At 39.8% G+C, this 72089-nt stretch overlaps 1 protein-coding gene and 1 pseudogene across 2 annotated transcripts; both read right to left on the bottom strand.

Moving 5' to 3' along the window:
• Positions 1 to 9673: 9673 nt before the first annotated feature.
• LOC311175377 (microtubule-associated protein RP/EB family member 1-like) lies at positions 9674 to 11464 on the bottom strand (annotated as a pseudogene). The gene is made up of 2 exons: positions 11399 to 11464; positions 9674 to 10354 (listed from the first exon to the last, which is right to left on the bottom strand). The product of its transcript is annotated as a microtubule-associated protein RP/EB family member 1-like (transcript).
• Positions 11465 to 48465: 37001 nt separating this feature from the next.
• Positions 48466 to 49997, bottom strand: FOXG1 (forkhead box G1; the record flags this gene model as incomplete). The annotated part of the gene is made up of 1 exon (XM_084240022.1): positions 48466 to 49997. Exon 1 carries the CDS (start codon positions 49930 to 49932, stop codon positions 48466 to 48468), a length of 1467 nt encoding a protein of 488 aa, XP_084096148.1. The 5' UTR covers positions 49933 to 49997.
• Between the last annotated feature and the right edge of the window lie 22092 nt (positions 49998 to 72089).

Here is a 72089-nt window from a genome sequence, read left to right as displayed (position 1 = left end):
TAGTGCCACTTATGTGAATCCTGGATTACTTGTCCTGGATTAATTATGTGCTTTATTTATTTTTCTTTGGGGGGAATATGAAGTGGCATACTGGCCATTCTTGCTTTTTACTTTGCATAGGAAATAAGTTAAAATTCAATTTTCCTGAAAACCTCCTCCTAGGAAAAATGAATTTGTATTTGAGTAGATCCCATTATACATATTAATGTTAAGTTAGTGTGGTGTGGGCTAGATATATTGGGTTTTAAAACTCCAAGAACCTTGGTAATTCAACTAACTTTCTAGATATATTCATCTGAGAACAAAGCTTACTGTGGAAAACCAGCACATAGAACTCTCATATTCTGTTACACATCTTCAGATTTTGAAAATTCCCTTTTGAATACCACTGTGTAACTTGGTCTTATAAGTGTTCTCTTAATTTGGCTTGAACATCTATAAACATGGTGGGGAGTAGTGAAGAATTTTCTTTCCAAAATTTCCATTACAACAATTTCAGATTCACCATTTTAAAATGGTATTTAACAGGTTAAATTGGGCTCAGGAAAAAAAAAAAGATGATAAGAAACTAAGTTCTATTTCTCTTAAATTCAGTATTCCACACTTCCAAGAAATTGCACTCAAATAAATTGGACTATTTAATGGCAGATGTAAAGTGGTCATAAATTATACTAGGAAATATTTCTACACTTTTATTTAAATAAAATTAAAATTTTGTGAAGAAAAATTATAATTTGTCTTATAATCTGCACCATTTTAATATATTCTGTATGATTTTATTAATTTGTTCAATATGTACTGGAATATACAAAGTATAAAATCAATATTTATTGTTTTCAGTCTGCCAACTGAGAACACACTCATTATCTTGCAGCTCTGAAATTGTAACAATTATTTTAAGCAAAGTTCATCATGTAACAACAAAAACTGATTTCATACCTGAGGCTTAACACTTGAAAAAGATGTTACAGAAATATGAATGCCTTAAACAAGTAGACTTCTGTTTTTAGTCAGAAAAATGTAGAAATTCTCTCAATTCTATTTGCAAAGCAGACTTTTTAAAAAATCCTTTATTGTATTATAAGTAAGCTTCTATGCAGAAGAAAGGATTATAAGGAAATCTTTAAATATAAAATCCCCTATGTAATTGAAAAAAAAAACAAAACCCAACGATGTTTTCACAAACTCTTCTGCCCAATGTTTGGTCATCAAAGATCATGGCATTAACTAGAGAGGTTTGTCCCCTTCTAGACCATAAGCAGTTCTGGATGCATACTGTTTAATACAAATTCTGATTCTCAGGAAAAAAAAATATCTGATTCTCACAAAGAATAAGAATTTTTGCAAAACTTTCTGACCTATGTTCATCAGATGGAGTACTTTCTTTGTGATAAGAATAGAAATGGAAGGTTGAAAAGCTTTCAAATTAAGGTAGTTCCTAAACTCTAAATCGGTCTAGTATAGCAAATAGATACCAAATGGCTAACATATATGACTGGCTTGTTGATGAACTGTCTTTTTCAGAATCATAAATGAAAAGTTATTCACAAGCCAATTCCTTGGTTCTTGAGAAATTCCAAGTTTACCTAATGATCAGGCTTTGAGACTTCAGGGTACATATGGTGAGCCCAAACTAGCCCATCCTCTATTCTAATCACAGTTAAAGTCAGCTGTGGGAGGCTGCCGCCCTTGAATGGTTTATAATCAGCTTGAGACATGAAACTGACTCATTTCTGGAAGTGTGGGGGCTGTTCTTTCACTCTTTTCAGTGCATGAATGCCACCATAAAATAAGATTAAATGCTCTGGGGTTTCCCCCGCTGCTTCCCTTCTCTATTTCTTAACTTTTCATGGTATGTGGGTTCATACTGTATTTATGTTTTCTCAGCTTCAAGTGATCTCACTCACAGTTTTACATTGGACAACCTGCTTTGCTATAATTCTCAAATAGGGCATATTTCCTAATATGCTATGGTTTATGACATTATTTTAAAGAGAGGAATATCATATATAAATAGAGATCATACTTAAACTCGTTACATCTTTCTTGGTCCCCAACTCTATTTAATGTCATCTCTTGGAAGAAGATTACTTGTGAGCTTCTTTCAGACTGTCTAAAGGTAGCTGTAAATTTGTCCTCTAAAATACTATTATTAGGGAATCACACTGCAATTATAGACTTTCTTCCTGGAGCTTCTAAACTTCAAGCTATAATGTTTTATTTCCCTCTTTTATTTTATTTATTTATTTGTTTGTTTATTTATTTATTTTATTTATACAAGCACTGGGTAAGTCAGAAGCGCAGGAGGGTAAGAGCCAGAGCGGGGAGCAGAGCAGGCAGAAGGACCGAAGTACACTGCTGAGGGGAGCAGCGGGCGGCAGGAGAGGTCTGCTCGCCATGTGGGACCCTCCCTGGCAGCCGGGGATCGAACCAGCACTGCAGAGGCTGCGGGCAACTTCGCAACCCAGCGCTCAACTGCTGCGCCACCGGGGAGGCCCTTTATTTCCCTGTTTTAAAAGTGCCTTGGTCTCTTAAAATATGCACACATATCTTCCAGGAGTTTATAGACATTATTGTTCCCTTGAATTTTGAAAAATTTTGTAATCCTGTGTCCCACACAATTTGCTTTTGCCGAGAACTTCGAATATCTTCCTATGCAATTTCATAAAGGTAACAATCCATAGAAAATTATGCTATGAAGCAATTAACTTATACCCATAAACTAGAGGTATAAAGTTTATTTGTACCATAGGGCAGAAGTTAAATAAAAAGATACCTGACAATACATTTCTCTATCTTGGACACAGGCATAGGTGAACTCTTTGAAATCCCCCAGTGTATGTAATGTGATACTGTTGCCACATTAGTCATACAATAAACATGTTTCTCTTGGTCCCACACTGGGTAAGGTACTGTTAGTTATTACAACAATACAAAAAGATAACATTATTTCTGCCTATTACCCTGCCTGAATTAATTTGTCCCACATGAATAATTGACTTTTGCATACTTATGCATTTCTAAGCAGTCACTCAACTCTGATACTTCTGTTCTCTCTTCAGCCACCATCCTTGACAGTCTCCCTTATTTTTGACAATGCGCTCATCCAGATTATGCATCACATTACCAACATCCATCTGGGTTCTTTGAACCCATAATTTTAAACTCATACCACTGACCATCTGGTATCTAGAGTACATAAAAAAATTATGTTCCATTGAAGTCAAAATTGTATAGGTTGCAAATGCATAGAGGTATTAAAGCATGGCAACCAAAAGTGCATTAAAGAATAACAAATTGACTTAACTGTATGAATCAGGATTCTCCTTTAATTTTCTTGAAAATAATTGAAATGTAATGAATTCTTTTTTGTGAATGCAATTAGAATCCATAAAAGAAAGGAGACAGTAAGGTCATAAATAAACTGAAGAAAATAATAACCAGTACTTTTCCAAATTTAATAAGGAATAATAAATTTATAAGAACAAAATCAATGAACCCCAGTAAACACAAAGAAGACCATGACAAACCACATTTTAATCCAATTGTTTAAACCAATAATTTAAAAAGAGAATCTCAAAAACACACATCACATATGACGAACAAAATAAAACCAATTGCAGACTTCTAGTCAGACACTATCCAAATCAGAAGACAATGAAAAAGTCTAAAAGTGCTACTAGAAAAAACACTTCAATCAAGAATTCTATATACCATAGAGGAAGGCCTCTCTTTCTCATGCATGTTTATATGCATCTATATGCATTTATATGTCCAAATGTTCCAGCACCATTTGTGAAAAATACCATACTTTTTTCATTGAATTGCTTTTACAGCTCTATCAAAAATAGGGCCTCCCTGGTGGTGCAAGGGGTTAAGCACAGCACTATGAAGCTATCCGCAGCCTCTGCAGCAGGAGTTCGATCCCCAGCCAGCCCTATGGTGCAGCAGACCTCTCCTGACTTGCCTGCTGCTCCCCTCAGCAGTGTGTTTCCGTCAATCTGCTTGTTCTGTTCCCCACTCTGTCTCTGGTGAATCCTCTCACCTCCCCGCACCTCTGGCCTGTACCCCAGCTCTTGTATGCATAAATAAATAAATATTAAATAAATAAATAAATAAATAGGCCCTAAATATAAGAGTTTAAAAAAAAAAAAGAATTCTATATACCAGTGAAAAATCCTTCAAAATTAAACGTAAAATAGATTTTTTTTAGACAGAGTAAATCTACATTAAAAAAGTTAAATGGGGCCTCCCTAGTAGCACAGGGGTTAAAGTCACAGCATTATCAAGTTATCACCAGTCACTGGAGCACAAGTTCAATCCCCAGCCAGGGAGCTGACCCATGTGGCACAGCAGACCTCTCCTGTCTCGCCTACTGCACCCCTCAGCAGGCCCGTTCTGCCCCCCACTCTATCTCTGGTGAATCCTCGCACCCCATACACCTGTGGGCTACACCTCAGTTCTTATATGCAAAAATAAATAAATCTTTAAAAAAAAGTTAAATGAAGCTCCTCAGACAGTAAGAACTAATATCAAATATAAACATGGATCCACATAAAAGAATGATGATTATTCATCAAAACTGCATGGTATTGGAACAAGAACAGACACACAGACCAATGGAATCGAATAGAAAATCCAGGAATAAACCCACAGATTTATGGTCAGCTAATATTTTACAAAGGAGCAAAGAATATGCATTGGAGCAAAGAAAGTTTGTTCAATAAATGGTGCTGGGAAAACTGGGTCGCTACATGCAAAAGAATGAAGCTTGACCACTACCTCACACCATACACAAAAATCAACTCAAAATGGATTAAAGAACTAGACATAAGACCTGAAACCATAAAATACATAGAAGGAAATATAGGCGAAACACTACGGTATATGCACATCAAAGACATCTTTACAGACACATCACCCAAAGCAGTGATAGTGAAGGCAAAGATAAACAGCTGGGACTACATCAAATTAAAGCGCTTCTGCACAGCAAAAGAGACAATAACAAAAACAAAGAGAAACCCCACCAACTGGGAGAACATTTTTGCACACAACACTAATGATAAAGGACTGATCACAAAAATCTGCAAAGAGCTGATGAGACTCAACAACAACAAAGAAAATAATCCAGTGAAAAAATGGGCAGAAGAGCTAAAAAGAAACTTCTCTGAAGAGGAAATGCAAATGGCCAACAGGCATATGAAAAAATGTTCAACATCACTCGTAATCAGGGAAATGCAAATCAAAACTACCATGAGATACCATCTTACACCAGTGAGAATGGCACATACTAAAAAAACTAGCAACAACAAATGTTGGCGAGGTTGTGGAGAAAAAGGAACTCTCCTGCACTGTTGGTGGGAGTGCAAACTGGTCCAACCACTATGGAGAGCTGTGTGGAGATTTCTGGACCTACTAACCATAGAGCTTCCATATGATCCAGCAATTCCACTCTTAGGTATTTACCCAAAGGACACAGAAACATCAACTCCAAAGAGCACCTGCACCCCTATGCTTATAGCAGCACTGTTTACAATAGCTAAGCTTTGGAAACAACCCAAATGCCCAAAAATAGATGACTGGATCAAGAAGATGTGGTACATATACACCATGGAATATTACTCAGCATTCAAAAAAGAGAAACACATGCAATTTGCAGCAACATGGATGGCGCTGGAAGGGATCATGCTCAGCGAAATAAGCCAGAAAGAAAAAAGAAAAATATCAGATAGTCTCACTCATAGCAGGAATCTAGAAAACTTAAATAAGGGACCAGGAAAATGAATATCTATAAGAAAGTGAAAATCATAATCAACAAACAACTATGAACCAGAGACACTTTATGAGGGGAGGGGGCCGGGAGGGGAGGGATTGGGGTCAAAATAAAGGGGTTGCAATTGTTTGGGGAATATAAAAATAAAAAAAATAATAAAGGTAAGCAAAATAAAAAAAATAAAAAAGAATGATGATTATTTAAAATGGTAAATATCTTAGCAAATGTATTTTTCTTAAAATTGGTTTAGTATCTATAAAGTAGAATGTTTAAGGAAAATATTAAAAATGATTTAAATTTTTATGCAGAATAGAATGTGTGGCAAATACAGCACAAGGAAAGGTAAGAGGGAAAAGATACAAAATTATTGGAAAAGATAATGTGATCAAGTTATATCAGTCAGGGTCTAACCAGAGAGAAACCACATGATAGTTTGAACAGGGTAAACATAAATAAAATACTGAAATCTATTTCTCTTTTTGAAAGAAAAGTAGGAAATATAGACCACAGAACAATAAAATTATCTATATACAGGGAGAAAAAAATCAATAGAAGGGTTATGGGAGGGAGTGATACTCCCTCTGAATATGCCCTTTTTTTAAGAGTTATTTATTTATGCATACAAGAGCTGGGGTACAGGCCAGAGATGAGGGGGGGTGAGAAGATTCACCAGAGGCAGGGTGGGGAACCGAACAGGCAGATAGACTGAAATACACTGCTGAGGGGAGCAGCAGGCGAGACACGAGAGGTCTGCTTCACCATGTGGGTTGCTCCCTGGCCAGCCTGGGATCGAACTTGTGCTGCAGAGACTGAGGATTGCTTCATATGAGGTGCTTAACCCTTTGTACCACCAGGGAGGACCTGAGTATGCCCTTTTAAATCATTTTTGTTTTGAAATATTCGATGTATTCAAATACTTGAACTAGATTGACATTTAGCAAGTATGGAGGGTAGGGACCTAAAACTAAATTGAAATAAAAACATATGAAATATCTGTAGTATTTCAAATGAAGAATCTAAATATACTAAAACTAAACAGGGAGAGATGAATGAGTACTTGTTTGTTTTGTCTTAGTCTCAGACTATTGCTAATGATGCTAAAGTTTAGAAATGCCTGAGGGCATTCACCTGGGCCCAAGTTTTCTCCTTTTTAGGCCAGTACAACTGACTAGCTCTGCCCTCAGTTTTCTTACGATTGCAAGATGTTCTTTAGCAATACCCACTAGGAAACTTTGGGGGAGAAATAGAGGCTTATTACTTACAAAACCTGGAAATTACAGAGCATACCTGGGCCACAGTGAAGTTGCAGGAGGGCCCAGGGAGTGATGTGCAGGGCCCAGGGTTCCTGCTTCTATTAGGGTTGAGGAGACAATCTAGGGTGTCCAGAGTTAACGCTCTTTAGTGAATTCAAGTCTGAAGAGTGGGAACTTAAAGGATGGGAAGAGAGACAAAAGAAGAGAAAAAAGGCAAGATATAAGTCCCATCTGACCAGATATCTAAATTAACCTAGATCTATAAAGCAAAAGGAATTTAGTGGTGGGAGACAACTTGCCTCTTTTCTAGTCATGTGACTGACCTTGAGCTTGAGTTAGCCCTCTGAATTGGATGTCCCTTTGATACAAAAGTCTTGGCAATCAAAGAAAAGTCAAATGTAGATGCTTACAATATATGCAACTCCTGAACAGAACACTTTGATGTATACTCTTAATTTAGGGGGAAAAAAAACTAACAAAATTCAAACTCTTCTTCACAGACTTGTTATTCTTGTGGTATATATAGATAATTGAACAAATTTGTTGATTTTTCTGTGAATAAATGTTTTTACTGTGAAAGAAAGCAGATACAAATACAGAAAAACCTATAGGTTTGTTTTGCTATTGAAGGCTTGATTTTATAATTCATAGCATATCATATTAAATCCTTTCATATCATAGTTCCATTTGTTCAAAAGGTCTGGAGGCAATAACACACCAATAAAAAGGATACCTATTACCCAGATCTTGGTTTCTAAATGCTGTTTGCCACAAAAGAAACTGAGGTGAGTCAGGGAAATCACAAAAAGAATCTGGAATATCTTCAGTGTCAGGGAAATAATACTGAAAAAAATGGATGGGGACAGATGTAAAGAAGACACAGAAGGGCTTGTATAAGGTTCCTATTAACCAACTCTGAAACAGTTTGAACATCATATTAAATAAGGAATTAATGGAGTATAGCCTAATGATTAAAATAGGAATCACTAATTCATAGTGATGGTTGGTAAGTAGATGGATAGATAGATTATAGGTAGGTAGGTAGGTTCGGTGACAGACAGGAAGAAAATTATAATAAGACTGATGAATGTGAAGAGAGCAATATGGTTGGAAAAATCATTATTTTGAAAACAGCATAGTTAAGAATGACTTAAACAAGATGCATCAATGGATGCTAAATCAAGGCATAAAATTATATTGAACACAAGATATTTACATGGTTAATAAATATTTATCTACAGATATGTTGTATGTTAGTTGCAAGAAGAAAATAGCAACCATATAGTGGACAACTGGACAATACCTTGACCAGGTGATCAAAATAATGTCATTAATGTGGGTTTATGGATATAATGCCATTAAAAGAATAACTTTTTATGATATTTCAGCCAGGCATGTATATTCTAAGTTTAATAATAAAGAAATATCAAATAAATCTAAACTAAGGAATATGAAATAGGTCAATATTAAGTTAATATTTTAAGATCAAGGAAGTTTCCAACTTAAAAAAAAAGTAAATGTAACATGACAGACTTGATACTTTGTTAGTGTTAGAAAATATGATAAAAATTGCTATTAGTAACATTTATTTAAAGGCACAAAAATTTCTATCAAAGTTAAATTTCCTAAACATGTCATTATACTTGGATTACATAAGAGAACATCTTTTCCTTAATAAATATACATTAATTATTCAAGTTTTAAAGGAATAAGGGACCTAATATATGCAACCAACTCTCAAATGGCTTAGAAAAATAAATAAGAGCCTGCCTGGTGGCGCAAGAGGTTGAGATGCAACCTATGAAGCTATTCACAGCCACTGCAGCATGAGTTCGATCCCCGACCAGGGAGCTGCCCACATGGCACAGCAGACCACTCCTGACTTACCCGCTGCTCCCCTCAGCAATGTATTTTAGTCCATCTGCCTGTTCTGTTCCCCGTTCTGTCTCTGGTGAATGTTCTCACCCCCCCAATCTGGACTGTACCCCAGTTCTTGTAGGCATAAATAAATAAATCTTTAAAAAAAAAAAGAGAGAAGGAAGGAAGGAGGGAGGAAGGGAGGGAGGGAGGGAGGGAGGGAGGGAGGGAGGGAGGGAGGGAGGGAAGGAAGGAAGGAAGGAAGGAAGGAAGGAAGGAAGGAAGGAAGGAAGGAAGGAAGGAAGGAAGGAAGGAAGGAAGGAAGGAAATGGGCCTCCCTGGTGGTGCAAGGGGTTAAGCACCGCACTGTGAAGTAATCCACAGCCTCTGCAGCACGAGTTCGATTCCCAGCTGGCCAGGGAGCAACCCACATGGTGCAGCAGACCTCTCCTGTTTTACCTGCTGCTCCCCTTAGCAGTATGTTTCAGTCAGTCTTCTTGTTCTGCTCCCCGCTCTGTCTCTGGTGATTCCCCGCACTTCTGGCCTACACTCCAGCTCTTGTATGCAAAAATAAATAAATCTTTAAAAAAAAATACTGCTCTGCTACAATGTAAGAGTTACTAACTCAGACTTTTTGGAAAAGGATTGAAATTTCTGCAAAGTGCCCTTTAAGAAGTAGTAGTTCTTGCTTATGGAAAGAAACCAGCGAGTCCTCTAAGAATAAGAAAAGGGAGTATTTTGCACCTGAAAACATGATTTCAAGTGAAAATTTTGCTGGTCCAGGCTGTTACTACATTTCTTGTTCCTCCTGTGGGCTCACTTCATCTGGTATCACAAAACCTTCGTCTCTGCCATAAAAAATGTCCACAGTCCTCTGCTGTACAGGGTTGTTTTCCCCTTGTTCTCTTGACAAATCAATTTAGTGTTCCTTAGCCTCCCTACATAGAAATATCACTTTCTCTAAATCATCAACAGTAAGTCAGTACCTTGACCTTCTTCATCACTTAGGCTGTTTCATCACCCCCATAGCCCACACCAATATTCTTTCTCACCACACATGGGTCAGCCTTAGGCATGTCAGTAGTTCTGAATGTTGCACTGGACCTCTGTGGAGCTGCACTGCTAGAACTGAGAGGTTTCTTTGACCTGTTCAGAGCTGGAGCAGGGCCATTGCACTTTCTTGCCTTGGCTGGCAGCTACAGGGTCATAGTCTTTTCCATCATAGTTTGCATCAAAAAAACTTCTGGAACCACTGAATGAATTCAAAAATTTTCCTTTTACTAGCTTTTCCATAGAAATTACTTTGTCAACACCAATCCTCCTAAAACCTGCTTGTGGAATTTTGAAGTTCTACATATATTTGTGTTCTACTTTTGCTTGGGCTTTCACTTTCTCCAATAGTATGGGAATAGCCAGGGAATAGCATGTCCTTAAACTGTCAATAGGCAGCCCCTGAGCATAACTCTTCACTCTTTTGTCAAGATTCATCCATTCAGGCCAGCATGTCATGTCAACTTAGATTATCACTGGTGGCTGAGTTGAGGGTAGAATATCAAATAAACTATTTGAAATTCTACTACATAGGAGATTTGTCTGTTCTCCCTCATGTATTTGTTTATTCTGTTATTTACATCAGTGTGGACTAACTCAAACTACTATCTTTTTGTTGTTCAAATCCATTTGACCATTGGGAACTCATTAAGTTGACTCCTGAATCCCTTTGACACACTCCCATCATTTATTCAGTGTATGTGTGTGTGTGTGCATAGGTGTGTGTGTGTGTTTTGAACACTTCCTTACTTTTGGACACTACAGGGTTCTCCAGGCTCATCTTACATGTTCTGTGCCATATAGAAAGCTAAAAATGAATTTATGCTGTTGTCTCCACTCTGACGTTTCAATGTTCTGCACTCTGAAGACCAAGACTCTTTGGCTTGTTTTTCCCCAGCTCTCTTACTGCTCCTCCCCCCAGTTGCCTCTGTTTCCTTAAGAAAGGAGTTTTTTTCCTCTGTCCCCCCCTTTTACTGTAGGAGTGTTTGAGTGAGTCAGATAAACAGTTGAGTTTTCCAAGAAATAACTTCACCAGAATGTTCAGTGATAGGCAAATATCTGTTGATAGGATGTCCAGCACCTGCTTGTGGTGCTTCAGACACATCCCAGAAAGACATGGTTGCTTATTGCCTGAAGAAAAAAGAAAAAACTTGCTGTTACCCAGCAGAAAAGGGCACCAAACTCCTTAGCAAAATCTCTCCTAAAGTATCTACTAGTGTGAAAAGAATTCAGAAGAGATCATCTGAAATCATCCTTGCTATTCCTCCTGACTGCAGTCCTAGACTTAAGGGATACAGTATATATAAATCGAGATTGACTATACTTGATCCAACAGTTTCTTTGAATGAAGGCAATATGTTTTTCTCTGGATATCACTTTCACCCAATTATCTATTTAAGCTGCCAAAGGTTACATTTAACACTAGACTCTTAACACCACCACACAGCAACAATCAAGGGGTCACCTGTCTGGATATCCTTAAAGATAACTGAAGTTCCAGATGCTCTTTTTCAAAGATCTTGCTGTCCATTTGCTACCTTTTGACAGACTGCAACCCTGTGTTTCATCCCTTTGGAAACATAACTGTTCAGTATTTGATCAACAGAGCAGAACATGACAAGAGATAAGGAACACAATTCACATAATTTTTATGCAGTGTGAAAGAGCAGAAGCATCTTCTCACTGTGCTGAAATCCTTTTAACCTTCACAATATGGACTTCTGTGTACATGTTATACTGATTCTACTTTTTTCTTTTTATCCTTAAGAGATGGGGAGACTCCCTACAAGGGTAAATACTATCAAAGTAGAACTTTTTAGAGACTGATTAGTTGCGTTTAAAACACCAACTTGCAAGTCTTGCTTATTTGGAATGTTAATATGTACTTTGTGATCTACTAACAATACTGGTTCTGTAGTCTACCAAATATAGTGTATTTTAATTGTACTCATTACCTTTTATTTTTTACATATTACATATAAAGTCATCATAGATGACTAGGAATCAGGTCATGATTACTTTGTCATTTTGTAGTAAGAGAATTTCCGATAGTAGGAAATCCTGTCCTTTGTAGTTCAGAGTACCTAATGTATCACCTCAAATGCAATAAATATCCTCTTTAGGGAAAAAAAAAATCCTGAGGTTTTTTTTTTCCCTTTTTTTTTCCTGAGGGTTTTTATAATAGCTTCACAAAATACAGAATCTGAAAGATTATCTTGTATTTGCTTCTTTATTTATAACCTCATGAGAGCTTACCTACATTACATGGGTATCTATGCCAGTACAGTATCTAGCACACAGTAGGAACCTAGTGACTATTTTTGAATAAATATCAGTCCCAATTTATCATAATCAAATCATACATAGACTCATTATGAAATTTTTCTGGTCTTCAAATTTTCATTGGAAAATATGGGAAGGAAACGGAAATCATGAAATTCTTTATCTGTTCTACCAATATTTATAATATAACACATTCACTTATTAATCAGCTCTATAGTCCCACTAACTCAGAGGGGATTCTTTATATACATAATGAATATTTCATCATGTATTTACCTATACATTGAAAGTGTGAACAGTTTTTAAAAATTTCCTTTTTTAATTTGCTGCAAAAAAATCAAATAAGGAAAAGATACGTTTTTATATTCGAAACGAAAAAAATGTTCACAAATTTTATTTTCTACAATTTGTTCCTATAGGCAAACAAGGTCAATCTTATAATTTTCATAAATGTAATTTTGCAAATTTCATAAAAAGCTAAAACTCGTTTTACTTAATGTAATGAACAGGTGATGGTAACATGCATAATGCAATTTTCACAAATGAAGGTAAATGTAAGTTCATATTTCTGTATTCAAGAAAAATATGAACTAACTCAATAAAGATGAGTGATATTAACCTTAAGGAGTTAATCATCAGAGTGAATGAGGGAAAATAGTATAATTAGCAATATATGAAGGTAGTCATTAAGGTGAACCAAGGCACATAATATAGTTTGCAATATAATGTAAACAAAAGCCAAAGTTCCCATAGCAACACAAACTTTTCTCCAATGCACACATACAGTATTTTGGACCAGTGCAAGCTCTAAATTTATAACTTCTTAGGAATATGTGTAATAACACTATGTCAATGTGATTCTAAAAACAATAATATTTATTCAGATACAGATGTGCAAACATCACACAATCTATATAGTTGATATCCCCTAATTTTATGCTGGATTTCAGGTAAATGCCATGAAAGTATATCATTTGTTGCAGTGTGTGTAATACCTTCATTAGTTAAACTGGTATGAATTTGTTAAATGGGTAATGACTACAATTATTTGTCTTTTACAGTGGAGATAAAGATAAACATTTAAGGTCATGACAATAACAAATTAGCAATACAGTGGTTACTTTTAAGTCTTTAAGTCTTACTTTTTTATATAGGCGGAAATTTTTGTTTTATTTCATACTCACGTATTTACTTCATCTAGCTATAAGTCCCAATTCAAATTTATTAAGGATCAGCAATCAAATCAGCAACTTTGAAATAGTTGCTCTATTTCAAAGAGAAATTGAGCTTTTTGAGGTTTAAATTATTGACAGATTTTACTCATTGTAAAATGAAAAGGGTTTAAAAGAAGTCATAGTTTTGTCAATCTATTCACCCTTAATTCCAGTGCCCTCAAATATTTGTTTTTTGGGTAATATTGTGATAGGAACAAAATATTCAATCTTTAAGTGAAGATTTGTGTCAGGTGTCAAAATTCAACCATTTTGGAATTCAGACTCTCAAAAGCACATAACTGAGCATCTTATATATGGGACAAAATATTGTTTTCTTATAATTTGAATAGGCAAGATAAAAATACAAGAATCTTATCAAACCTTCCAGAAAACATAGATTTGTGCCCTCCTAGTAGGTAAAATGGTTTTATTTGATAGATATATGTCAGAAAGGCTGAAAATAAGGATAAGCATTATGAGTCCTCTTCATTTAAAAAGAAAACAAATAGGGCCTCCCTGTTGGTGCAAGGGGTTAAGTCTCAGCACTATCAAGCTATCAAGGTATAGCCAGCCACTGCAGCATGAGTTTGATTCCCAGCCAAGGAACTAACCCACATGGCGCAGCAGACCTCTCCTGTCTCGCCCACTGCTGTCCTCAGCAGTGTACTTCAGTCAGTCTGTCTGTTCTGTTCCCCACACTGTCTCTAGTGAATCCTCTCACCCCCTGCCCCTTTCACCTATACCGGGTTCTTGTATGCATAAGTAACTAAAGTAAATCTTTAAGAGAAAATAAAACAAATAGTAACATTGAACATAAATAACATTAATAGTTTAACATTTTCTGGCACTTACAGATGTTCTCATTGTGATACAAATATAAGTTTCATTCATGTAGCTATTAAGGTGAAAATACATGTGTCAGGATATAAATCTTAAAACAAAGATGTCCGATTTCAGGAGGGAAATCATCTTTTTTGAAGATAATGATAAATATTCAAGTTTTCCTCCATGAAGGTAATATTTTTTGTCTAAGTCAACATACTTTACCATTTTTAAACTTTTCCCATCATATTTTTTGACAGCAGGTTTTCCAATTTTGACAGCTCTTTAAAAGTAATTTTAACAGCCGAGTGATTTCTCTTCTAAGCAAAGTCAGATTATGTGAAATGTCAATGTAAAAACTATACACTCTGACACATAATCATTTTTAGTTGAATTTACTTATTAATTTTGCTTGCTATTGCTAATAAAACATAAGTACTTAGCTAATTGTATTGCTTTTTGAACTGCTTTAAAGGTATTAAAACTGTATCCTTTTCACTACAAAATGTCTCACTTTATCACAATTAGTTACCCTTTCAAAAGTGGAAAGGAGGGAGGGTACCAGTGCTAGGCAGATAAGGAGCAGTTGAGAGAATGAGAGAAGTGACTACCGCAGAATGAAAATTCAAGCTCCTCTTGATTAAACTCAAACACAGGTTTATCTGAATCTCCTGAAGACCTCTTGTAAGATACTGGCACGCCCCTTCTCCCTTTGCTCCCTTTGCCATTTGCCATTCGCTCCCTTTGCCATTGCTGAAATTCTGATATATTAATGGCAGCAGAATAGAGACTACTTTTCATCTGCCCACCCTAACACCTTCCTGAAAACCCCTGGAAACAATTTGAATGAAAACGTCACAATTTTGTTGACTATATTAATCCAGTTAACTTCTTTATTTTTTTCATAATTAATGTGTTGTAGGAAGTGGTGTAGGCTGGCCAGTTCAAAAATTATCTTCTTTTTGCATAAATTTGCGGTAGTTGATTATTTTTAGATCACTTTACATTGGGGATTGAAACTTTCTCAGAGTGCCTTTGTCATAAATTTAAATAAAATGTTTTACAGAAGAGGATTTCATTTTAGTCAATGATCCATCACTTTGTATTAACTGTTCGAAGTAGAATTAAAATGTCATCTAATACATATCAAAAAATATTCCAGTAAACCTAGCAAAAAACTTTAGGAAATTTCATTGGATAAATTCATTAAGGAAAGTGTATTGTCTAGATTATTAAATTGAATTCAAAAACTATTCTACATTTCCCATCATTGTAGACATATTCCACTTTGCTTTGAATGAGTAGACTTCCCTTAGAGGAATGAGAAGTGTTAACATTTTGCAGTATAGATAGCTAAACAAACAAACAAACAAAAATAGTTAAAATAAGAAAACCTGGGCATTGGAAGTTCATTTAAGCCATTTAGTTCAACCCCCTAGTATATACTTCACTTAGAGGTTGTGAACCATCCTGAGAAAGTTAGAAGGCTAGAGTGACCAGAAATGATGGAAGAAGAGGTTAAATGTCTATGTGGTGAGAACGGTTAGAGGACCTTGTATATTTTTGTAAGGATTTGACTTTAATCCTGACTAAAGTACGATAATAGTAGGAGGTTGAGCTGAAAATAAGATTATCTGAGTTAAATTTGAACATTTCCTTGCTACTGGTTGAATAAAAACTGGTTGAAGCGAGACAATGGCAAAAACAGGCTATTGTAATAGCCCAAGTGAGTTATGAGGAATGACTTAGACCTGAATTGTGGCTGAGAGTGTTGCAAGAATTTTGGATACATCTTGAGCATAGCACCAGCTTAAATTACTGACACCTTAGATGTAGTATGTGAAGAGGGGCCTCCCCGGTGGCACAGCGGTTGAGCGCTGGGTTGCGAAGCTGCCTGCGGCCTCTGCGGCGCCGGTTCGATCCCCGGCTGCTCCCCGGCCACCAGAGGAGGGTCCCACATGGCGCGCAGACCTCTCCTGCCGCCCGCTGCTCCCCTCAGCAGTGTACTTCGGTCCTTCTGCCTGCTCTGCTCCCTGCTCTGGCTCTGGTGAATTCTCTCACCCTCCCACGCTTCTGACTGTACCCAGTGCATGTATAAACAAAAACAAACAAACAGACCAGCAAACAAATAAATAAAGCATGCCTCTATACAAAAAAAAAAAAAAAAAAAGATGTAGTATGTGAAGAAAGGTAACAGCCAGAGACAATTCTAAGGAATTTTGTTTGTGCAATTGTAAGAATGGAATTGCCTTTCCCTAAAAAGGAAAAGACTAGGAGAAGGGCAGTTTGTGGGAGAATACCAGAAGGTTACTTTTGGGTACTTTGAACTTAAGATGTATGTTTGCTATCAAGTGGAGATATCTTGTAGGTTACTGTAAATAATGGAATTCACAAGAGAAATCAGAACTGATCATTTATATTTATATATTTAATGTATAATATGCATATAAGTTATTTTATATACAAATATATGTAATATTTGCATTCTTTGCATTATTATTATGTGCAATATATACTTACATTATTATATCAACATATTTATGGCAGTTTAAACCTGGAGAGTGAAAGTGTTCAACAAAATCGTCATTAGCAATAAAAAAGAGAACTGATGTGAATACTTAACTTAGGGGCACTGCAACATTTAGAAGTCAGAGAGATTGAAAGAAAATAAAAAATCTGAGATGAACATCCAGAGATAGGAAAACAAAAGAAACATTTAACATAACAACACTCTAGTTGTCCTGGAAGCCAAATAATTAAGTGCTTTAAGAAGGAAATAGTGATTACTTTTGTCAAATGCTAGAGTTCAAGTTAGACAAGGCCTGAGAATTGGCCATTGGATTGAGCAACAAGAGGTTCATGAATGTCCTTGATTAAAAAAGATTAGTTTGGGTGGCAGTTCTGATACTAAAAATCTGTTTGGAATGGAGGGAGAAATTGAAAACTGCGAGCAAAAACTCCTTTTTTGAGGAATTAGTTTTATTTTTTATTTATTTATTTTTAAGATTTATTTATTTATTTATACGAGCACTGGGTACAGTCAGAAGCGCGGGAGGGTGAGAGAATTCACCAGAGCCAGAGCGGGGAGCAGAGCAGGCAGAAGGACCGAAGTACACTGCTGAGGGGAGCAGCGGGCGGCAGGAGAGGTCTGTGCGCCATGTGGGACCCTCCTCCAGTGGCCAGGGAGCAGCCAGGGATCGAACCGGCGCTGCAGAGGCTGCGGGCAGCTTCGCAACCCAGCGTTCAACCGCTGCGCGACTGGGGAGGCCCATGAGGAGTTTTGTTTTAAAAGGAATGACGTGTGGAGAAAAAGGAACTCTTCTGCACTGTTGGTGGGAGTGCAAACTGGTCCAACCACTATGGAGAGCTGTGTGGAGATTTCTGGACCTACTAACCATAGAGCTTCCATATGATCCAGCAATTCCACTCCTAGGTATTTACCCAAAGGACACAGAAACATCAATTCCAAAGAGCACCTGCACCCCTATGCTTATAGCAGCACTGTTTACAATAGCTAAGCTTTGGAAACCACCCAAATGCCCAAAAATAGATGACTGGATCAAGAAGATGTGGTCCATATACACCATGGAATATTACTCAGCATTCAAAAAAGATAAACACATGCAATTTGCAGCAACATGGATGGCGCTGGAAGGGATCATGCTCAGCGAAATAAGCCAGAAAGAAAAAGAAAAATACCAGATGGTCTCACTCATAGCAGGAATCTAGAAAACTTAAATAAGGGACCAGGAAAATGAATAACTATAAGAAAGTGAAAATCAAAATCAACAAAAAACTATGAACCAGAGACACTCTATGGGGGGTAGGGGGTGGGTAGGGGAGGGATTGGGGTCAAAATAAGGGGGTTGCAATTGTATGGGGAATATAAAAATGAAATTTATTATAAAAAAAAAGAAAGTGGATATGAGTCAGATCAGTGAAAAGAATTGAGATTTTACATACTGATTTCAGATATATTTTCTTATTCCAAATATATATTTAATAAATAACAATTTTGATTATATTGAATTGTATCTTATTACCAGCACCAGGTTCTAAATTCCAGAGAAAAAAAATCACTTAATGGGTTGGAATAATTTTATGCAAATGTAAGATGTTTGATGATTTATTTTAACTGTAATAACAATAAATTGGTAGCACTTCCATCCACAACAAAAACATTGTTTAAAAAAAATAAAATAAAAATAAAAGGAATGACAGAAGAGCAAAGTGGTAAAGGGAATGAGTTGGAAGGGAAGTGAAATTTTAAAAAATGAGATTTTTAGAAATTCAAGAAAAGAGCAGCGTATTTATGTGCTGATGTGAACCACCTACTACTGGGAGAAATATATGTGATTCAGGCAAGAGAAGAGAGAATTAATAGTCCCACATCTTAGAGTAGATAGTGGAGGGGTAGAATCAGGTATACAAGTAGAGTACATGAGTACTCCTTCCGGTCTTTTCTGGGAGTTTGATAGTAGAAGTTCAAGTACAATTGCAAAATATAGTTAGATCAATGCATTTTCAGGTAAGAGCTCATGCAAAGTCTTTTCTGTTAGCTTCATTTTCCTTGGAGTTGAAATCATGGTCATCATAACTTAGGATAAAGAGAGAAGTGCTCGAGATTTGAGAAGATGTGAAATGATCATGTGAGTGTTAAGAACTAGAAAAACATGTATGATTGCTAGACAGTATTAAATAACCACATGAGAAGAATCATAAATTTAAGGTGAGATCAGTTAGCATTGTTTTGCATTTTTGTTTTCCAGCTACATTCTATTGCAAGTGGCAAACATTGAGTAGGTGAAGGGGGTGCTTATCCAACTGAATATAATGAAGCAAGAGTGGGGTGAAGGAGTGATGGTGTTCTCAGGTGAGTGATTATCACTGATTCAAAGTATCATTCCAGTTTAAATCCAAAACGTATTTTGTAAGCATTTTTGGATTTCATCAGTTGGTAACTTTTTTTGGTATTGCTTGACAGCACAGGAAAAACACAAAGTTTAATGTAAACCTTTTCATTTTGTGGTTCAGGACAGTTACTTTTATTTCTTGCTAAGGTTTAAAGATTGTATCATTTGAAAACTAGAATCCTCCATTATCAATATAAGTATTAGGATGTGGGCTGTTGTAGAACAGCAAAAAGTTTTTTAAAAGAACATTAAAATTAAAATCAAACAACCAATAATGTTAAATTATCCCTGAGTGCACATTATTTAGTTCCTCGTTATCTTAATTGTTTCCAGTAAAAGTGAAATGTGCAATATGCAAAATGCAAATTAAATAATATTATGTGTCAGAGTTTGAAAGAGATATCCATTTAACATTGGAAGAGGGTTTTTTTTTTCCCCAGGAAATCTTGTTCATTTATTTTGCGAGAATTTTTGTTTGTCGCTATTTGTTCAAAACATAATACAATTGTGAGACCCAGTGCCTGCTGGCAAAGTTGGAATAGCTGTCAGCAGGAAATGGCAAACTAATAATAAGTGCTGGTAAAATATTTATATTATAGTTTACTGGGAAGCTGAATGTAGTTTTGTATTTCATTAGTGCTTGAGGCAGAACATAGTAACATAGTTGTGCTCCAAAATAAGTGGATAGAATTCTAAATACTATAGTAACTTATCTTTCAACTATCTGCTGGGGGAAAAGAATTAATAATAATAAAGCCTTTTACAAGTTGAAATTTAAGAAATTTTAAACAAGGTCCATAGGGCAGTAATTAGCAGCATCTCACATTCAGTGTTATTGGACACTAGGCCACTGGATCAACCACTTCTGTATGAGGCCTAGTAATTTAGCTCTGGTTCATAATTTTCAATAACAGAGCTATTCAAGAGGGAAGGGTGGTCCTAAACCACCAGAGGACTCAGAAGTATGGTGATGTTCAAGTACAACACTGTGTTTATGTACTCCCCAAAGTGTATCAAAGCTCAGATCCAGAGAAATAAAAGAAAAGTCAAACAAAACAAGCATTAGACTGCGTAAAATAAGGTATGGACAAGGCAAACAGGTGAGGCATTGTTTAGGTGGCTAAGGTAGATCAATATCTATTCTTGCAAGCCAGGAATCCTGCCTGCTTTCCTCTGGCGCTCTGCAGATCATCTTACGGCTTGCAGACAGACTGTCGCCTAAACCCAACTGACAGACAACCTATTTCACCCCTGGAAAAATCATACCCATCTTCTCCCTTTGTGATTCACTGAGGGGAGAAAAAACTATAACTGCCAAAAAAAAATAATACCAGATTGGTATTACCACACTTCGACAGCCTATTTCATTATCTTAATTATAGAAAACTGGCTCATAATTTCTCTACCATCTATCATTTTAGTCTGCTTAATAAAATATAAGTATGTTGTAAACATAATAGTGTGGGGGGATAGGTGAACAAATTTATGCAAATAGTAAACATAAAGTGACTAGTACATAATAATCACTCAATAAATATTTGTAAATATTAATATCTTATAATAATTTTTGAAACTTAGCAAATAATTTAGAAATTGTGAGAATAGGTATTTATGTCTACCTTGTAATTCATATATAGAGAAGCAGTGTATCAGCAATTTTGAAAACTTATTTAACAAGTTCATGATACCTGAACACTGAGCAAATAGTAAATCAGATTATATTTTTTGACATAGCACCCTCAATGTAGCTTGTTCTTCTAACTACAAGTCCATGCATAACTATTAGTAACCTTTTAGTTCTCTTATGTAATGTTTTAATGCTCATGGGAAAATCAAAACCAAACATGTTTTCTCAGAAATAGGTATTATACTTTAACTATACCAAAGTAACCAGAATAAAAATAACCTATCCAGTTCAAAAGAACTTTAGAAGACTATCCAAACTTCCATGCAAATTGAGCACTATATAGTTTTACTTTACATATATAATTTTACAGCGGTTATTTTGTTTTTCATTTTATAAGTTTAAGAAGGTAGGAGAATATCTTTAATTATAGTGAAATCATTGGTAACTGCTACAACAACAAAAGCTCTGAGTAAAGGAGAAATTATAATGAAGACTACTTAAAGTATAAACTGTAAAAAATGAATGCAATCCTCAGTGGCAACGAGAGACATTTCATGTTTTTTTCTTGAATGTAGCATTTACTGAGACATAATTTAATATGTGTACAATAACTTACAGATTCTATTTTCTCTTTTTTCATATCAAACCCCACCCTCCTATTTTTTTATCCTGACTTGACTAATAAAAGGGATAAAAATTATAAAATAATATTTAAAATACCAAGAAATCCTTCTTTTAGTGGTTAGAGATTTACATAATCTTAAAAGTGGAAAAGGTCATATTTTGTAGACTGATGTATATCATATCTCTCAGTAATAAGAATATGTCTTTTCATCACTGCTATAGCTTTCTGCTTACCTCTTTATGGTAGAAGAAATGTAATTTACTTGTCAGATTGAAATATTTGATATAAATCCTTATCCTATCTTTTGAACTATCATTTCTGAAACACAACATTGTAAACAAATGGTATGTTTAATTAAACAACTACTTTACTCCTAACTGAACAAGAGAGTATGATTATATTAATTTAATAGCAAACCATATGACTAGACTTCAAAGAAAACATTTTAATTCACCAAGAAGGTATGATTATACCAATTTAAAATCAAGACATGTGATTGGAATGTAAACAAAATATTTTAAGCTCTGTCTTCAGGATATCAAAATAGTTTTAAGAGTTAAAACTAATATGATTTAGAAAATATTTATGTTAAAATTTTAAATTTACTAATATACATACAAAACTAAATTTTAAACTCAATTAATAGTTTACCATGGTGCAAAAAAATTATTTTCAATATAACCAATTGTGATTTTTCCAAGGGATTTATTTTACTTTTGCATGTGATTTTTCACACCATTAAGTTAGCAGTTCTGAAATATGTTAACCTTCTTCTATTAAAAATTAAAAAATGGTAAGGTAAATTTAAATGAATAATTAGGCATAACCATGGACATAATCATGACCACGATTATATATATGCATATGCATGTGTACTCGTGTGCATATATATATATATATATATATATATATATATATATATATAAGCCGATAAGTATATATATAGGATTGTCTGAAAATCAAGAATTTTATCTTTGATTTCAAAATGTGAAATAGAGATTTGCTATAATCACTCAAAGGTACTTGACACTGAAGGTCAATTCATTTTTACTAATTTGTGGAACAAAGAAAATGAAAAATCATTGGGTTCTGAGCTAATCAAAGCCATACGTTGTTTTTTAAAACATTCATTGTTAGGATCCTAATTATCTTATTTGTGTTTGTTTAGATAGATAAACAGATGAAACATTTCTGATCCAGATGTGACAATCTCAGCACTGTCATTTACCTTTCAAGGATCATAGAATTTTTGCTTTTAACACATTCCCTCGAGTACCTACATGTTTTCATTATAAACCAGTAGTTGAGAAAACATGTCAGATGCTAAATTCAAAACCCACCATGCAGGAAACATGGGGAAACGTAACAACTGTTTTGGAAGAAAATGTCTTCAAGTCAACTTACATAAAATCTTAAATGGTTTGCCAATGAATTGTAATTAGCATTTACGTTACTACTTCATATGCTACACAATTTCTGCTCACTACTATAGGAATGAAATTATTTTTGTCAAATATGCAGAAAACTTTACACTAAAATGTCTACAATCTGTAATGTAAAAGTTTAGTGGTACAAATGTAGAATTTGTAATACCAATTTAAATTATGAAACAGAATAGTTTAAAGTCCAAAGCACTTAAACACTTTTACTATATAATACACTATATGAAATCTCATAAAGAATATGCAGCATTCAAGGTAATGATCTCATATGAATATTCAATGACATATATCTAAATAGACCAAAAACTTTGAAATTCTTCCAGAGGCTCACATTCACTAGAATATATTAAATGTACATTTTGGGATGCTTGTGTAAAGGTTACAATAATTTAAATTATTTTCTCAATAAATACTCATCATCACCAGTTATTATTCTGAAATACAAAGGAGATTTTTACAAAACACAAATATAATCAGTGAAAGACTATGTGAAAAGATAGTAATGTAAGACAACAGAGTTTATAATGCTTAATACCTGAAATACTTAATCATAGTTCTTGTAGGACTACATATTTAATTATTTATTTCCACTTAATAGTTAAAATGCCATTTTCTGCTTTTCAAAATGTGTATTTGCAAACACCGCTCACAGAATTGTTCAGTTAAATAATGTGCATTACCAATTAAAGAATGAATGTATTTATAGATATTTATTTTTCTACCTTTATTCCAAAAGGCTAAAGTTGGTTAGGCTAGCATAGAAACAAAAATTATGATGTTATTTGAACTCTGTGACCTCTTTACATTTGCAAACAGGTAATTAAGTGAAAAATATAGAATGCACTAAAAAAGCAGTTGGAAAACAACAGATATTTAAGAATTATTTAGGGCCTCCCCGGTGGCGCAGCAGTTGAGCGCTGGGTTGCGAAGCTGCCTGCGGCCTCTGCGGCGCCGGTTCGATCCCCGGCTGCTCCCCGGCCACCGGAGGAGGATCCCACATGGTGCGCAGACCTCTCCTGCCGCCCGCTGCTCCCCTCAGCAGTGTACTTCAGTCCCTCTGCCTGCTCTGCTCCCCACTCTGGCTCTGGTGAATTCTCTCACCCTCCCGCGCTTCTGACTGTACCCAGTGCATGTATAAACAAAACAAACAAACAAATATAATAAATAAATAAAAACATGCCTCTATAAAAAAAAAAGTTTAAGAATTATTTATTAGTGTTAAACCACTAAAATAGAAGTATGTGCATGAATATAAAATTAACTAAAGCATATAACTTCACTTAATTATTAAAATGGTCACTTAATGTATCTTAATGAGTATCATATATATAACTTTTGACTGAACATGAATTACAAGGAGTGATATAATTTCTAATAAAAATATCAAAATACAAGACCAATGTCTTATATACATATTAATTATGAAAAAATAATTTAAACATTATGCCTTTCAAAATAGCATCAATACAATTTATAAAATACCCTTTATGGAAAGGAAATCATTTACATACACAGCCACTCTGCAACAATAAGCAGGAAGTTTGAATCTGTTTTCTTAACCATGATGAATAGATGCCATCGTAAAAACATTAAAACTCTGCTTTGAAGAGTATCTAGGAATCCATGTACTAAATGGATTTTAATATAAGGAGCTCTGTCATCAATAAAGGGTAGCTTTAGAAAAAGTCATATTTTGGAGTATCATAGCAAAGCATGCACTGTGTGTAAAGTTTATCATCACAGTGATTCTTCATAGAAAAAAAAAATCTTTAAGGTTGTCAATCTGCTGTTTTCCAAGTACTGTACTCACTTAGAAGTAGCAGTTGACAATGAAAAAAGCCTCTTAAAAGCATTGACTTTTATACTTCACTCTAACAAAACATTTCACTATTTACTTATTGTACAGTTAATCTCCATGCTAAATCTGAAAGTATGCTCTCAATAACAACTATAATAAAAGAATGTTGGGATAATGACAAAAGATGATAAAAGCAAGGAAAATGCTCATTTGCGGATATAATCTCTTTCACATATGTGAGCTTAAAGTACAAATGAAGTAGGGTAAATGCGCCTCAGATAAGTTACCCAGAGAATTATATAGAACAAAAACTTATTAAAAGGTGGTAAAGTCCAAATTCTATTCACATAGATTTTCTAATACTTGTAGCTTTATAACATTTTAATGTGCAAATGAATTGTATAGGCAAGAGTGCCTCACCATTGTTGGTAGACACTGATGAAAATTTTTATAAGAATCGTAAGACTTAGTTGTGTTAGTGTGAGTTTTTGATTGGTGGATACCGGTAGTAATAAGGCTATGTGTTTAGCAAACCCATTTATTTTTCTTCTTAAAAACACAACTGAATTACATCCCCAACCTCCTGTGCAATTAGGTTGGACCAATTAGGTGGCCTGACTTCAAGTCAATGAAATAAGGTATTCAAAATCCCCAACACACCTGAAATGTGTGATCCTATACCTCTAAATAATAGCAGTGTTCTGAAGCAAAAATGTTACCTCAAATAAAATTAATGATAAAAGCCAAAGAAACAAAAAGAAATCCTCAATAAGCTTCCTTCCCTCACTACCCAAAGCAAAGTATCCAATGAGGTCTCCAAGCCTCTAGAAAATGATAGAGCCACTCCTGGGTACCTGACTGACTTAATGGAACTTAATAGAACAAAGATACCCTCTCCCCAAATTTGTGCCAAACTCACAGTGGAATGTTACAAGAAGGAGTAATACATCTTGATAATAACAGTAAGCCACTACGATTTGTGAAAGGCTAGAAGATTATCCATTAGTTTATCTATTCCTCAAATATTATGACTAAAATAGAATTCTAAGGAAAAAATAAAAATTGGTTACTTCAGAGGAAGGTAAAGGTGGTAACTGTATGGGATCTGAATATTACAGTATGAGTAGTTTTTAGAAACTATGTGATCTCAAGTATGCCCTATCATATTCTTGCATCCCCAATTGTGCTGCTGCTTTATTGAAGGTTATTTTATTAAATAAATGTTATTTGGATATTATTATAATGTTGTTATTGTTCTTAGTGATAAGGCTTAAAGCATTAACTACCATTCATTTCTTAACATACCCTAGGTATAGTGCTAATCATTTTATGTGAATTATCTGTGACCCTATGAGGGAGTTTTGATAATATATTCACTTTCCAGAGGAAACTGGTGTCAATACAATTTTAAAGGATCTCACAGCTATTAAGTGATGAATCCAAAACTCAAAATATCTTTTTGACTCCATGGTCATCTTCTTAATGCACAGTATGGCACTGAGAATAATATTTGGTGTTAACAAATTGTTTGAGCAATAATAATTTATTTCAACAGCTCTCCTACTCTTAAACAGAACCATGTAGTTGTACATCCATTTATTATGTCACAGGAAATCTTGACAGAAAGGACTGACCTTACTAAATATAATCCTGGATCTATTGGTCATAGTGAAAGCTTCACACTCTGATTTAATATGCCAAAAAGTGTCCAGTGCCACAGTCCTACTGTTCCTTTTACCAACTAGACAAATGCTAAGAGGAGCACTGTCTCACCAAAATTAGTATGTGGGGGACAGGAAATGCAATAATAGACTAATTGACCCACAAAGGTGCTTGAAGATGGGACTGATTCAGTCAGAAAAAAAATGGTTTCTATTCCTTTATTATTTCTTCTTTATCTGTGGATACAGAGGAGAATAGGAAGAGGATCAAGAATTCACACATAGTACGAATCTGGAAGAACTCAGGAACCTATCTAGGAGTTTCAAGTGTGGAGGATTCTGTGGAGAGAAGTATTCCACAAAAAAACAAAACGGAGTGCCGAAACAACTTTCTCTGGAGATGCATGGCACACTGTTAGAGTGTTCTTCCTACTAGATGTTTTTCAACCTGGATCCAGCTTCTTTTCCTTGAATAGGAGAACTTGTGTTTGGAAACCTCTGACTGATAACAGCATGCCAAAGAATAAATATCCTTTGATGAGAAGAGGATGGTTATGTCATCAACCTTCACTGTATCCACCAATGAGAAACCTTTAAAAATAACACAAAAAGGACAAGAAAATAGATGATCACTACAGAAAAGACAATATTTCTTACTAATTAGAGAGAAATATACAAAGATAAAAACTAGGTTACAAAAGTAAAAACCATTTAAATGTTATTATCACTGTAATTTTTAAATTTGCTGAAATTTATATTAAATTTACCAAATTCAGTTAAAGACTAATTGATAATAAAGGGAGTGAAATTCCACTAAAAGAAATTGTGTCTGTGATGTCACTGTAAACATTTGTTAAGATCTGAATACTCAGGCTATTCCAGCAAGCAACAAAGAACCTATAAAAAAATGTTGTGTATAATTGAGTATATGCAAAGCTACCATCCCAAAAAAATGATGAGTAACGAAATTTAAAGAGTTTAATAGAAAAAAGTACCCAGAGAGTAATTTTTTTTAAAAAGTTGTTTCAGATCCTAATAATCTGATTATCTTACTCTATGCTTCACATCAACTGTAAGGAACAAATTAATGGAGAAAAATCAGAAGAAACAATTCTAAAGAAGAAATATTTATTTCAAAAAACTAATTAAATAGCTAATAAAACATTCAAAATAAGAGATAATTACTATCTGGCAGAAATTATGAATGGGAGAAAATCAAAGAAAATAAGGACTTTGTTATGTCACTTCTACTGAATAATAACTTGGGGTAATTGTCCAAAAGCAGTTCTTCAAGACAATGACCTTTGGTTTGTGTTTTTTTTTTTTCCAAACACTATACTTAATAGTATGTGCATAATAAATAGATAACAAATCGTTGAACTTTCCTAGGACTCTTAAACATTACTTGCAAAAAAAATGTACAATGGTGGAGAAAGCTTCCATTTTGGAGAGTAATGTGTTAACCTTCTGTAGTTACATTCTGAAATGCAGGATTTGATATTCAAGTCATCATCATGAGGCACTAACTTAGTCATGTAGATGTTAGATGTGACTTTTCTTTTCTAAAAATGGAAAATCTAAAAGAATAAAACACTAGCCATACTTTAAATTTATGGGCTACATGGTGCCTGTCAGTCGCTTGAATTGGGGGATTTGTTTTTTCTTATCTACAATAACTATATGAAGGTCCACTCGAGCTTATTCATTTTAAATCAGAAAAAGAAAATGTTCAGATTCTGTGAATTACCTGTCCTGTTACACAGATAGCACCTGTATTACTGCCACACATCTGTGGAAACACAATATCAGCCAACTGTTAATCAAGGATCACTTCCTTTCAAAGTGACTGATGATCCACTGTTAAAACATCTTATAAAAATAACTTCTCCTTCGAAAAGGTGCTTCAGGGTTTTCAGACACATCTCACCATTCCTGTTAGGTTAATCCATGTTTGAAAGTTAATTTCTCATTAATATTTAAAGAAGAAATGGCTTCAGAACAAATTTTAAATGATCCATTTTAGAAACAAAATGTTATTGGCATTATTTTCATGTTGATTACAAGGAATAATAATGTCCAAGATTGGCTTTTAAAACTGTTAATGAGTCCTGGCAATGTGAAAAAGATATGGATTAGGTAGATGTAATGAGGTATGATTAAAGGGTGCAGGCACTGAAGGGTGTTGGAGAAATTCTTTTCAGAAAGAGTATAATTAGTGTCTGATAAAAGTACTTAGTAGATAAGATTTTTGAAGAAGAAAGGTTAAGATAAACACATACTTTATGACAAACCTGCTTAATTTTTCCCCTTTGGTTCTCCTACATACTCAATATTATGTTGAAGTTTCTCACATAAATAATGTTTGTCGAATACTTGATGCAATTCTACCAGACAATTAGAGTGTTTTAATTGCCAGACACCAGAGCAGAAGATGTGTTGAAACATCTTATTCCATTTTCAGTGTACATTTCTTTGTTGATTTATGTAATGTAGCTAATAATATGCAACCTACCCTAGTTTTAAACAAACAAATGAACTTCTAAAAAGCAAGCTTTCCATAAGTTGCTAAGCAACGCCAAAGGCACATTTTATTAATTTAATAACATTTAGATGACAAATTCTTAAGGAAGATTTCTTACTTTCTAAAAAGTAGAAAATCTAGTCAGGTACCTTTCTGATTTTCCTGTTAGGGAGGCCTCAGGGTTAAGCAGAGACACTGCCATTATTAGAAGTACATTTGATTCATTAAACAAAATATATCTTCAATTGAAGTTACCATAAGGAGAAGTTAGGTTCTGGGATTCATTGTGTAGCTCTCCAGAATTAGAGCCCCTGCTTCATCCCCATAATAGAAAGTTTCTCAACAGTGCAATTGACATTTTGGACCTGATAATTCATTGTGATGGGGGCTGTCCTGTCATTGTAGGATGTTTAGCTATATATCCCTGGCCTCTACTTACTCCAGTGGCTTTATTGTTGTCACAACTGAAACTATCTCTGGAGATTGCCAAATATGTGTGAGTGTGTATACGTGAAGGGGGACCAGCGAGGAAGGGGGGGACTACATAGAGTTAAGAACAAGTGCAACAGAATAATGGGTAGATGCACTAAGTGAGAAAGCTACCTGAGCTTAACTGATGGTTAAGATAATCTTAATCCTAGTCACCACCAGTCAACATCTGACATCCCTTACCACCACCAACAGTGAATAGGAAGGAGTACTGATTCCAGCGATCTTATGGCATATGTTCTATTCAAAGCTCATAAATGATCTTATGATTTCAATGTAATTTCCATTGTATATAAATCGGGGAGAAAGGGTGATGGCTCTGTCTATAGCCATTTTCTTCCAATGTCCCATTCCAAAACTGGACTAAAGTGTTTTCTCCTATCCTTTCTTCCTCAGTTTTCACTGTAGTGAGGAGTAAATTTAAATCACAGAACCATCATGTCTGTTTCACCCATCTCTACTATTTAATACTATCTGTATACTCTTTAAGATTCCCTACAAATCACCACCAAACTCCATCTCATCAAACATCTTTCTCATTCTCCACCTTTACCCTCCCAAACACAAAGAACTTGCCTATTCCAATCTTTATAGGTGGCCCATAAAGGAGAAATTCATTTCCTTCATGAAAGTTTTCTTAATGCTTCCTTTATTTGCTGCCAGTATCATATTCCTATTAAAAGAATGATATAACCGAAAATTAAAATGTGAAGTGATTGTTTACTGAATGTTTTCAATATGCCAGACACTGAATATTGCATAGTAGTTGTTTCTATCAATTTACATTTACATTATTCATATAGCTGGATTGTAAGTTTCCAGAAGATAAGAACAGGTCTAATTTGTATTCCTGCCATGTCTCCTAAAAATGATGCTAGTAAATACACTTTAAATTTGATTATCAATTATAACCTTTCAAATCACTTTCATGGTTATTAATTTATTGGTTATATATTTTCACTATTTTACAGACCATGAAAGTGAGACATTATATGCTCTAGGGACAACTTTATGAGTTACATAAATGGTGCTCATTAGAACATGCATTCAATATGTGTTGACCGACTGAAATCCAGTCTCACAGCTATAAAATTTCTCTTCTAGTTACAAATAGCTTAATAACAAAGATGATCATAAAAAAACAAGAAGAGTTGAATAATGCAGATGACACAACATAAAAGTGAATTAAGGTTGGCAAGGGTTAAGCTGTCACATAGCAGGAAAGTAAGAGACATCACTTAATTTCTGCTTCAAAGTGGCTATAAGAAATTAACTTCATTACATAAGTCCTCGACATCCTAGCAGAGAAATAAAAAAATTGAAAAGAAAGCAAAATGAAAAGGAAAGTCACAGAAGGGTGATAAACCCCCAAACTCTAAAAATCACAGCATTTTACCTCATCCATACAAAAAGTTCAAGAAAACATTTTCAACAACTCTGATTCCCACAGACACACAGTTTTTGGAATTCCTCCAGCCAAAAAAACAATCAAAATGTCTTTGCAAAGACCATTTATTTATCAAACTCCACTGAATTCAACGAAACACCACAAGTCATAGGTCAGGTGATTTCTGAGGATACCCGCTAACATTAAGCACAATATGCGTGGCCAATAAAGACCACATTGTGTATTCAGTGATTCTGTCACTATTTACTGAATGCCTACTAAGTGCAGGCCCTCACCTAAGGCCCTGCAGGGAAACAAGGAGGCCTAAGTCTCAGCTGTTGGTATGAATTTGTGCAGGAGATTCAGAATGGGGCAGGCGATCTGTAAAGACAAAAAAATAATAATAATAAAGGTTTCAGTGTGCCTTTTCTCTTACGTCTCACCCTCCTCCACCACCACCCATGTACTTCTCCCCAAAATATATGGTAGCGAGGAAATTCAAAATAAAGAGTATTGAGAGGTAAAGATCCCACCAGTCACCAGAAGGAGAAACAGCTCTCAACCATGTCCCTGAGCCATGTGACTGGGTAGAAGTGCAGCAGTCCAGGCTGGAGGTGTTAGCGGTAGAATCTGCCCCCACCCAGGCCTCCCACATCCCTCCCCAGGGGGCCAGGGGGTCTGGAAGCATACAGTCTGGAGAGTGAGGGGCAATGGTCTTGGGTAGCATTTGAGTTTAGAACGGAGGCCTTATGAGGTTGTTCGGACCACAAAGGTCCCATCGCACCTTAGCAGGCTTTCTGCAAAATAAGGATATTTGAGCTTTTCTGAAGAGGTTCCTAAAAGTGGCGGTAACTTTGACTTGAGGTATGCTAGGACGGACCCACACTTCTCTGCCAGCTTTTTCCCAGGCGAATGCGCACCATCCCAGCCACAACCCCCGCCCCCCTGCGGGTGCCGGGAGAGAAACTAACACCTCTCCCTGGGTCTCGCGGGTGGCGTGGAAGCCGGGAGGAGCGGCGGGGTGGGGGGAGGGGAATTAGGAGGTTGGGGGTGCAGACCTGCCCTGGTGCTTGCCTAGCCGCTCCCCCTCCTTGAGGAACACTGAAGTGGGAGGCGGGACCCGCTTTCCTGTACTTGGGATGTTAGCAACCTTGAGACTCAGGGGCTTCCGATGAGGGCTCCAAACATGGATCTGTGGCAGGGGGTCAGCATCGGGGGGCTGTGGGGAAGCTGGTGTGTTCCTGGTCTTCCTCCAAGGGCCTCGCCAAATCCGGCGGGACGCGTGGAGAACTTGACCGAGAGCTGGCGTGACCTCTGCGGAGGCCGGGGGCTCCGACCGCGCCACGTGAGCTGGGGGGGCGGGGCAGAGGGGGGAGGCGGTGACCCCCGAGGTTCTTTACAAATTAAAATGTTAAAAATACGGTTGGCCCCGGGACTTTAGGCGGGCAAAGAAGATAGAAACTCGGAGCCTGCCCCAGCCTTCCCCTACCCCGGAGTTGATTCTGCAGCGCTCAGCCCGGCCTGCAAGTGCGGGAGCCGGAGAAAAGGGAACGCCGCTCTTTGGTTCTTTCTCTCCCCCGCCCTCCCTCGCTTTCCCCGCGGACAGAGTCGCCCCCGCCCCTATCATCAACCCACACGTCTCATTGGCCCATCTCAGGAGTTCCTGACATATTTCACAAAACACAAAACGACCGGAGCGCGCCCCATTTCACTGGTTCTCAGCATTAGGAGACTTACAACAGAATAGAGCTAGAGGTTATTGCTAGTCTTAGTGCAATTAAAATGCACCAGCCTTGTTTGTTCCCAAAGGCAGGAGAAGGAAAGTATTTGGACTCGTTGCTAATGGTCAGTGCATCTTCACAACATGATGTCTAAGATCACTTTGAAGCTCTCCTCAACCTGATCGTCCCTGAAAGATCGGTTTTGCAATAGCTTTAGAGACAATGTTTTCATCATCCTAAACGTATGACACTTTCTCACCCTTTCCTCTCTTTGCATATCCAAAGATAAAGTGAAAACTGTCGTTTTCCAAAGGGCTGGAGACCCAGCGGAGACCTAACTCCCATGCACTTTCATGCACTGCCTGCTCCCTGCCATCCTGGGAATGGGGTGAAACCCTGGGATCGGCGGCAGTGGAACTCAGGACCCTAGCAACTTCTCATTGTTGAAAGGGGAGGGAGGATCGAGGAGAGAAATGGAAAGGGGGAAAGCATTTGTGTTCATTTACACATTTCCTGTGCAGAACAAAAAAGTCCCACCATCAGCAAAAGAAGCCTCTTCCTCCAAAATAGCAGCCAAAGAGGGAAAATTAGAATATGCATAAATTCCTTCATTTTCATTCGCAGGGAGCATGATTTCCGGCAGATTTGTATTTAAACTGCCCGATTAATCCCAATTTCTGAAAAACATTTTACTTAGTATCTTCCTAAAACTCACCTAAAGAGTATTGCTTCCCCCCACACCCTGTTTTGAAGCCTGTTTCCTATCTTCCAACTGCCAAAGACAGTTTCATTGATAAGACTGCAACTTTATTTTTCCTGCCCATTGTTTTCTTTTCAAAACTGAACTGGATGCTCTCTGTGAAACTAACTGCAAATGAGATCCTAGTGGAAAGGATACATTTCTAACATGTGTACCTAAAAGAGAATGAACAGGGTAGGACAAATAGACTTTTGAGACTCCAGTCATGGCAAAGAATTTCTTCCTGCACTGCACAGGCCACTACAGATGTTAGGATGCCAAGGTAACCTCCACCCACCAAGCCTTCCCTCCTCCCCTTCTCCATTTTTAAGTAGCATGCTAGACAATCACACAACTCTCTTCAAAGAAGTATTATTCTTCATAAATACTCAGTGTACCCCTGCAGCCCATTTATAATATATTTGTTTTGCCACTTGTGCAACAGATCTATTTACCTTCTTTGGGGTAGGGGCCAAGAATTTAGCATCATGTGAAACTGTTCCCTATCTGAAATATCATCTATTGACTTGTGCTTATTGACTTGCCTTTGAAACGGTATCTCTTTTATTTAGTAGAATATGAATGTTTATAGAACGAAGTTACTCTGTCTAGGTTTAGTGAAAAACGTATATAGATGTTATTTCCATTCACCATTAAGTTCCTCTTTCTTGCAAATACAAGCAGAATTTAGGAGTTCTGGCTTTCCTTCAGTGCTCACGTATCATAAACCTCAAGTACTGGTAGTTTAAAAGTTTGAAATGACAGTATTTGTTCATTCTTAGCTCCTATAAAAAATAAACGTACATATTTGAACTATATGCAAAATGGTATATATAACATATATGTTTGTACAAACATTTAAATACATGATTTGTGTTGGCTAATGGTTTTTTAAGACACTGGGACATAGAAGGCTATTTTGTTAAATGAGTGCATAAAATCTTAGTATGCGTGTATGTCTGCCTGACTTTGACTACTTCCTGAAATAAGTGCTTTTATCATTTCTTTACTTTTTGTCAAATATTCCTGTTACAAACGTGTTAAACTAAGTTTCTTATAGTTAGACATCTCTCCAATGACTCAGAGGTTCACAGTTATTTACAATTACAACCAAGGTGTTTGAAAATAAATTCTTAAAAACCACACTTTGGGGTTATATGTAACAGAATTCTGGGCCACTTTTACTTGTAACGTTGATTCGTTTTAATTTCCTTATTGAAACAAATGATAGCTGTCTCCTAATCACAGGAACAATTCAGATAAGAATCACAAAAACAGAATATTTTCTTTAGAAGATTATTTTAAATGAGAATTGGAATTTTATCTGGAAAATTCCAGTTCAATTTCAAGTTGCTGAGCCGTACTTCTAGAAGAGTTCAAGGGAACTCAGTAGTTATTAATATCACTGAAGGAGAAAGCTTGGGGTACCAGCGAGGAGCACAGTAACAGCCAGTTGTAAGGCTTGGGGGGGGGGGGGCAGTAACCCAGCAAAGCGGCCTTTCTCTGCTTGCAAACCAAACATCACCTCAGTGAATCTACATCTAGAAATGAAAGTTCCTCATTCTCTGCTGATCTTTAGTAAAATAATATTCTCATGAGCTTGCACGTTTTCATACTTTTTTAAACGAAAAGACTACACAGAACTGAAAAAGGATTGTTCGGCCTCCCTGCTGGGAAAGGTGAAGCTAAAGATGTTCGGGGATACCAGCAAGGAAGTTGAGTTCCCCCCACCCCTTTCTTCCTTCAGCTAGTATTTGGTTTAGTTCTGGATCGTATATATGTGAGTTGGAAGAGAATATCTGAGGGAAAAGTTTACTAGAGAACAAAACTAGCTATTGATATTTATATCTTTCTTTTTATAGTTTATTTTTCTAATAAGACACACATCTTGTTTTCTGATAAATTTTCAGAACTGTTAATTTTCAGGAAAACAGAACAAAGCAAAAACATTTCATAGATATCCTTCCTTGCTGTCAGACTACCCTACAGCGAAAATCCTTTTCTAGTTGGCCCTAACCACTGTACTGCCAAGGAGTTTCTATTTCAGTCTCTGCTCACCTTTCCCATAACCACCCTTCCTCTCCTAACCAACTTGCTTTCTCCTCCACAAGGGATATGATTATCAAACAACCTACTTTAACCCCAACATCTGCCTGACTAACACTGACTGAGTTGAGTTCCACTCCCACCCACTTTTTTCCCTTTTCTCCGGAGGGGTTTTGGAGGGGACTCAGGAGATGGGGAGAACTTTGGTTGAGAGAAAAGTTAGGTTCCTCCAAGTGTAGATTAACTGGCAGATTTTTTCCCAGCCTTGTTTCAGGAACTGGTGGGTGCTCTGGTAAACCTTGGCAGTTTTACAGTGAGCACAACATCTCCTAAGTGAATGGACTTGGCTTATGAAGTAGATGACCACTAGTTACTATTATCTTCAACCTGGTCTCCTTCCTTCACTGCTACTTTCTTCACTTTATTGTCCCTTTCCAGCCCTTTATCCCTAAAGGAATCAGACAAGTTCATCCAGGGGGACCTAATTCCCTATTTGTGTGTGTGTGTTTTGCCTTATGGCCTCTATTCCTCAGGGCCTGTGAGTCTTTGGAGCCTGGGTTAGTTTTCCCTTCTCAAGCTCCTCAGCTCTGTGAACATGCTTCCCAAGGATGACACCTTGCCTGCTCACCCCCAGAGCTCCTGCTAGAAGGCACTGGGTCTTTCTACCTAAGAAGCCCTTCATATGTCTGCCTCTGCTCCCCGGGCTCCTTTCCTGATTGATTTACTGAGGAATAGTGTTTCTCCGAGATAGCACGGAAACAATGCAGAGGAGTGGGCACAAAAGTACTCGGTGCCATTAATGACCTACCATATTAGACCAAGGGATCTCTACTATGATACTTGAGTTGGACTGGAATGCATCATCCATCTACTCAGTGAAACAAGAAATCAAAGGAATGCCCGATTGTAGCTGTGAAACACAAATTTCCTACTGAAATGGATTCCATCTTCATCCTGTCGACCAGAGAAATAATTTTAAAATTATTTCTATTATTATTTGCATTATTATTATTAACATTTTATTTTTGTTATTGCTGCAGTTTTTGATATTTTTGTTGTTGCTGCAGCTATTATACTATTCAACAGAAGTTTAGGAAGAGTAGTCAGATTAATTAGTTTATTAGTAATTTAAAGCTGAAAACTAGTAATTAAGCCAAAAACTAAAAATGATCAGGGATGATTCATACCAATGTAGGATTTGGGAGGAAGAGAATCTAGCTTTTGGATATAAAATTTGGCAGCTGTGAAATAAACAGGACTTGGGGATCAGAAATATGATCATTGAAACAGTGTTAGTCACTCAGCCTCTCCCCCTCCTCCAAATTCAGCTAAGATCATTCTGTGATTTTCTTAACAGAGGACATACAAACACACACTCACACGTGTGTATATGCACATACACATATGTATTTGTCTTTGCTGACAGAGAACAAAGACCCCATGCTTGTTCCTCATGTGATATGCTTTTGCACGTGGAGTCCCTCTGCTTAGGACAATCCAAGTATCTATAATCACTTCTCTCCAAGTTTACCTTCTTCATCCTTGCTCTTGTTATGCACCTCACTGAAGAGGGTGCATCATAAAGACAGGTATACAATTTCAGCCCGCTCTACAGACAGATTCCATGGAATATAAATTCAATAATGCAATTCTCTCCACAACAAGCTCTCTGCTCTCTTTCAAATATAATTAATGTTTTGATAGTGTAGTTCTTTAACTACATATATACACACAAAAACAGACGCACCCTCTAGCTTTGCTGTTTGTGCATCTAAAGCAGAAATGGATACAGCTCTTTCAGTGACTCCTAAAATTCCTCAACTCAGTCAGCCCACAGAGAAGAAATCTGTTTAGGTAATAACTGCACAGTCTGTTGTGTGTCCAAAAATATTTAAAACAATAAAAAATGCAAGGCCCTAGGTTTTGATAGTCATTTTTGGTCAAATTTCTTAGAAAATAAAGGATATTCTGAATTGATATTCTGATACAGACACTAGATAATAGTCAAAATCAACAAAAACACTGTCCTAAACTACTGGTTGTCTTTTCCAAGTTTTGATGATGGAAACTGAATTTCAATACCTTCCATTTTATCCAGTTGGAGCTAAACTGACACAGATGTGTAAAAACTAGCACCCATTATAACAAAACTACAATGACTTCCATAGGAAATTGCTTACTCAGTCAAACACCTGTTATATCTTTTTAGGTGTATTAATCTTTAATTGCTATCAGTTGTGATTTAACATGCTTGTCTGGGAAATAGATGGTCAGAAAGACAGATATGTAACATGACAATATGACCAATAAGAGTTAAGCAAACCAGTAATGCTGAGTTTCCATATTCAAGTATGCCTTATCCTTAACAATTCATTTCTACAAGCTGATTACAATTTTAAGAGACCAAATAACCTTTTAGGCTGTAAGATATCATTTTTTTGCAGTGTTTAATAAGAAAATATATTATTTATATACTTAATTTAATGAAAATATCGATCTTAATCTCCCCATATTATTATTGAAGAGCCTAGTTTTTTGGAACTAATACATTGATTTCCAAGCATCTTGGTCATTTTGTTTAATTTGTCAATGTATATTGAGGTGCAGGCAAGGGAAACATTTCACACATTTCTCAAAATTTGTAGAAAAGGGAATTTTTAAGAATCTCCTCCTTCATGTGGTATATGATATTTGGAAATGTGAAATAATATAAAAGAATGAACAAGGAAAGGAACACATGTGGCTAATTCCAAGTAGATCTTTTTACTGGATGGAAAAAAGAAACAAAAATATCTCCCCAGGACAGTTATGCAAAAAAAAAAAAAAAAAAAAAGGGAGAGAATGTGATCTGTAAGGAGCTCACTTGTGTTTTTTGTTATTGTTTTAGACTGTGGGCTCATCAGTGTTTCTTTTCCATTTCTTTCCTCCAAAATATTTTCCTTGAAAGCATAAATGTGGAAGCTACTTATGCCTCCATGCTCTCATGGCTAGCACATAAACAGCAAATATTTTAGTTACATTTTCAATTTTTAAAAAAGTCCTTACAGGTTCAAAGATTTAACCTTAGTACAGGATGAAATTACCAAACCCAATTATTTAGGGACAGTTAACTTGGTATCTCCCTCTATTGAGTTATAAAAATATATGTAAAGGTGAGATCTTTACAATATTGATCAGCAACGATGTGTGAGCTATCAAAAAGAAAACCTCCTTCAGGCTTTTTGTATTTGTTCTGATTTGTTGTTTTCCCTTTCTTTCGATTTGCTTTTGAGTCACTGACACGACTACTTCTCCGGTTCTCAAATGCGGTTTTGTTTGGCTCAGATTAATATTAAAGAAGATAACATACACGGTTGGAAAATATTGTTATTTTTCTTTAATGGGGAAAATTGGACTCCCGCGTATCAGATCTGTGGTCCGAAGGGCAATGGAAATGGTACTGACATCACTTTGCACTTTAACAATCGGATTTGGTCAGGGTACAAGTTGTTTGTTTAACCCGACAGCTCCGTGCACCCCGTCGCACGCTTTGCACACTCATTAAAACGATTATTCACGACCTGTCGAGTGTTTTCGGGTTCATTCACAGGAAAGGCTTGGAGCGAGCCAGAGCAATTCAAATCAACACTGTCCACTACTCCGATGCACGTGAGGACGAGCTGGTGCGTGCGTAAAAGGACCGAGGGAGGGGTGAGTGAGCGCGCCTTAGCTATAAATCCTGTCCATCCCATCCGATGCTCTGGAATCTCAATCTCGAAAGAATGCCAAGAGTTCTTAGTCCTAAAGAGCCAGGTCTCTGTGTTAGCTTCAAGGGCTTGGCACAAGACAGAAAAATAAATAAAGCAAATAAACTCCAAGCTCTCTCTGCTTCTCCTTTGAACCTTCTGTAAACCGTGAGGTCCCCGGGCTCTCCCACCTCTGCCTGCAGCCTCCGGACTGCAAGGCTCCGCCTCTCACAGCGCGGATGCTGAGCACAAGTAGTTTCAGAAAACCTCGCCAGGGTTAATTCCTTTTCCATTTCTCAAGGTCCCTTCGTTCTCAAGAAAGAATAAGGTTAATTTTCCTCCCTACATTCTTCGCAAATAGTGGAAGGGGTGAGGGGGCAGAGGAGATGAAGAATAGGACTGTTAACCGTATTTGTATATGTATTCCAAATTATTGGCCAGGGAAGAGTCATCCTCCAAACTACAAGAAAAGTCCTAGAAAACGAGAAGTAAATAGCCCTCCATAAATTAGGCCACTTTTCTTTTTCCAAATTCCCAAGGCACTTTTCAATTATTTTTCAATGAAAATAAGAGCACACATAGGAACCCACTGTTGCCTTTTACATGCAAAAGGCACACCCCGGGATCCTTAGTTGTCATGTTTCTTCAAATGAGCCCTGGTACATAACATTCACAGGTGAGCTGTTAGTTCAAGAGACATGTCTCTCTTCATAAGGTATGCACTAAATAATAAAATTTATGAGTGTAGATGTGCATTCGATGCATCCCAACTAAATCTGGACTATCTTGCTGAGTATAAGTACTCCAGGTATAGCATAGAGTTAGTAGATGTTTTTAAAACAATACCACTTCTGTATTCCAATCCCGCTGCTCCTTGATTTTCCATCTACCACATTAGTAAGCCTAGTGAGCAACCTATTGTTATGAGGGTAACTTAGTGAATGCCAAGAGGACAAGACAAGGGGCCTTGCTCAGTTTCAATCTATTATATCCGTTATCATAAAATCATCTGTTTTTCTATTTTATTAAAACACCTCAATACAATGTGTAAAGCATGAGGTTTTAATCAGAAACAGGCTCCTAATTGCCTAAAGGCAAGTACGAATAAGTAATTTCGTAGACTCTTTAGGTTGCCATAACTCACTATCAGATTTACTTAAAATTGATCCATTAAGTGTGTTTCCTATATAAGCTCTTTCATTAAAACCAACCTGCCATAGTAATCAAGAGGCAGATGCTGAAATATGTACGTAAATAACTGAAAGTCTCTGCATAAATAAACACAAATCAATGCAGTAATAGACAACACTATCGATGTAGGAAGGATCGATTTTAGTCTTCCAACTGCAATCAGAGCTTCAATGTATAATTAAAAGTATATTTGCAACTCGACTAATACTACTACTACTACTACAGGGAAAATAAACAAATAAACAAGCCTTGCTGCCAGTGCTACCTAATTCTACTTTATTCCTTTTAGAGGGTTTTTGATGGGGTGGGAGGAGTGCTCCACTTTCTCTAAGAAAGCTTTTCCAAACTTTAAAACTTTATCATTAATTATAGAAATTATAAAGGTATCAAATAATAAAATTACCACCTTATTCTTATTCTGAAATTTTCAACCTTCATCATAGCCTCTAATTATTCACTCAGCACATTTTAATAGGAAAAACACAATAGTGCTCATTATTTTTAAAGATTTTCCTCAACTACTGTAATATCTTAGGGTGTAAAGACTCTTTGGGCCTTTTATTAAAACAAATGAGAAAAATGTCATTTCCTCAAGATGCTGTGTAAGCTCTCATGCCTATGCCTGTATATACAAGTAATCTGAAAGAAGGAGAAAGAGAAAAGCATCTGCATTATTCCAAAATTGTTTCATATAATAATTTCCAAGCACGGAAGTATCCGATATCTAATTCAAAGAAATAAATTATACTTTTTACTTTTAAAAATTCAGATCTAAGAATTTTCAGATTTTGCTTAAACTCAAACTTCCTTTTTGAAAATATCCCTGGAGACCAGAATTAATTTGGATTAGCAAGCACCTGTGTACGATGGGTTTGAGGACTTAGGTTCTATAGAGTAATGAAAATGCACTGTTCATAGTTTTTCTTCATCAACAAAGATGTGTTGCACACTCATCCTTGTATTAGGGCGACCGCTTCAAAGCACAGGCCTTTAAAAGAATATCTTATTTGTGAAATTTCGTTTCTTTGAAGATTTTTCTTACATAACATCACCAGCATATAAATATAAATTTCGATTATCTTTATAATATTATGCGACCGAGCATTCTCTTTCGATTCCTTTCCTTCCCAAGCAGGGAAAAGAGTTCAGAGGCAACCCGACCCAAAAGGAAAATATCCTCAGTTATTGTTTAGACTAATTTAACAGATAATTTAACTTCAAGCAACAACGATCAGGTCACTAAATTTCAGATCAGTGAGAAAATGAAAGAGCCAAGAGACAACTCTCCCTAACCTCACTACAGTTTTCAGCATTCCAGCTCAATCAAGGACGTCAACTACACCTTCCATGCAGACCTTCAAGAAGACGCGTTTGCACTCTACACGCTTTCTCATTCAAAGAACGACAATAAGAGGGGGGATAAAACTGAAAAAGACGACCCCAATTCGGGGACTGCTAACCGAGTAAAAAAATAATACTCCACCTAAGACGAAAATGAGTATTGAAACACGTCTGGCAACTGAACTCTCCCTTTCATTCAGACAAGAATCTCCAAAGCTCATAAAGTGCAACGTGCTTTCCTCAGCGCAGTTTTTCTGTGAGGCTGAAGACCAGGGGAAAGGATGATACGTGTTAGGCAATAGACCACGGAAAGGACGTGGGACGTTTTATTTCTCCTCCCACCCCCACAAACGTAAAGTTGAGTTATTTGTTAATGTTTTAAAAGGCAGTTCTGATTGCAACAATTTAAAATTTTCTGCCTACCTCTAGTTTTGATTGAGGGCGCGGTGAGAATACTTTAACACCAAAGCACCCAAATTGGGATTTATGTGGGATGGGGGGGGGTGGGGGTGTTAGTCAGAAGTGGATGATCTCTATTCTGCTGCTCCCTTTCCTTCCTGTGGCCTTCCCAAGGCAGAAGAGCACAGCCTGAGACTCTCCCCCAGGCGCGGGATGCTCTGACCACTCAAGCCCCCACTGCTGGGTCCCCAATCCAGGGCGACCCTCCCTACTGAGGGAATTCCTACACCGAGCCTGACTCTTTTCCTGTAGGAACCCTTCACGTTGGACTTCAGGCTTTGGTAGAAAAGCAAAATGCAGTAGAAAGTGACATGGAAGAGGAGTAGAGAGTGGAGAGGAGAAAAGATGTCTACTTCAGAGAAAACAGTTTTATCAACTAGCAGATAAGTGCTGAGATCTGAAACCGCACCAAGTAAACAAAAAGAAACAATTTTCAGGGAGGTTGGGGAGGGGTGGGAGACTACAAGAATAGGAAGAAAGGGAAAAAGTGGGGAAGAGCGCCAGCCAAGGTTCTGGAGTCAGTTTTCCTGGCACCAGCCAGTGATGCTGCTGCTCTCAAAGCTCTGCTTGTCCTGGGCAAGAGCGCCCTCACCTTGCTGTTCCCTGCGCAGCGCCCGGCATCCCGCTCCGCCGCAATCTCGGCCGCGGCGCGCGGAGCCAGCCGCTCGGACCCGGCTCCCGCGCCTGCAGGCTCAGCCGCCCAAGGCGCTTGCCTACATTTTCCCAAAGCCCGAGAGGACGACGCTACCGGGTCCCTGACGCGAGGATGACTTCGTGTCCCGTCTCTGTGTCCCGCTCCAGCTCCAAGCGGGGAAGGCAAAAGAGAGACAGCAGCGAGGGCGCCAAATTCGCTTCGGGCCGAAGCCAAGCAGCATCTGGCGCGCTCGCAGCCACTCCCGGGACAGCCGGGCTCTCGAGCTTACATCGCCGTCTCCTAAGTGTGCATTAACAATCAATTATTTGCCTGAGATCCCCAAAGCCGGGACCTGGAATATTCCCAGCAGGGACAAAGTCAAGCTCAGAACGGTGTTCATTTCCCCAGTCCTTCGAACGGGCGCAGAAGATTCTCCCCGCCCGGCCCCGCGCCGCGCTCGACCTGGAGCGGCTCCGCTCAATGCGGAGGGAACCCCTGCCTGACCTAGGCCGAGGGGCTGGGGGGCGGGGGAGGGCAGCTGGGGGGGTAGGTTGCCAGTGTTGGTGTAAAAAATTAGGGGGGCGGGGGGCGGAGGGACGTTCTATAAAAAGAAGAAAGAGAGAAAAAGTGAAAAGAGAAGAAAAGAAGTTAAGAATGAGGCAAGTTCTTGGATGTGCAGCAAAGCTTTGTCTCAAAACCGAAGAGCAAATACGTCCGTACGGGGGCCAGGGCGTTCAAAAAAAAAAAAAAAAAGCCTATTGGGGTATTATCGTCGAAGCTGCACTAAGATTCGGAAATCAAATGTCCACACAATGAATTATTTTGCGCTTTGGCACCTATTTCAGTTCCCCACTATCCTTTCTCCTTATAAATTCGCCTCATTTTCTCTTCCATCCTCGTTGCTATATATACATGCTCCTTTTAAATGGATTCACCGTGACTTTCTGCCGACGTGGACACATCATGTAATCTCACAGTTACTTCCGTTGAGAGCGAGCCCGCTGAGGAAATATTACCCCGCCCCAGAGGGGCATTTTAGACCCGAACCTCAAAGTCGCTGCGGAAACCTCAGTCAAAAGCAGTCTGTGGGCACAGCCCCCTCCCCATCAGAAAAGCACTTTCACTTACCGATCTTGGGGTAAGAGCGCTCCCAGTCCTTAAGTCCTTTTCCTCGGCATTCTTCCGACAACTTCAGGCAGAGTCTTCCGAGAGAGGGGGAAAAAAAAAAAAAAAAGATAGAAATCTGGAGGGAGAAAAAGGACTCAAAACATAACACTACATCATCTATTCCCCAGAGCCTCCTTGGCCCACGTCCTCAGGACTAGGTCCCTGAGAACTGACCTGACCACTAGAGTGGGGAAAAAGGTCGGTTTGGGGGCTGAAAACTAAGAGGTGGATTATTTTAACTGTTGGTGGTTGGGGGGAGGGGAGGTCCTAGAGGGAGGGTAAGAAAGGGGGAATCATTGGGGTGAGAAAAGAAAGCCTTAAAAAAAAAAAACGCACGCAAAGAAAACTGAGAATGAAGTACTGTGAAAGATAGCGCCTTTGAACTCTTACAGGTAGGTAGTTCTTAGGCAGAAAGCATGCAGACGTGCGTATGCGCGAAAAGAGAATCTAGATGACCCGTATTCTTTACATATCTCCAGGATCAGGCTTCAAGCAGAAAAAAAGAAGGAAGAATTTTAATTCAAGTTTCACCTACCCTGCTTGTTGGAATGGCTGCGCAGATTTTCATGTTGGAGAGTTCCATCTGTCTGGCAGAAGCTGGAGTGGTGTTGGGGGCAGGTTATCTGGTGAAGTAGGAATGTACAGGAACCCCGCCCTCTAGGCACAGTTACACAACCCCAGCAATCCGCCTCAGCCAGCTCTAAAACCTCTAATGATCTTCACCTTCACCCTTTGTTAGCCTATTTCTCCAACAGACATTTAGTCCAAACACAACCAGCCACGTTAGCTACTCAAAAACGTAATTTTTCAAAAGCAAAATTATTTCAGTGCATGCAAATTCCTCAACAATGTCGTAGAAAATACACTTCAACAAGCCATTTATAATTTAGAGCATTGAATATATTTGTTGCGTCTACCTAGTTGGGTGAAATATCCACCAACTTAAATATATATAATGAAATCAATCCACTACAAGACTCATTTTTTTTTTTTTTGGCCACGCTCCCCTCTATATTATGCAACTCATAGAAACTGCACGAAATCTTCCATAACCATAAATATATTTGTACGAAATCTTTGTTAAGTATTGGACCTCATTTGATTTCCAATTTTGTGAGAAGAAAGATATTTGGGAAAATACTTTTCTATAGTTTCATGAAATCATTTTTCAATGGTTTATATACTAACTTTATTAGCTTTATACACTTTATACCTTAGACAAGTAAGTGCTTTAAACCTTGAATTAAACTATAATTTGTGATTTTAAGTTCTAATCACTTTCAGCTACACGTCTCAAAAAGAGCAACCTCCGTTTCATTAAAATCAATTAGAAACATGAAAGAAGAAAAGCTTCAAAAAAGTTTTGAAGTGTTTATCTGCCATAAGCTAATTTTAACTGGCAAAGGTTGGTGACAACAAATATCAACACAACTTTACAACCAACTTGTTGGCAAAAAAAAAAAAAATTTAAATGCTATGCTAGTCTGTCATGTGTTTTTGAAGAAGATAACTTGAGGATGATAGGACAGATTGAGGTAGATGAAATGTTCCTATCGGACTTGAGGAGGCCTTCCCATAGCGTTCTCGGGCTTTCTCTCTCTCTCTCTCTCTCTCTCTCTCTCTCTCTCTCCACACACACACACACACACACACCTCTGTATATCCACTCATATTATTAAACATGCTATTCTTGGACATATATCCAAATAGAACTTCCACGCCAGTGCTTAGTTCCTGTGAATCCAAAGAAGTCAACTTTACCCTTGACCTCAAAGTATGAAGTTTGCCATTGATACTTGATATTCTATTCATCCATCATGCAAATAAACACTTAGCACAAATAATTACACCTATTTAATATGGCCAGAAATAAAAATTCAAGGGGAAAACCTTTCTTCAATGTCTGTGTCTCTTTACCTCAAAACAAGAGTTCAACTTTCTTCTTAACTTTTGATAGGCAAAATATTATATTTCTTCTCCATGGGAAAATCAAATAATACATCAACACCTTTTTTCAGTCTAAACACATGCATTTCTTTGAGCTATCTGTGTAATGGGGATTTCCTCTGCCTAATGTCATTCACTTAGACCTTATTACTGTTTTTAAATATCAACTACAAATTTGGCTTCTAAAACAATTTGTGGAATTTTCTTTCATGCTTCTTTCTAAAGAATCGTTAAATTTTAAGAAACCTGGGCTTTCATAAAACTGCTCTCATACTAAGAAGAAAATAATAATAATAATGTCCAGTCTGCTCAAAGGAGATAAAGTACCTGTCTTGGTGTATTTTGGTACATTACCAATTGTGTATATTTGGTTGCAGTTATTTTAATTTTCCTGGCCCTTTCTGTCTTTCCTACAGTTCTCTCCACACCCGCCCCCAACCCCTTCATCGCCCTCTCTCCTCTCTCCCTCTGATTCATTCTTTCCTTCTTTCCAGCTTCCTTTTTTTTTGTGGTGGGTTTATCTTTTCAGTTTACAGATCCTATTTCCCTTTCCTTTCTTTGACTCTTCCCCTATCTCTGCATCCCACAACACACCCATCCCCACGTTCCAATATTAACCGTTCTGTATTTCTATTTCAAAATCTATTTGAGTCAGCTTGCATCTCTCTTAGGGCTCCCCCCCACCCCCAGCAACTCTTTAAGTGTTTGCCGATAACATCTTGGGGACAGATTATTTTTCATTGGGTCCATTGTAAGAAGTAGCCAGCTTATTGCATTACTGCAGAACACATTTCAGACGATACAATTGTAACAAATGAACAACTTGTCCTCCACAGACTCACCACAGGATCCAATTAGTTACTAAACCTTTTACTTAGATTTTCTAATTATTTTCTAGAGTCAGAGCAATTGGGCTGCTGAAACAATTCAAAAATTGTTTTCATTATGTTTCATATATATGCATATATATGCATACATATGTATATTTCTAGTTGAAACAAAATTATGACTGTAAGCCAAAGGAACAAATCTCTAGATTAAATTACACAGACATATTTAAACGGGAGTCAAATAAATACCTCTACATAGGAAAAAAAAAATGAAAGAAAAGGAGAGAGAGGCATTTTACTTCTTCTGAACATCTAGATTTTCAATTGTTATAATTTAAAAATAAAATATAAACATTGATCTGCAAGTCATTACAACAGGTGATCACTTCAGCAAAATCTATATTGCAACTTCAGCAAATCTTTATTAGAACTCTTTCATTGTGGGTAAACAGCCACAAAAATAAATGCTGACTTAGAAAGTATAAATACAAATATTTAAACAAAAATATTTGCAGCATTCATAGCGCAAATTGTACCTGAACTGAAGGGCTCTGTGTGTCTATATATAGTACATATGTGTGCATTATATTCACTTCTATCTAACCATATACATATATTTATTTATCATTTGCCAAATGCTATAAATAAGAGACCTGAAACAACATATATAAAAAGTAAGCATTCTATAAACTGATTTGAAAATAAACACAAGGTAAATAGCTATGCACATAAAATTAAATTATCTGTTTGCTGTATATCGACAGAAACTTAAAAAAGATATCAGCTGAAAAGCCTTTACTTTGTTTAAAGCCAGTGTTTATTAAATAAACTGCTCCATGTAAAATTTGATTCCCCAGTGGGGGGGGGGGAGAAAAAAAAAAGTACTGTTTTCATTTTTTAAAGTCTCATTTCAGATGGAAGGAGCAGTTTAAATCTCAGCATGGCTGACAAAGCCTTTGATTCCCTAGCACTTTACTGGTCTTTTAAGAATTAGTTCTACTTAATAAAAGAGACAAAAGTATCAAGATATATATGAATTTAGCCTATTTTTTATTTCTGTGTGTTCATAGTAAACATTTTTGTAAGTGACAAACACGGGCATATGACCACAGTATCACAATCAAGAAATTTTAAGACAACATTAACAATCACTCAAATTTATGCGGCATTTGCGCAACACAGGTTACATATTTGCAAGGTTTACCTATAAGTACAATAGGTATTAACATTTCACTACATTTAGAAAAAATAAAAATGACCTGTTAGTGACCACATACATCAAAATATACACAACACAAACTGAAGGCAATCATTAATTTTGTCCCCTTCCGATTCATTTGAATGGGCAGTGCTGCCAACTGAAACAACTTTCCTTTTTGTTTGTTTTAATACTTAGTATACCAAGTGCATTTTCTAGAACCCAATCTTTGGTCTAAAAGTAAACAAAAGAAAAAAAAAAACAGCTCGAAAGAAAAAAGGACAAAACAATAAATGGCCAAAATAATTTCTTGGGCACCTTTACTACGAATGTTTCTTAAATACAAATTACAGTTTAACATTTTAAAACTCTCCCCATAATTTAGGTTGTTCTCAAGGTCTGCGTCCACCGTATAGATCCATGATAACTTATAATACTGCACACATGGAAATCTGGCGGCTCTTCGAGATAGACTTGTCAGGTTTGTATGAAATGGCAAAGCAGTCACTATTTAGATACACATTCTACGATAATTTTGACTTCCAAACCTTATATTCTACAATGTATTCTCCCCACATTGCACCTCGCTGACACTCCACACCTTGTTAGAATAATAAACAACCCTAAAGACTGAACGAACGTACAGAAAAGGGGTGGGGGGGGCTTAATAAAAAATACCTGGACTTATTTAATTATCATTTACAATGCAAATGTGTGTAAAACGTTCACTTACAGTCTGGGTCCCAGGGATGTTAATGTATTAAAGGGTTGGAAGAAGACCCCTGATTTTGATGTGTGAAATAATCAGACAGTCCCCCGGACAGTCCCGTCGTGAAGCTTGGCAAAGAGGGTCTCAAAGACTCACAGGGCAGGGTCGAGGGGGCCTGCGGAGAGGTGGACGACGACGCGGCGCGGGCGCTCATGGACGTGCTGCTCTGCGAAGTCATTGACGGGTGCGGGACGTGGGGGAAAAAGTAACTGGTCTGGCCCGCGAGCAGGTTGACCGAACAGGGGTTGAGGGAGTAGGTCCCGGAGCAGGGCACCGACAGGCCGCAGGGCACCGAGGCGGCGAGCGCCGCGGCCGTGAGGTGGTGCGTGGCGTACGGGATCTCCCCGTTGACCAGCCGGTCCACGCTCAGGCCGTTGGCCGTGGAGAAGGAGTGGTTGTTGCCCAGCGAGTTCTGAGTCAACACGGAGCTGTAGGGCATGGGGTGGCTGGGGTAGGCCGACGTGGTGCCATTGTAACTCAAAGTGCTGCTGGCGCGGGGGTGGTGCAGGGACAGGAAGGGCGACATGGGCCAGTAGAGGGAGCCGGCGCGGTCCATGAAGGTGAGGCCGGTGGACGTGAGGCGCGCCCCGCGCTTGAAGGCCAGCTTGGCGCGTGACGTGGTCGAGCGGCGCCGCAGCTTGCCCGTCGTCCCGCCGATGAACACGTCGTCGCTCGACGGGTCCAGCATCCAGTAGTTGCCCTTGCCCGGGTCGTCGTAGTGGCGCGGCACCTTGACGAAGCACTTGTTGAGGGACAGGTTGTGGCGGATGGAGTTCTGCCAGCCCTGCTTGTTCTCGCGGTAGTACGGGAAGTTCTTCATGATGAACTCGTAGATGCCGTTGAGCGTCAGGCGCTTCTCGGGGCTCTGCCGGATGGCCATCATGATGAGCGCGTTGTAGCTGAAGGGCGGCTTCTCGTACTTGCCGTTCTTCTTCTCGCCCTCCTTGCCCCCCTCCCCGTCCTTGCCGCCCTCGCCCGCCCCCTTCTTCTCCTCCCCCCCGGCGCCGGCGCCCTTCTCCTTCTCGTCCGGCCCGACGGGCGCCAGCTCCCCGGGCCCGCCGCCGCCGCCGCCCGGCTCGCCCTTGCCGCCCAGCCCGTCCGCTTTGGCCCCGTCCAGGGCGGCGGCCGGCGGCGGCGGCGGCTGCGGCGGGAGCAGCAGCTGCTGGGGGCCCTTGTCGTCGTCGGCGGCCGGGGCGCCCCGCGCCTGGGGGGGCTGCGGCGCCTGGGGCGGCGGCGGCGGCGGGGGCTGCTGCTGCGGCGGCGGCTGCGGCGCGGGCGGCGGCGGGTGGTGGTGGTGGTGGTGGTGGTGGTGCTGGGGGTGGTGGCTGTTGTGGTGGCCGTGGCTCGCGTGGTGGTTGTCGCTCTGGACCGCCTCCGGCACCAGGCTGTTGATGCTGAAGGAGGACTTGGGGATCATTTTCACCTCTTTCCTATCTCCCATGTCCAGCATCACCCAGTCGTCGGGGGGAAACGGCGGCGGCGGCGGCGCGGGCGCGGGGCAGCGGCGGCGGCGGCGGCGGCCGGTGGGTGCCGAGCGGGGCGCGGGCGGCGCGGGCGGCGGCGGCGGCACTGAGCGCTCCGGCAGCAGCGCAGTTGGACCGCAGGCTCCGGCGCTGGCAAGTCATGTAGCAAAAGCAGCAACCACCCCTCAGGAATTAGAAGGAGAAAAAAAAAAAAAAAAAAAAGGGGGGAAAGAAAAAAAGAAAGAAAGAAAAAAAGAAACCACCACCGCCCCGGGGGTGACGCTCCCTCGCTCCCAACTCCACTTCTCGGGCTCCCCCCCACCCCCCGCTCCCCCCCCCTTTTCTGCTGCTTCCTCCTCCTCCTCCTCCTCTCGCAGCAGCAGTCACAGCAGCAGCAGCAGCAGCCCAAAGGGGGGGAGAGCCGGGCGGCGGGCGGGCGCGTCCCGGAGCGGCCGCGGCGAGGCTGGGGAGACAGCGATCGAGGCGGCTATAGCCACAATTAATTTTCCGAGCTCCAGGCGCACACTAGGGCTGTAAAAAAATTTTTGGTTTAACCTTTCCTACCGCTGGGCCAATCAGCGCCGGCGGCGTGCGGGCGCGTCTCTCCCGCCGTCGGCCAATCGGCGGGCCCGAGCCCACCCACCCCCGGCCCCGCCCGCCGGCGCCCGCCCCCTCGGGCGCTCGCCTCCCCCGCGCCTCGGGCCGCGGCCTCCCGGCCGTGCGCGGCGCGCAGGGATACGCCGGCGGGAGCACGCCGCGCCGCGGCCCTCCTCGCGCCCCCGCGCCCGCGCCCGCGCCCCGCGCCCCGCGGCCGAGTGCCCCCGTCAGGGCGGGGAGCCCGCGGGGCCGGCTTCCTCCTCACACTCGCGGGTCGTTTGCGTTTGAGCGTCAATATTTGTCCTTAGTGATTAAAGTCGGTATCCGATTTTATTTTTAAAAGCGGGGGCGCGGCGGCGGCGGCGGAGGGCGGCGTGGGAGTGCGGGCCGAGGAGCGCCGCGCGGGCGGGAGGAAGGGGCGAGGCGAGGCGCCGCTCGCCCAGGCGGCCCCGCAGGCCCGCGGCCCCGAGCCCGTGGGGAGACCGGGGCCCTCGGGGGTCAGCCCCCGGCGAGGCTCCGGGCGGCGGGGGAGGGCAGACCCACCCCCGGCGAGGGGAGGAGGGGGTCCCATACCTCGGGGCGGGGGGAGGGTCGAGGAGCGCCGGCGGCGGCGGGGCGAGTGGGAGGCAGTGGGCAGGCGGGCGCGGGGCCGCACGGGGGTTACTTACTCCGAGCTCGGGCGCCGCCGGGAAGCCGGGCCTGTGGCTCCCGGCGCGGCGACGGCGACGGCGGGCGGGGGCGGCTCAGTGGTGGGCGTCGGTGGTGGCCTTCCGAAATGAGGGGTGTTCAGAGAGAAAACAATACCAAACAATCTCGAAATAAACCAGGTAACACATGCTCTCTCTGCGCCTCTTCCTGTCCCTTCTCTTCTGCTCCAGACCGGCGCTCCCGCTCGGGGGGACTCGGGGTGGTTTTCTCTTCGCCGCTCCAGCGCCTGCTCAGCTTCTTATCCCAGCTGGAAGCGAGTAGCCGCGAGCCATCACCCTGGAAATGTTTTCCTGTTGCTTGTTGACATTGGAGGGAAAATTAGGGTGGGCGTCTATTTCTTCCCGTTTTTTTTTTTGTTTTTGTTTTGTTTTGTTTTGGTTTTGTTTTTGTTAAGCCTTCCTATTTTCGCTCCCTCTTTTCTTTTTTGCTTTGCATTTCTCAAGTGCTTTTATTTCATGCGGGCCTCCATCCTGAAATAACCTCAGGCTGAAGCCCGATCTTCCCCACTCTGAATGCTGCTGCTGGAAGACACTTAGGAGCCTCGGGAACGTGGGTTCCACAATCCCGGCTTCTTGGGCTTTAACACTGAGAAGGTTCGGTTGGCGGCTCAAGTGTGGGGGAGATTGTGATTGGGGGCTTTAAAAGGATCCCATGGCCAGGGGCAGGGCTAAGGCCCAGCATTTCCCAGGGATTGGAATTTGGTGTGGAGCACACTGATCAAAGGCTGTTCCATCCCACATGGCCAGGAAACATACCACATTTTACGGAGGATGTAGCCTGAGAGAAGAGGGAGGTGGAAGAGAAGCATAAGTGAATAGTCCCCTTTCCCTCCTCTGCAAGGTAAATAATCAAACAATGTCAACGTTTCTTCACTTGGAGAGTCTCGAGTTATCTGGCGGTTTTGGTATATCAGAAAACGGAAAACGAAAAAGTGATGCCTATATGTGATAGTAAAGTGCACTTCTGATACGAAGAACGGAGTTGATGAATGCTCAGGTTAATAGGGGAGCTAGTCCACACACTCCACCTCACCCTCCACCATGAAAAGCTGAGAGAGAGAGAGAGAGAGAGAGAGAGAGAGAGACTATGAAAGAATTACAAATGGTGATTCGTATTAGGAACACCATAAAAGAGGTTTGGACATTGGTTTAACCTCAAATATCCTCCCATTGTGTCTATTAGGTATTTCTTCCCGTGTCTAAGTATTTCCTTATTTTAAAACAAACGATATTTACATGTGCACAATATCAAGGGTTCCAGCGATCATAATGGCATGGCCCCCCAAACTGACTTCTAGGCTCTACATTTCTTACAGAGCCCCGTGAGCTCATGGGCTTTGCGGACCAGCTGAAGAGATCTGCGGGCCGCCTTCCTCCGGCTCTCTTTCCTCCTCCCACTCATCTCCCCTCCTCAGGCCTGTTATTCCTACTTTTCCTCAACTGTCTTTCCTCCCTCCTCCCCTCTTCCTCCGCCCCCCCCACCCCACTTCTCCTCCCTCCATTCCTTTCCCTCACTCCATTCCTCCACCTACTCCTCCCCATTTCTCCCCCCACAGCCCCCCTTCTCATCTCCACTTATAATGGCACACAAGGGCTCCCTCAGAGGTGGACGGCCCGGTACGTTTTCGTAGTCGGTCTAGCGTGAAATGATTCGGTGTAACCGGATTCTTGGGAAAGGACAGGTTACGTAAACATTTACTGATGTGGAGTAACTATACTATTTGTACTCTGATATGCAGGAAGGAAAGTGTTGATTAACACAGAAGAAAAAAAAGCGAAATTAGCTGATTGCATGCTCATAAGTGCAAGCTGTCATTGAACTGCTTTTAAAATAGACACAGCTGGGTGTTTGTGTTGAAAAATTTCTTGTGTTTTTGCTAATACTGAAATAAGCATGATTTTGTATACCAAACATTTTCAGATCATTAAAATTTGTAATCTGTGCTGGTTTTAAACACAAAGAAAAGAAACAGAATCATTTCTATGTAAAATTTGCTGATATTATATTAACTCAATCAGGTCTGTACAAATTGTGCATTGTGCCTCCTAAAATCTGTTTGATCAATTTAATACACAAAGTGCCAAACGTGGGTATTGTTTGTTAACATTGGACATTTTATTCAAATCTGAGCTCAGCAGCAAACTGGAGAAGCATTCCTTGAATACAACACCAGCACTGACTGATGAATTTTTAATGTTTTAAGGTGTTTCTTAGGTCAGAGCTGAGTGGGCATTGTTTTGTAATCTTGCATAAAATTTTAGCAGGTGAAAATAAGTTTTTCTTCTGTTTACTTTCAAAGAGCAGAAACCTGGGTCTGCTAATGAGAGCTGTAATAATCTGATTTTATGTGCCAAGAGCTTATATTGACTGGGAAAATGTTTTGCATGTAAATTAAGCATGTGCTATATTATTTTAAGAATGGCGTGTATGCAAGTCTCTCAAAATAGGACATTTGTATAGAAATAGATAATAGTTTAATATCATCATATTTAAGATTTATCCTCCCTAACAAACAAAGGTCATTTGCACTTTTGGGGGAAGTGAGTTTGAATTCCTCTTAGTTATTTTAATTGGACTTTATGGTGAGATAGAGTGCAGTGTGTGTGTATATATATAGGTGTGGGGGTAGGCTTGTTCAACAAAACAGGCACTGTTTACTCAGCAACCCACATTTGTCTCAGCAATGGCTTCTTTTTAGAACTGCTACTAGATGAAATGGAGGGGGAGGGGGTTCTTGGACAGAGTATTGTGCAAGTTGAAAGTCCCTGGATAGGGCTTTGTATATCCTATGGGCCAATTTGGGTGCAAATTGGATTTAAAGGACAGCCCACATCCACTTTGAGCCTCTTCCCCGAGCACATGGAGCTCTAACCCTGCATTTCCATCTCGGTCTCTGCTATCTTCAGAAAACGGTGGGCATCCGGTGGCCTTAGACTTGAAATAAATTCCTCATCATTCATTTATTTCTCCTTGTCATCTTAAAACTTGCTCTCTCACACGCATACGTCTACAAATAAACACGGCTAATTAATCAAAGCAAAAAATCACAGCAAAATGTAATTTTCTGGTATATGTAGTGGTAAACTTCTTTGCTTGTCGTCCCTCCCTCTCCCCCAAGAGGACAGACTCAGTGGTGAAGACTGAGCGGTTTAGGGGAAGAACTGATGGAGAAGTAGATTATTCTGTCTCTAATTTTAATTAATAAACATGACTCCACAGCCCACCTTCAAATAGGTAGTAGCAACTTCATTTTCAACTTGAAGTTATATTGTGTTCCTTGGGCCTGTTTGCCGCCTGGGGTCTTGCTTAGCTTTTTGCTTCCTTCCTAGCTGCTGGTTGAAGGAGGGCGGGACACATTTGCTATATTTACCTGAAGTCCATCCTGATCTGGGTCCCGGGACATAGTGTCCTTTCAGCTGCTTTTAGCTGTGCTCAGGGCCGCTAAAAAGCTCTCTTTCTGCAGATGCATAGGGAGTACCTGACCCGGTGACATTTGGGAGCCAGCAGAACTCCTGCAGAGGCATCCAGGTATTTCCCCAGATCCAGTAACAGTCAAGGTCTGCCCTCACTGGAGCCAACTCGTCTGTAATCCCTTTCTAACAGCAGGTAATGGTGCTAACATTTAGTGATTATAAGTTACTCTTTAGCGTGTTGTATCCTTGTTCTGTGGGTTTTGGTTACAGGTTATACGATTAGGTTTGCGAGAACAGTAGTGAACTAAACTTCTCAGTAAGAGGTCTTCACACCAGGAAAGTGTTACTTTTCTGCAGCAGCCCTGCCTCATCACTCATTAGGGAGCTGCAGGTTGTCAAGCCGCTGCTCTCAAAGCGCGCACCCTCAGTATCCCCAGGGGCGCGCACATGTGTGTGTGTGTGTGTGTGTATGTGTGCGCGCACGGGCGCACGCGCATGCACACACACATTCACACACTCACACACACACAGAACTAAAACTAAATTAAGAAGCCGATGATTAAGACAAGCGTCTACTAGGCCTGTCATTTCAGCATCCTTCCATCATAACATTGTGGCACCGGCAATTTTGCTTGAGAACCTCGAGAAAAAAAAAATCTATGGGAGAGCCTCGTATTTGAGAGTCGAAATGTTTAACTTGTATAAGCTAGGGAACCACCTTAGAAGAGAGAAAGGCCAAGGTTTAAAAGAAGAAGAAGAAGAAGAGGGTTTCAGTAGAGACCGGTGATACTCTCCCATGTCTCTGTGAGCTGCCAGGGGGTCCAAGTTCTGTGAATCAAGTGCATATTCATCCATAAGGAGCTTCCTGAACCCCGCAGCAAAACACTACACTTGGGAAAAGTTTCTTCCCAATAATTTCCCATGCCAGAATCAGATGAGGAGAAATCTACCATGAAATATTCCACCCCAAGGATGAAGGAGCTTGAAATTCTTCCAAGCAATCTGACTCTAATACTCTGTACATGCTTGTAAATGTAAAATGCCCACTACCCTGTCACTTGTTTCCCATCATTTGCCAATATCCCCAGGACCTGTGGAAGGAGTTGAGCCTCTGATAGTGTGATGGAGGCTTGTTCTATATCTTGACCCAGCCCAATTGGAAGAAATGGTCCCACCTCTTTAGCGCAGCAGCAGCCTGACACACCAATTCCTATTTTTCCTCTAGTTGCCTAGGAAAATACTGCAGCCCATCCTTCAAAGGGGTCAGAAAAGCTAAAGAGAAAGACAAAAAATTGGAGGGGTGATATTAAATGAGAATGACAGAAGCTAGAGCTCTGGTTCTTAGCTTTAATGCTCCAGTCTGTCTAAAAAGGGAGGACATGAGGTTTGGCAAAAGTCAGCACACTAGACAATGCTACTTTGGATTTTCCATTAGTGGGACACCAAAAGAGGGGAAAATGGCCTCATAAATATCTATCAGACTGAAAGAAAATCATATGGGGGTCAAAATGCTGAGCTCCGAACCTCTAACTATCCCATCACTATTCTCCTTCATTACTGGGAGCTTAATTTGATTTCTAGTAGAAGCTGGAATAATGTACTTTGGGAAGTGTTATAGCACTCTTTGGACATTGTGGATCATCGAGTCCCCTCTATTTGAAGCACCCTTCTAAACGCCCCCCCCCACACACACACACCGTTCCTGAAGAGAATGAAACAGTTGTGACTCAGTCCCAATTCTCAACGGTGAAAAGTACACGGGGAACACTGAAGAGCCCAACGTCCATATAATAAGATTGATCGCTTCTTTTAGGAAATGCGCGCACCCACTGATGGTCTGTGAAGGAATGAGGGCAAAGAAAACTATATGCGCATGGGGTGAGCGTGTCAGCTGGCAGAGAGAGACCCCTCCAACCCCAAATCCCCCTCACAGGGGAAAGGTCATATGAGAGAAAGTAAACAGTTGGCTATTTACTTTCCAGTAATTCTGCTTCCTTTCTAAAAATCCGCGTGGACAAACCAATGAATCAGCTTTTCCTTGGGGTCTGTCTTATACCCACCTGCCTCCTCATTCTCGATCCGCAGTTCCTGTAGGTCTTCCTCCTCCTGCCCTCCCACTCCCCAGTGACCCCGAACATTGAAAAATCTGTTGGAACTGCGTTTCCCGGCAGGTCGAGCACGCTGTCTCCCCAGCTCGCGGCTGCTACCGCTGCGGTTCCAGGCGCCGAGCGCTGCGGAGTCCATGCTCAGGCCTGCGCACCGCTCCTCCCCGCGAGCACCCCGGCGCTCGCCCTGCACTCTTTTGTCGCCAGAGCCTGCCGAGTACAATCAAGCTAGAGGACTTGCTTTTAGGTTTCGTTTCCAGGCCTCCCCCCTCGCTCCCCCCCACCCCACACCTTTAAAGTTACCTCTTCAGCCTAGATGTCGGGTGTTTGCACATTAGAGCGAAAACACGCACACAGATCAATATTTTTGGGCTAAGAGGTCATCTGCCACGTTGATCGCAAAAAAAGGCGATTGCGTTTTAAGCTTATTATTTGTGTAGAATACAGCTCAGAGTTAAAAGACCGGGGTTCGTGCAGGTGAAGTTAATTCAAATATTCAATTACAACTAAGGGGTATTGAACCCAGTGGGGGAGAGCAGTTATACCCCTCTTTCTCTCCTGTCCTTTGGAAGGAGAGGCGCGCAGGGAGGAGAGGAGTGGCCAGGGTAAGCGAGGTGCAGAATGGCGTCAGGGACAAGTTACCGTTACTGATGTGCAAACACCACCACCCGACTCCTCTGTTTCAGAATCTACAACAAAGGTAGCAGTGGGGGTCACTTTTTTTTTTTTTAAAGACCCTAGATAGATCCTTGTTGACCAATTTTACTGTCTTCCTTGTGGGTTTGTTCTAAAGCACGCAGGAGAGAAAGTAACATTCGAGAAGAAAGCGCGGTCGGCAAGTTTGGCTCCCGAGCGAGCGTGTGAACTGTGAATCACCACGGTGAAGAGGTTTTCTTTCTTTTTTTCTCACCCTTTTCTTCTGGAACCTGAACTTGTGAGATATGATAGATGAGGCCACGAGGAAATAGAAGCGTTGAGAAAGCCCGGTTCCTTTCGAGAGAGCTGCTTGTGATCAGCGCTGGCAAGCGGCGACCGCGAGTTGTCTCTGAGCTGAGGCGCTGTGGGCTCGCTGCGGAGCTGCCCCAACTCACGCCTCCACCATCACTGCCGCGGGGCCGGACTCTGCGCTCGGATCCACTGCCCAGACAGCCTCCCCTTCACACCCCAGAAGAGAGAACGGCCCCTAAGTGGGTATCTGCTCTCTGGCTCAACTCTGAACACTAACATGGGCCCGCAGATTTTTCCTGGAGGAGAAATGCTAAGTCTGGACCGCAAAACAATAGGAGGGTGGAAGGCATTAGATTTTCATGAAGTCTGAAATCACACGTGCAACTTTAATTTCTCATTAATTACAAGCACTTCTCTTTCACTATATACGTGCTCAAATCATTGATTATACACCCCGATTTACTTGGGGTTTAATGCCTAGAGTGTCTTTAGCGCACATTCCTCATTCTTTGTCCACTCGAAAATTTTCAGCTCATAGTGTGACTGGTTGGGATCAATTAACACTGGATTTTGCCCCAGGAATGCTCCCCAGGGCGGACAAATGGAGTCAACTCATCTCCAGTGATTTTTTTTTTTTTTTTGCCCACGTGTGTGTCTATGCCAGGGCTTTAGAAGCTGTTCAAAATCCCCAGCCTTGGTTTCACTTGATTTTGTTGTTGTTGTTATTGATAAATATTGGGTCATACACAAGCCACTTGTCAGAGCCTTTGGCTCCATCTCACAGCTGCAGCTCCTAGCGGGGCGTTTGAGTTGTGTCCTGGGAACTGGAGGGATTCAGTGGGAAAAGAACTGCACAGTCTCAGCTCCTTCAGCTGGAAAGATGGTCCCTTAAAATTCTACATCCTGTTTGTCTTCTGTTGGGCTTATTTCTCGATTTGTTCAGATTTGGGAAAATAGGGTAGATATCTATCTATGTGTACCCCCATCTGCTTATTTATGTTGTCTTTTTTTTTTTTTTTTTGAAGGGAGAAGCTATTGATCCCAGTTCTCTATGTATATCTGAAACCAAAAAAGAACATAAGCCAGTAGACAGATAATTGTTATAATTGCCCGGGGATGGTTGGATAGGTAGGACATTTGGGGGTTGTGTAATTGGAGTAATATATACAGTTTATCTTTCAGCTGGCTGTGTATACGCTTTCCCTTGATAGGTATTGTACATGAACTGAATCCATAGTCGGCTTGTCTTGGCATGTTTGAAGCCCCAGACACCCAACTGTATCATTACAGGAAAGAGACAAAACCCCAAAGACTAGAGGCAGGGAGGCGGCTGCCTTTGGGGTGAATGGGGAGTTTGTCTTGGCGTTGGACCTTTTGGGTAAGCACACTCCCTGGCTCAGTCTGTCTGGCAGCGCAGAGTTCAGGTCTTCCCCGCGCTGAAGTGCACGGAGGGGGTGGGGAAAGAAACAGCTGATTTTCGACATTTCAAAGGGACTCTTTCTATTTATCAGTGTTACCCAAGTGTACGTTACTGGAGAAACAACAAAACAAGCATAGAGCTGCAATTTTCAAGAAAATAGGATCCCCAAATATAAAAATAAAAAAGTAGCAGATAAGACGTATAATTCAATCAAATTACACAAAATTGCTTGAAAATCCAGAACAGTAGCGATCCATTATGCCTCTGTTTTATTAGTGACAAGTACAATTACTCTAAAATAAAGAACACTGGTGAATATATAATTGGCTGTAATCATGTTAGTGTTTGAATAAAAATGACGGGAACATTTAACACTTTGACAACAAAATGTTCAGAAATAACTTATTTATTCAAACAGTTTTTATTTTCCACCAAGTGAAGGAGAAACACAGTTTGCTTAGGAAAATCAGTGACTTTTCCCTGCAATAAATAAATATCCAAAAGGGGAAAAAACAGCCCCACACCTCCATATTATTACTATTATTATTTTTAACCAGCAAGAACCTTAATCCTGTGTTTGGAGTCAGCACTCGCCTGACGGTGGTTGGGGACCAACGCCCGCCACCTAGAGGAAGAGCTCTGCAGCTCACCCACCGCCAACCCCTTTTGCGGCGGTGACCTCAGGAATCAAAGTTAATATTCCTTTGCAAATTGCTCTCCAAACTAACTCCCCCTCCCCCACCCCCTCACATCCCCTTCCGCCCTACAACATCGTCACAATATTTTCTTAGTAATTGCTCTGTGCAATTGACAGAAGCTCTGAGTCTCCGGCTGCGCGATGCTTTCCCCGGAAAGCGCCAGGGAGCACTGGGGAAGCAGGGAGTGTTTGGATCTGGGAGAGGTAATCCACTTTGAACCGAAATCCGTCTAGAGCAGCCTGAATTCGGTCTCGGAAAGAACGTCTGATGCCAGACCCATCACATTCCAGAGTGTTTTTTTTTTTTTTTTTAATTAAGAGTGACATTTCTTAGAGGACAGCCTGTGCACCCCAAAGTCGGCCCCGTGGCTTACCGCGGGGTTTTCTGGACTTCTCCCCAGTCCACAGTGCCCTAATTTCCCCCACAAACACGATGATCTGAAATCCTCAGTCAGACCCATTCTTCGAGCGCAAGAATCCCCCGCTTGATTTGCCTAAAACGTGTTGCCTGAGATAGTGAGGGAAGGTATTAAAAGGAAGGCCATGTTTTTGCATGGGGCACGCCCTGTGGTCCCGGAGGCCAAACCCGAGAGAAATCCAAGTCTTTTATCTGAGTTCTTGAGTTTTGAGAAACTTCTACAGTTCCTGGAATCTGAGGGTGGGACGAAGGGACTTGGGGCCCGTTTCCAATGGTGTTCTCTCGGTGGATCCCAGAAGCTCCTCGCTCAGAAAAAGTCAGCCTCACACCTCGATTTGGCTGGATGTTCTAAAGCAGAAATTGGGGACCCGGTATGCTACGTGATGCAGAGCTAAGGCGCTAGGAAAATAGCAGTACTGAAGAAGGAAAGGGTATGGGTTCGCGCACAGTCGGTTGATGTGCCAGCAGCAGAACCACGGACTGGCCACCTACGTGCGCGCCAAGCCCTCCAGGCGTACTCCCCGCTGCCCCCAAAGCCCAAAGTTTTGTTTTGCTGTGCTATAATGCACCTAGAACACTATCTTCAGGATGCAAATGGCTGGAAGGGCGAGCAAAGAACTAACAACTTGAATTTATTTTGAAAAAAAATAATCCTGCTAAATAATTGGCTTCAAATTGGGTTTTATTCCTTCGGTTTTCCCTTCCCTCTTCTCCTCTTTCCCTTTCTCCCTCTCTCTCATCTCTCTCCTCCTCTCCCACGCCCCACAGCCTCTCCTCTCTCTTCTTCTCGTCTCTCCTCCTCCTCCCCACTCGTGAGAATGGTGCAGGGTGGAGGTGACCATGTTTATGCTGAGTCTCAGGACCTCCTTACATCTCAGTTCTGGAGATTAAAAAAGTCATTTTGGAGATAGTGTTTTCCTCTCTCACCTCCTAGAGGTGACCTCAGAACCGTGAACTAAGAAACTTTTCATACTGTGCAAGTTTTTTTTTTTTTTTTTAAGGCAGTGGAAGTAAATGTGCATGTATGTATGCATGTATATACGAGTGAATAAATAAAATAACAAGTTTCTAAAACTGATGTCCCAGCACATGTCTTCCCTGTGGAGTGAGGAAGGCTCCAAAGTCACTCCAACCAATCCCCTAAGAATTTAAGTTCTCAGAAATGTTTCCTTTTGTTTTATGTAAAACTAGTGCTTCCACTCTCAACTCCCAATCTATCATTCCTCTCGGCATTACATTAACAGGCTATGTTAGCCTTCTCCTACGTGTTTAGGCTGCTAATGCAAGCCACTTAACGCAACAAAAATGCTCATCTGTGGAGGTTTTCCCAAGGCTACCCACTGTGCTGGCTTGTCCTTTATTCTCTCTCTCTCTCTCTCTCTCTCTCTCTCTCTCTCTCTCTCTCTCTCTCTCTCCTTTCTCTCTCTTCTCAGTCTCCTCTGTCTCTTTTTTTTCTCTCTCTCTCTCTCTCCATTCATCACTTCCCCTTTTTCTTTTCTTGAGAATGGCACTGAACAAGGCTCTAACAACTTGGCTATTGTATGAGAGCTCCCTCTTCTATCTCCTGTCTATTAACCCACCTAAGGGTAGTGAGTTTTTGGTTTTCTGCTGGGAGCAGGAATGTCTGGACACATCACCATGACACTTGCTTGTCTCTCTCATTGAACTTGCCTTCATCTTTACTTCAGTCGTTTCTTTACTTTGTCCTCATGTCAGCCTGTTCAGAACAGCTCTTATAGCTGTCTTCTGCATCCTTCTTAGTGTTAACCTTTTGAGGAAATGCCTGTCTCTCTTTCTTCTTGGCAGGAAAGCTAGGTTGGAGATGCTCTCTGTATTGGATTGTTTGTGTACATTGTACATGTTTATCTAGTTTTAATAACGTTAAAGAGGATACTCTTCTGGGTTTGTTGGCATTCTCCCCGTCCCTCTGTGGAAGAGATTCTCTGGAGGAACGAATAACCTGAATTTGCATGGTAGCCTATGTCAGGCTCTCTGACTTTAAAATTTGGCCTAGGAAGTCAGTGTCTTCATGGTTCTTGTGTGTCCAGTTTCCAGGGAAAAAGCCTTTAGGGAGAAAAAACAAAATGAGCAATATCAAATAGGTATTATTCAGTGGGTCTTGGTTTAAGATGAGTGACTTCAGGGTTCCCATCTGGGACACTTATGCTTTTTAAAAACCTATAAAGTGTAGATGTAAGAACAGTTTTCCAAATCTGCCTGTACCATCCGTCTTTCTATGGATCCTTAGGTAAGTTATGTCACCTTTCTAATTCTTTCTTCATCTGAAAAAATGATTAATATAAAAAATGCCATTGACCCATCAAATCCCCACAATACCAAAACAATCCCCCAAATCTTAAGAATATATATATTTTTGAGTCAGGAGGGAAAAAAAAATCTCATTCATACAGCAGCAGCGACATCTAGTGACCAAAATTTTCCATAGTCTCTGTGAAAAGATGGGGCTGTTTACTGAGGAATGGGTTTTCCCAGGAGATATTTTGGTTTTTAAAATAAGTCTTGACTATTTGTCTGGTAAGCAGTACTATTTGATATCAAAGTGTGTTTTATTGGCTTACATTATGGCAAGAAGAGAAGGGAAAATATACTTTCCTGCCTCAAGTCTGCATAGATGGCAATTGCAGTTTTTCTAAGAATATTTTTCTAAGTTTTAAGTTCCATGTAAGAGACTAGTTCTAAAAATAATTTTGTAGGTTTACTTTATTTAACCAATTCTCGAAGTTAAAAACAAATGTGTTACTAAATAAATATTTAACAAAATTGGGAAAATACAAATTTCTGAGGTTTTCTTTTGTCTGGACCAGCCATTTTATTGATTTGAGACTGTTATCCGGTCAATATTAGGGAATATACTAAAAGCAAACCCCTCTTTTAAGTTACCATGTATATGTTCTGTCTTTGCCACTTTTCTTTGAAATATTTTGTAATTCAAAGAAATGGAATGCTCATTCCTGGACACCTCTTCTTTATTGTAAAGAATAAATGGAGTATCTGAGTACAGGTGAAATCTTAGCAATGGCAAAGAGACTCTGTAGCCCAGGAGTTTTTAGAGGAACAGTTTTAGCATTTGACTGGTATTTAATTCTTTCTTTTTTTTAAAGATTTATTTATTTATGCATATAAGAACTGGAGTACAGGCCAGAGGTGTGGGGTGTGAGAGGATTCACCAGAAACAGAATGGGGAACTGAACAGGTGGATTGATTGAAATACACTGCTGAAGGGAGCAGCAGGCGAGCCAGGAGAGGTCTGCTGCACCATGTGGGTTTCTCCCTGGCTGGGGATCGAACTCGTGCTGTAGTGGCTGTAGTCAGCTTCATTGGTTGCATCTTAACTCCTTGAGCCACCAGGGAGGCCCTCAGTATTTAATTCTTTAGAGAGAAATATTAGAAGACTGTATCTCACTCCTTGTGACTTTGCAACCTGGCCATGTGTGTGGGCATAGCTTGTGGGTGGACTAGCTGAAGCATAAGTATTTTTCATTTCCTGTTAGCAGAGGAGCTGGTGGTTACTGAAATAGGTGGATCCATGTTTTCTAACTTTAATGGAAATGAATTTTCTTATTTTATTTTATTTTAGACCAATACTTTCTATGTTTTACTATGGAATTCATCTACTGTTTGGCATTTGAGCTAGTTTAGTTAAGCTGAATTCTGGAATAATGAGATGCTGGGACAAGTTATTAATACAAGATAATCTGAGCTAGTCATACCACTCTTAACCTCAGTTTCCCTTGCAAAAAAAAAAAAGGTTGATGCTGAACTCTCTACTGTTTCTTTTAGCTCACAAGATCTACAAATCAAAACCCCACCAACTTGCATTTTTGAAGACCCTCTTCTGTTGCATCTGATGTCATTTCTGGCTTTTCAGTGTCAATTTTGAAATCTCCAGTTAGGCATCTCACTAAGAATGAGAATCGAGAGTCAATAAGTCATTGTTCTTGTCCCACCCATTTCCTCCTTTGTCTGATTTAAAAAGTGACAAAAAGCTTAGACTTTTAGTCAACATTTACTAACTCATTGGCATGCACTCAGCTCTCTCTTGCTGTCCATCCAGAAAAATCAGAGTGTGGGAATGGGACTAAACTGAACACAAAGCTGAGGCAGCTGTATTTGAGTTTCTCGAACATGCTCCCATCTCCTCACAGTAATGATTATTTATTATTATTATTTTTAGGAACCAGAACCAAAGTGTTCTGGCTGCAAACAGCCCAAATTTCCTCCCTGCTTCTGTGACCCTGTGAGTGAATTCCTTCAGGAAGTAGCGGTGAAATATCTGCAACTTCTATATGGCTTTGAACGCTCACTACACAGCAATTAGCAAGGGGAACACTGTTCATGGAAGGCAAATACATTTAACATTTAATATAGGCCCCAAGGAGGCCGAAGAATGGGAAAAATCAGAACTATACTGATTTGGGTTGATTGAAACAGTAGGGTTTATTACAAAAAAAAAAATGCTGAATGTATTAGAGATTCATTCCTTTAGGTGCTTTTCCGTTGTCCCTTAAGTATCTTCCTGCAATTCCTGCTACTCAAACTGGGAATAAAATACCTTATATTTACATAAAATTAGCGAGGCATTTAGGCATTCACCTAAAATGCCCTTTAGGCAAATATGGCATCTTTTCTTCTGCATATTATCTGAGCCATTACACAGACAAATATAATTTTATTTGAGAAATGAGGAAACTGAACTAGGAGACTAAATGATATGCCTAAGTTCATACCACTTGGAAGACACAGAGAAAGAGTACAAATCCTGGGTTTAGTTAGGCTGCATCTCTCTCCTGGTGGCCCTCAGGGTTAGAGACTTCACACTGGGAACTGGGGTTACTGACTGCTATTCATTGGGTCTCACCAAGTTTCCATCACGCATATTTGAGAAGTCTAATGTTTTAGAGAATTCTAGGGACCTCTTGTTAACATGGTGGAGTCTCTGCTTGCTGTTCTTTACTTATCAATGATTTTCTCCTTTTAATGCTAATAATTTTACATTCTACCTGTAGGAGGGAAAAGCTTTGCAAAAAGATTGTATTTAAAACATGCTTGTTAATGACCTCGGGATCTGAGATTTTGAAGTTAGGATGAATGTAGGACATTATTTAATTTAGCATCTCTGGAGAGAAAGCATTTATCTAAGTCGGTGGGAGCTGTGCTGAGTCAGAATCCAGATTATTCTGCGTATCCTAGCGTTGTTTCCTGCATGTCTCCCTTGCATGTTGGCTTCATGTATTAAAGTATTTGGGAACTCCATTTATTGCTGGCTGCTGGAGGACTGGTTTTCCAAACTGGCTTTTTGCTCAGCAGCACACTGTTGATCTGGCTTAGGGACCATACTCTCAGCTGGGAGCCGCTAAGACTTCCTCTTGAATCTTTTCTCTCAAGTAGCTCTCTGCTGCCCTCCACTGGCATTCAGCCACCAGAGCTAGCTAGTCTTCAGCATCTAACTCACTGGGGTCTCTGGTTCCAAATGAGATATAGGAGCATTATTAATCAGAGTATGTATGGGTTTTATAGCACGGGAAAATAGAACCCAAGCCCTTCTGTTCATTTATACCCCATGATGCCACTCCACTTCCTTCGAGTTTGCTGATGAGACATGAAGGAGCATATCTGGCTTTCACTAATTTCAAGTATTTGCAATTGAGTGTTTGGAAGGACTTATTTGAAAGAATAAACCTTTTATGTAATTACCTGTTGAAATATATATTTCAGTTCACGTGATACCATGGCCACAAGTTTCTGAACTTGCTGTAATCTCTGTCCTGAAGAATTGGAAACACTTTATCTTTCCTGCCATAAAGATATAATTATATGAAGTCCCTGAGTAATAATACATTTATTCATTCAATAAATATGTGTTGGGCACATACTGTATGCACGCTCTTCTTGGTTATGAGAATACAGTATTGGACAGAGCTCAGAAAATTCCCCTGACTTTATTGAGGGATGTTGGAGAAGATAAACATTAAAGAAATTAATAAGTAAAATGCCCTTTAGGCAAATATGACATTGCCACATCTATTTCCCAACATAAATACACAGTAGTAATTTCATGATTTTAAGAATATCAGTATTGAGGGCCTCCCTGGTGGTGCAGGGGGTTGAGACGCAACCTATGAAGCTATCCTCAGCCACTGCAGCATGAGTTCGATTCCTGGCCAGGGAGATACCCAATTGGCGCAGCAGACCTCTCCTGATTCACCTGCTGCTCCCCTCAGCAGTGTGCTTCAGTCAATATGCCTGTTCTGTTTCCCAACTCTGTCTCTGATGAATTGTCTCACCCCCCACACCTCTGGCCTGTACCCCAGTTCTTGTATGCATAAATAAATAAATCTTAAAAAAATATCAATATTGAGGTGAAGAGAGGCAAAACCAGGATTTAGATAGGAATATATATATGCCACAAATATTCAGTATGCTTCTTACTTTTCATTCGTTCGTAATTGATTTGTGACACAAGTATGGGTCTACCAAAGCAACTGATCCAGATGAGAGTATCTTAGCTGCAAAAATATTTCATCTACTTATTTATTTATTTTCTTATATTATTGTAATTTGTGGGCAGTATCTGATATCTTCCCTCATGTGTGGGCCCTGTGGTTTTCCCACCACCATGGCACCCGTAATCTGGTTCATCTTTTGATTCTATCACAGCCTTCTCTCCTGTTAGAATGCCGGGTGATTCCCACCTTGTCACACCCTGTCATCGCTGTCATGGAAGCCCTGCTATTGCTGCCCTTGATGATGGACTCTATTACTACCTATTCATCTCTCTCTCTCTCTCTTATTTTTCTATTCTATTTTTCTATTTCTTGCTTATTTTTCTATATTTTGTTCCTCCTACAAATGAGCTTTAATAGATATCACTGACCAAATGAAATAAGTTTTTTCTTTCCTGTCTTCTCTACCAGGTTTGTTTGAAATGAATGTCTTAGTTGAAACACAATTGGTTTAAAATCAAAATAAGGTAGTATTGACATTCATTATGATACAATTTAAAAAAAATGTGCATTTATTGAAGGGTTCTTCCAAGTGTGATATTAGGGACTCAGGGACAAAACTGCCTGTCTGTCTTCCCTCGAGGAACATGCTATAGTCCTGCTCCCAGAGCTATCAGCCAGAGATGTGTAGCCTGCTTGTCAGAACAGCAGTTTGTAACGGTCCAAGTTTTGTATGAAGTCTGGATGACTTATACCCTTATTTCTGAGTGAGTTTAGCTGTTTGGCTTCAGAGACTCAGCCAGAATTGGTCTTTACACATATGCAGTGTCTTGGCCAGTTTCTTTTCTTTCTTAAGATTTATTTTTATTTATTTATGCATATAAGAACTGGGCTGTAGGCCAGAAGTGCGTGAGGTGAGAGGGCCCATCAGATACAGAGTGGGGAGCAGAACAGCCATATCCACTGAAATACACTGCTGAGGGGAGCAGTGGGCGAGACAAGAGAGGCTAGAGATAGCTTGATAGTGCTGAGACATTAACCCCTGCGCCACCAGGAAGGCCCATAATTTCTTCACCTATCATTCATAATAGACTTGAAAAGGTCATGTAACATGTAACATATTTATAGAGCTGATGGATACTTTCCTGGCACAGATTCTGCAAATCAATACTTTTGCTTATGCCCTTACTGACCTTTGCACCAGAAACCAATTCTTTTTGATCAAGATGGATGGATTGCTACTTTCAAGAAGAGAGCTTTGAACTTAGAGGATGTTCTTAAATTTTAGAGTTTCGCAGTGTGGAGTTTAGACAATCAGTTTTGACATTATTGATATAAAGCAATTAACTGGAAGAGATGATGAATATGTTCATTTTAGTTGAATGCATTTTCTATTGTAAAACCATGAAGAAGGAAAAAAAGTGCTGTGAATTTATTTGTGATATGCCATGTATTATGAGATGCATCACACCAGAAATGTTAAAATATGTGCATCTCACAATCACATGAAATGTGTTATTTCTTTATTCACTTTGAGATGAATGCAGGTAAAACAATAGCATAGTTTCTTGGGAAGTTACATACATTAATAAGTGAATATTGACTTTAGCAATTTAAAAACCATAAATTAGAGCAGCAAAAATATCTAATAAAATGACAATTATATATATATTTCAATGTGTTCTGGATACTTTAAAAATAATGCTGGACAATCCTTAATTTTCAGTAGAAATGTTAAGAAATTGTTGCATCCCTAAGTAATATATATATTAAAAGAATGAATGTTTTGAAAAAACCCTCCACAGTATAAAACTGATTCGGTATTGCTGGGTGAGAACTTTATCCTTTCCGTACTATTTCTCCATCACTATTTTAATTTTTGACACTACTGTTGGCAAATCTCTGTATTACCATAGGGATTTGCAATGAGCAATATAACCATTATTCAATAAACATTGCCTCACATTTAGATTATTTCTAATTTTGATCATTAGATGACTTGAGATGTGCATTTTTGCACATTGATTTATTTCTCCAACTCTAATATTTTCTTATTTTATATTTTTTTGGAGAAAGGGTCTTTGGGTTGTATAGTATAATTATAAGTCAGTTGCTACCTATTATTAAGTTACATTTCATTAAGATTGCTAATATATATTTGTACTGGCAATCTTTGAAAGTGACTGTCTTGAACTCCCACCAAATATTATGTTTTCTTTTGCTAATTTAAGAGGAAAAATAATACCTAATGCTTGCATTAATGTATATTTCTTTATGTATAGCAAGATTCATTTTTTCCCAAATATTACTTGCATTTTAAGTTTCTTCTGTGTTCCACTTAATGTGTCTTTTATCCTTTTTATTAGAAATCTGTGCTCTTCTTACTAATATTTTTTAAAGATTTATTATAATTTGTGCATACAAGAACTGGGGTACAGACCAGAAGTGTGGGCTTAGAGGATTCACCAGAGACAGAGTGGGGAACTGAATAGGCAGATTGATTGAAATACACTGCTGAGAGGAGCAACGGGTGAGTCAGGAGAGGTCTGCTGTGCCATGTGGGTAGCTCCCTGGCCAGGGATTGAACTCATGCTGCAGTGGCTGTGGACAGCTTCATAGATTGCATCTTAACCCCTTGCACCACCATGGAGGCCCCTTCTTACTAATTTTTAAGGCTTAAGATTATTAATCTTTCATTATTTGGTTCAAATATCTTTTACATTTTTTCATTGGTCTTTTTAATTTATTTAGAATTTTTGGCTATAGGGAAACGTAAATGTTACCTATATTCAAATATTTAAATATAATGACTCTAGTAAAACTTCAAAGTTTAAAACATGGTGATTAAAAAATTCAAGCTTGAGAGTTAAACTGTCTGGATTTTAATATGATTCCATCATTTTCTGGCTCTGTGACCTTAAGTAAATTATTAAACCTCTCCATGTGTTAGTTTCACTAAGTATAAACTGGGGATAATAATGGTAACAATCACATAATCTTCTTATGAGGATAAAATGATTTAAACTTATAATTAAACTACTTAGAAGATAATAGGCAAATAGTAAATCCAAAATAAATATTTATCATTTGTATTCCTATTACAGTATTCCTATTATAGTATAGGATCCATAGACTTCTAATTTAAAAAAAAAAAAGATTGGGCCTCCCTGGTGGCGCAGCGGTTGAGCACTGGGTTGCGAAGCTGCCCACAGCCTCTGCAGCGCTGGTTCGGTCCCTGGCCGCTGGGCGAGGGTCCCACATGATGTGCAGACCTCTCCTGCCACTCGCTGCTCCCCTCAGCAGTGTACTTTGTCCATCTGTCTGTTCTGCTCTGGCGAATTCTCTCACCCTCCTGTGCTTGTATAAATAAATTAAAAAAAATTGATATTCCTTGGGGGAATACTTTTATGTCTTTTATTAATATATCAAAATCATTTTTATCCATTAATTGCAAGACCATAAAATTGAAGTATTTTGGTATGTTTATTTATTTATTAAAAAATATTTATTTATTTATATAAGCACTGGGTACAGTCAGAAGCGCGGGAGAGTGAGAGAATTCACCAGAGCCAGAGCGGGGAGCAGAACAGGCAGAAGGACCGAAGTACACTGCTGAGGGGAGCAGCAGGCAGCAGGAGAGGTCTGCGCACCATGTGGGACCCTCGCCCAGCGGCCGGGGATGGAACCAGCGCCCAACAGCTGCGCCACCCGGGAGGCCCTATTTGGGTGTGTTTAAACAACAGCATTTAGGAGGACTATTGTGTACCTGAACAGAAATAATGAGAGGATAAGAAGATAGAATAGGCATAATGGAAATCAGGGTATTATGTAGGACCTTGTATGTCATTGTAGGGCTTCAACATTAATGTCAGTAAAATTAGTGCATCAATGAGGCAGTTGTGGAGGATTTGGAACAGATACATAATATAAACCAACACTTTAAAAGAATTCCTCCTGCTACCCTGCTGAAATAAACTGGTGAGAGCAGGGTGGGAAGTTAGTGGACAAGTCAGAAAACTATTTTGAGAATTCTGGGCAGTTATTTCTGGGAAACTTGGGGTAGGTGACTATCAGTGCAAGTGGTAAGGAGAGGTTGCATTTTGTGGGCTTTTTGAAGGTAAAATCTGTAACTTTGCCTCATGGGATAAATATCAGATGCAAAAAAGAGGACTCAACAATGGTGAATGTTTCACCTGAACAATGAGAACACCAGAATTTCAGTATACTGAGAACAGAAACTGGGTGGACAAGATTTGGACATGACATCAGAATATCAGTTTTGGATATGTTGAGTTTAAGATGTCTAGTTGATATACAAGTGGAAATTTCAGGCAGAGAGTTGGTTATGTGATTCTGAATTTCAGAAGCTAGTTCTGGGCTGGGGATAAACGTTTTTGAATTATCAGCATAAATAGACAATATTTAAAGGCAAAGAGCTGGATGAGCGCACAAAGGGAGTAGAATATAAAGAAGAGGATCAAGGACAGAGTCTAGCAAACTCCACTGTTAAGAGTTGAGGAGAGGGCCTACCCGGTGGCGCAGCGGTTGAGCGCTGGGTTGCGAAGCTGCGGCGCCGGTTCGATCCCCGGCTGCTCCCCGGCCACCGGAGGAGGGTCCCACATGGCGTGCAGACCTCTCCTGCCGCCCGCTGCTCCCCTCAGCAGTGTACTTCGGTCCTTCTGCCTGCTCTGCTCCCTGCTCTGGTTCTGGTGGATTCTCTCACCCTCCCGCGCTTCTGACTGTACCCAGTGCATGTATAAACAAACAAACAAACAAAAAAAACAAACAAACAAACCAGCAAACAAATAAATAAAGCATGCCTCTATTAAAAAAAAAAAAAAAGAGTTGAGGAGAAAGCCCTCCCTGGTGGTGCAAGGAGTTAAGATGCAACCTATGAAGCAAATCGCAGCCACTGCAGCATGAGTTCGATCCCCGGCCAGGGGGCAACCCACATGGCACAGCAGACTTCTCCTGACTTACCCGCTGCTCCCCTCAGCAGTGTATTTCAGTCCATCTGCCTGTTCTGTTCCCCGCTCTGTCTCTGGTGAATCAATCCTCTCACCCCCCACACCTCTGGCCTGTACCCCAGTTCTTGTATATGTAAATAAATAAATCTTTTAAAAAATTGGGTTGAGGAGAAGAGGAGAAATGAACAAGGAGACTGAGAAGGAGCAATAGCTGAGGTTAGAGAAAAACCAGGAGCGCGTGATGACCTGGAAGCCAGGGAAAGGAATGTCGGTGATCAGTTGTGTCAAATGTTGCTGGTGAGTCAAGTAAGATGAAGATAGAAAGTTTATTGAATTTAGCAATATGGAGTTCTTTAATGATGCTGAGGAAAACAAATTCCTTAGAATGGTGGAGGTAAAGGTTTTTT

The sequence above is a fragment of the Talpa europaea genome (genome assembly GCF_964194135.1).
Source record: "Talpa europaea genome assembly, chromosome: 8".
Classification (NCBI taxonomy): Eukaryota; Metazoa; Chordata; class Mammalia; order Eulipotyphla; family Talpidae; genus Talpa; species Talpa europaea.
Note: the sequence above shows the minus strand (reverse complement) of the source record. Positions and strands in the feature narration are given on the sequence as shown.